Source organism: Macrobrachium rosenbergii, chromosome 42, assembly GCF_040412425.1.
Source record: "Macrobrachium rosenbergii isolate ZJJX-2024 chromosome 42, ASM4041242v1, whole genome shotgun sequence".
NCBI classification, from domain to species: domain Eukaryota; kingdom Metazoa; phylum Arthropoda; class Malacostraca; order Decapoda; family Palaemonidae; genus Macrobrachium; species Macrobrachium rosenbergii.
In genome coordinates, this window is record NC_089782.1 from 39,958,449 (window position 1) to 40,030,537 (window position 72,089).

Sequence of the window (72,089 nt, forward strand, 5' to 3'; positions counted from 1 at the left end):
TTCTGCTGCTGCTTACCGGTGACAGGTGAGACGGTCTGTTTGAAAATGGGTCGTGGGGTAATTATACAAGTGACAAGTACTTAACGTAAAAACAGCAATTTACATATCTTATGCCTTTGTTAACATATGAAACGGATATATATTAACGCTGCATATACTAAAATAAAAATTTTCCTTTATGAACATTTTACCTTCTTGGAGCTTAATGGTGCTTCATGTCTTCCCCAGGAATGTGTGAGCATTTTGGCCGACAATAGCAATAATATTTGTCATCCAGACAATATTGTCCCAACTCCTATGCCCTCACTTTTCAACTACCCCCTCCCCCCTCAAAATCCACTCCCCCATTCCCGGTTCCTTCGTGTGCTCCTAGAGCAGTGGTTCTCAACCTTTTTATTACCACGCCCCCTCTAAGAGCTGATCCTTCCCTCCACGCCCCCCTTGCATCTATGAGTAAAATTCCCTCCCAGATTAGGAGGAAAATAAAAAAAGAGAAAGAGAAGGAGTTTCGAGGGACAGGGAGGGAGGTAAATAATTACAAAGTAATGGTAAGCCTAGCGAGTCTAACTAGAATGGTTGACTAGGAAACTAACGTTATAAGGCGATACATTTGCATTTTTTTTATAAACTTCTGAATATTAGTTCCTCATCTTGTTAAGAAAATAACGAATATAATTCTAGAATTTTTAAATTTTCCGTAGGCCTCGCGCCTCCCCTGGAAATTGCTGACGCCCCCCTAGGGAGGCGCCCCCCCCTAGGTTGAGAACCACTGTCCTAGAGCGCCTTGTACTGCACTATAATTTCGGAGGAAAGAGGATGAGAGGAAAATGCATTACGAGAAAGGAACGGCTGCTGGTGGCTCCTGCAACCAGTTTATTCGAAAGCGTACCTCCGTGGGGTGTGTAAGGGCGTCAAATCGCCTCTCCATTCTTATGTTTCGTTCTTCTTAGGTACATTAATCACGTCATATATGTTACTTGTTATTATTTCAGATTCTTTATATATCTCATTGTATGCATCATTGTACGGTCTTTCCGTCGATATATATATCTGCTTTTTACATGTTCTGTAACGCATTATATATGTCTTCTTATGCCTGTTAACAAACACAACTTCTGTATGGACGCTGGGGTGGGGCCTCAGGTCGCCCGCTACCTTACCGTCCGCTTTCTGAATTATAAACACCTGTCGAGAATAATAATGATCTTACGGGCTGCTCCATGAGCAAGAGCCCGTGCTGGCATAAGGCCAGCTTAATCAACAACAACATAATAATGAATCAGTCTTAAACTTCTGACATTTCTTGAGCTTCACAGGTGCATTTCCCTTTGTAAAATATTAGATGTCTTTTCAAGATCACGGTTTATTTAGTAAAAAAATTGTGGAATTTCCTATAGAGAAGGCACTGGATGTACGTTACAGCTTACTATGTAACATTCTAACCAATTTCTCAATTTAATGCATCATAAGCGATTGGTGTCCATTGGCAAAACAACACGTTAAAGAATTTTTTTTAGAACAAGACAAGTCATGATGCTTTTTATTTGTATTTAAATGTAAATTAATATGAGATTTTTGTTCAACTATTTTCAACATAGCTAAAGACTGCGTTTAGTATGGTAATTAACAACCCCTAGCATCGCAATATGTAAAATATTTATTTATTACCTATATATGAGACAAACCGCATAACAACCTCATGAGCATGTCTGTTCCAATTCCCAGAAACTAATCTACTGATGGCTGTCCTTAATGTTTGTAGATCTAATTATGCTCAAAAAGAACAAAGAACACATTCCCTGTGCTGAAATGTCTTTCATGTGTTATCTTGAAGTTCTGCAGCGTTGGTTTTATTATTATCCATTAAGACCAGAACTTGTTTTTCTTGGTTTACGGATGATGTGTCGCAAGATTAGAGGCGTTTAGCCTTGGTAAATAAAATTTCCCCTATGGGCACGGCCACCGGGAGGAACCGATGTATGATAATTATCACACTTGTATAGGCCTGTAGCGATGAACTTCAACTAAACAGGTTGCTCTAGGAGGTAAGAATCCGTCCTGGAATATACAACTTCAGCTGGCATAAAAATATCTAAGAAGCACTGAAAACTGTTCCGTTACAGAGATGAAAAATCCCTTATTTTACAAAACGCCTTTGAACGAACAGACTTAAGTAGCTGTTTCCTCTGTCAAAACGCAGAAAATTCATGCATTCTTTCGCAGCTGGTCACTGGTAAATAATTTGTAAACCTGGCATGAGTGAGGAAGAACAAGTGAAAAAATTGAGGGAATATGGAGAGGATCTCAGAATATACATAAAAGCAAACAGACATTTGTAAAGACAGGAATAGGGAAAGAAAGCAGAAAATAAAATATTTAACACACTGAAAAATTTTTTCAACAAAATCATCTGAAACTGTAAGCAAGGCAATAGGAAAAGAGTAGAAATTGTGGGAGATATAGCTGAGAATAACGAAGGTTCTATGGAAACATCTTTAATGGGGACTGCTTTGGCAATGAAGTCATGCTAGGGAAGGATCACAGTAGATTTAGAGATAAGATCAGTCTCAAACTGGACAGAACATAAAAAAAATCTGCAGTTTCAAAACACAATCCAGTTTGATAAAAGTGCAAGTAAAAGTAAAAGCTTTACATGGAAACTGCCGGCCCAAAGCGGGGTAAAAATAGATAAAGAAGAGCTATGAAAATATGAAAAGACACCGAAGAGAGGAATTAGAGCTAAAATCACCAAATATGAAAGCAAGTAAAAATGAAGCAAAAAACATGAGATTTGCGGAAGGAAGTGGTTAAAGCCACTTTCTAAACGACCTTGGAAAGATCGACGCAGCACTAATAGTGGAAACAAGTCTAAATGTGTATTGGAAAAAGGAAGAAGAGGAAACATGTTAACTTTCATATAGAGATGGAAGAAATTAGCACTGTTAAAAAACAGTGGAATATGTGTGGAAACTAAAAAAAAAAAAACGTAAACTCCAGTTAAACATATAAGAGATGCAATGAGAATCAGTCTCATAGTGGGTGAGGTGTTGATTGTTAAAACTGTAAACAGTACATTTATCTTGGAAGACATATGAGAAGAATATGTTATTTTAAGAGGAAAAAAAGGATAAGAGCATAAAACGTAAAATAAAAGCATAACAAGAACATGACTAACTATGGTTGCACTGGAGCTATTACAAAAGAGTCGTAATCTCACAAATTATTTGTGTGTAGAGTGAGCTGTGAGTAACCGGTAACCAGGAACCGCATGGATTAAAGGATCCCAATCTTTAGAAAGACTGAAATGTTTCTGAAAGCGATCATGAAATTCACAGCATACATATTGTTCAATAAGTACTGTATTTGGCAACACTTTGCATAATTTAGCCTTGTTTTCTGCCGCACCTGAAAACCGCTTCGTGCAGTACTGCCAGAAAGCTAGGTATAGCTTGTAAAGCTTCCCAACTAATGACACACCTGGAAACTGTTCTTGTGTCTAAACGTCAGTAGTAACCCAGATATTCGCTTTAACTTCTAAGCACCGATAGAAGCAATGCTTCCTTTTTTCCAAAGTTACAATTATCACTGAAAGAAATCTTGTTATTTCGTATACACGGTGTGTCAAGCGGAAATTCTGCCGTTCCTTGTTACTTTTTTGTTCTCAGACCTGAAATTACAACTCACATTGTTAGCAATATCATTCTGTTGAGTTGCACCGAAGTGACAGCTCCCAGGGCTAGAAGTTTTAAATCCTTTCTGAACTATAGTTGCGAAGTGTCTTTCAGGCAAGGTTTTGAACGATGATACTCATAAGACCAAGATGGCTGATGCTAATGAATAGCGCACCGTCTCTTTGCTTTAATCATATGGCATTTTTAAAAAATAACCAGTGGTTATCAACCTCATCCTAACAATGAGAGACCCGAGATTGATCCCAGAAGAGGGAAACCTACTTTGGTACCATTCTCTGAAAATTTACTGTGTCCCTGTTGACCTAAGCAATGAAGAACATAGAGTTAGCAATCTTATCTAAAAGTTTGCTGAGAACCGAAGGTTGACACCCTCCAAAGCCACCCCCTTTGATGGAAAAGTCATGCACACACACACACACACACACACACACACACACACATATATATATATATATATATATATTATATACATTTCATGTTTGTATTGAATTTCCATAACTACCCTTTATCTAGATGAGCTTAGTTCTTATCAGTCTACTGTATGTTGTGAAGACATACTTATCATATAAATGGCATTTTACGCATAATAATAATAATAATAATAATAATAATAATAATAATAATAATAATAATAATAATAATAATAATAATAATAATAATATAATAATAATAATAATACCTAAGATTATTATTGGGAGTTAATCATGCTGATAGCCATATTAAAGTACGACAACTTTCACTCAAAAGTATAACGATTCCGTCTCTGGAAGCCTTTACCTTCCCCGAACAACAACACGTTTGTGTGACCTGTCAGACCGAGACCATCATGACGTAAGTTTAAACCATATGTCTGTATTTTATTTTACCGTAATCGAGTCTGTTACTAAAATTTGCTGTCCAGTTTGGCGAAAGAACATATATGAGCAGACGTTGTATATTTTAATGAAATGGTTATGCCATTTGTCCTCTTGTGTTGAAAAATACGAGAGACTGCCAGGGCTTTCAAATAGCCTATTTAATATATTTAACAATATATAAAGTTTAAATTGCAATTAAACATCATATACAGTAAATTTATTATATTTTAGCAATTGACTGAATAGGTAAAGGTTACGATAGTAATAGCGTTGCCGTAAAGCTAAGCTGTGCATGTCATGGGCCTAAGGAACACCACTAGGCCTAGTGGCCACTATAAGTACCGGCTTAGGCTAGTTCTTATCATCAGTATCATCATCATTATCATTCGGATTAGGCAAATATTCAGATGAAAAACAATAAACCCAGTAACCTGACAGGTAGAATATTGTAGGCATCCAGAGTTGCATTCCCTAATGCCTTAGCATTCAGGCATGGGCTTAGTGTAGGCTTAAGCCTAGCCTAGGCTCATGCTGTACAGTATAAAAGTCCTTAAATAAAGACAGACTTTCAGTTCAAACAGAAGCAGTGGTAAAACTGAAGACTACTACCGCGGCACCGTGGTTTGCTAACTACCAGGCCTAATTTGCGTCAAAATAGGTGCCGTGTTTAGAACCGTCCCTTTGGGGAAGAGCTTAAAAACATAAACACAAGAAAATTAATATCTTAAACATACACTCAAGACATAAGCAAACAAGAACATAAAGGCGGTAAATATTCCGGTTGGCAACTGGTGGAAATCAGTTTTACCAAAATGGCATTAGCTTAGGCTAAATCCTAAAGCCTTTTGAAATTTATGAACATCAGTACATACTAGACAGTGATGCCGCCTAGATCTCAGTTTTGCCCGACGTTCCAAGGAATAAAAGACCTTTGGAACGGAGAAGAGTGACGTTGCAGTTCCTCGACAGGTGGGCAAAACTTTCAGTAAATTTTCTATAATGACATATATACATTATTTATGTTATTATTTCTCTTCCTCCCGATATTCAAACGACTTTTGTTGTTTGCTTCCTTTAAAATTGAAAAGTTCCTGAGTTATTGTAGCCAGTAATGCATCAGCTATATAGGCTATAGGTAATATGCATCTGACACAAGTATTGGTTATAAAGCTTCCCAAATTAGATAAACTAAATTAGGGCAATGCTATATATACTATATACATTAGAACTACATCTAGGTTCTGTTATCCTTTCTAGGTATCAGTAGTAACCCAGGTGTACAACATTGACTGAAGTGATGGTTTCTTTTTTCTAATATTATTTTGCCCATAATTTAAATCGCTGCTAAAAATGTCATGCTTTTTTGGGAAGGCAAGCATCTCCACTAACCATGCAAGCATTCTAGGATTTTGTGATGGGTCATTCTTTAGTGTTGATGAGCAAAATTATGTCTGGTGACTTACACTAACAAGCAGGGGAAGCTGGGAACTGGTTTCCCTTCACATTTGATAACTGACCAAGCAGATGCATGAATGGTGGGCAGTTTGGCATGGCGCTGAGCCATCAGCCAGGTACATTGTGGGAACGAGGGATGTTTTTGCAAACCGACTCAGCTACTTGGACAGATAATAGGGACAAGTCTGTATTTCTTTGAGGGGAGGAGGCTATTTTAACTCTCAAAATCACAGGTGATCAACTTTCTTTCCAGGTAACTAAATAGCCAGCTCCCTGTGTTCTGTTCTCTGGTTCCAGATCCCTGGAGGGTCTGGGAGGCTGCCTTCCAGCATCCCTGGGACTTTCTGGATGCCTACACCTTTCCATCACTCACTCTGCCCCTCCAAGTGATCAACCATGTTAATACTCGTATGACCTGATCTCTTAAGCCAGTATTAGTGCCTCTTCATAGGACCAGTAAGCACCAGAAGTGGGTGTCTGGAAACCCCTTTTTCTTTCTGGCTGTGTGATGCTTTTTGCTTGCAACATAGGCAGGTTACTGCTGCAAACAGTGTGTCGTTTTCTAGCATCAGATTTAATAGTTTGCTTATTACAGTTGTGGATTCTTTTGATCTCCAAATGTATAAGTTGGGACCATGTTCAGTCCTGCTGTCTCTTAACTTCTCTTGAATTTCAGTTTTATTTTCTATTCCTTAATATTTATTTATCTTCTGTAACTTATATCTCTCTCTGCATGTTGGTTTTTCTTTGGAGCCCACCTGGGTTTGTAGTCTGTTGACCTGTCCAAAAGGGTTGTCAGCTAAAGTTTCCCATTTTGCAGATGAGACCTCACTGAAAGCAAACAAATGACTGTGTGGGGAGGCTAATTTTCCCCAGGAGGCCACTGTAGCACACTACCCATGATCACTTATGACCATTAAGTTGTTATCTTTTATTTCAGCTTGCAAATGTTCCACCCATCTACATCTTGGTAATGAAAGGAAAGTTTAAAATGAGGATTTGTATACTAAGATAACCATGTATTTTTTTTAAATTTGAGAATAAGGTGCATTACTCCATTACAAGATCCATTATTCCATTTAATTTCATATTTTATTTTTCAGGTCAAAAGTTACTTTCAAGATCACTCTGACTTCGGATCCCAAGCTTCCATACAAAGTGTAAGTATATTGACAAGTTTTGATAGCTAAAAATGAATGACTTTGGAAGGAGTTGCATCCATGTTATTGTCTTGTTAATTCGTTCCAAAAATCTACAGTCCTGAGAGTTTTTTATTGGTAAACTGTAATCTTAAAATATTGCCTAATAGAGAATTAATTTCTTTGTGTAATCAACCAATGAAACGATTGTATATCTTGCCTCCCAGTCACTCATTTTGTGTACTATTATTGTATGATAATTTAACAATTTTAAAACCTTAAGTTTCTGTTCACAACATAGAAATTTGGTTTCCTTGCCACAGAGGACAATTGATGTGGCAAAACATGTCAATTGCTTTACAGGAAAAAATAGAAAACGTACATGTTAGTGACAATTTTCATTTTTTATATATGTGTGGTCTTATCCTTCTTGAGAGTTTTCTCACACCAGGATTCCTGAAAGGTGTAGTTATGCAAAATATTCCAGTGGACAGTAATGCATGTCAAAAGATCACATTTTGGTGTATTCCCAAATTACCTCTATCAATAACCTGGTTTTAGTATATTTTTGTAGTTATTCTTAGCTGTTCCCCACAAATATGTAAAAGCTAAATTTGAAATTTTCTACCTCACCAAACGAAACTTTTTTCCATCTAAGTTGTATAGCCATGGATGACCTTGGCATAAGAACCTGCCTATTCATTTGATCTTAGGTTTGTTATAAACGATTGTGAGGGATTAAGACTTATGAAATGGGGGTTTGTACATTAGGAAATATTAAAAATGATATAGAAAATGTGGAAATGCACACAGTGATGTATTTCATACCCTATTGATAAACATTTTGTATAACATTGCAGTTTGGAGCCATGTGTTAGTAACCAGAACATGGCATCAAACAGTTATATACTCATACTTGTTCATCTGGCATTTGATCAGTATTGTAGACTTGTGAAAAGTTCATATTTGTTTGTTAGAAGTAGTGAAATTCAAAGATATTGTTTTGTTGGTATTGAAAAATAGTGGTTACTTAAATTTCATCTGGCTTCAAGTGCTATACAGTAGCCTATACTTAATTGTTAGATATTAAAGGTGATATTTTTATTTTAAAGGAAGAACACTGAATGAAGTCTTCCTCTTCTTCTACAGATGATCAGACAAAATTAGACAAAGAATCCTGAACCTAGAGTTGAAGATTCATAAAGAAGAGTGCCTGAAAAAGACTACATGTATCAGGTCTTGAAGATTTGCCCCTCTTACCAAACAAAAGACCTGCAGTAGCTTGAAACAACATAATGAATAGACTGGCATTTTAGACACGTACACTACATAATTTTTGCGGTTTTTTATGATGTGGAGGGTGTTCTGAATAATGTTTAAACAGAATTATTTCGCAAAGAAAATTTGAGCTTCAGCAAGATGAATATCCGATAAAAATTATGAGTGTTTATTACATTTAGTAATAATTAAGTCATAGTTTCCCTGAAAACTTTCAAGCTTGACTGGTACTGAGAAAAGTAACCTAATCATGTGGAAAGTGGTTGTGAAAAATATCTTGTACTTCATGCATGACCTGTTGCCAGCAGCTTATAGTAAGGACAATTGGACAGAAGATGCAATTGACCGAGCTGTATCCTGGGGCGAATATTGTGAGAAAGCTGTGAGACACTGTTCTCAGAATGGGAGCATTCATGTTGCCCTTCAAGGCATGGCAGAAAAATATGATTGGGTTCTTTCCCTGCATCAGTTGCAGAATGCTCGTCTGTATTTCTTCAATTTCATTTTGCAGAACCAGTTAATTGAAAAAAGATTGGCAAATTATGTAAATGAAAAAGTTATACAAGCATTTGGTGCTGACCATAACCTTCATGTGTTGGCCAAACAACAACTGGAGTACCATAAGAAAGTAATGGATCACCTGAGTAAAATTGATGAAAAGTTGCACTCAAGGTTTCAGGTAAGTCTCTTGTTTGAAACTGCGAAGTCCTTCACTCAAGAAGAAATGAGTACCCAGTTTAAGCAAACCTTGTTGTCACCACATGGTTTAGAGTTACTTGCTGAAGCTCAAGTATCACAAATAAATCATGGGAATCTCAGCAAAGCCTCATTCTTTTTTGTAAAGTGGTTAACGAACATACTACAATCACATGATTGCAATGATCTGTATGTGGGAGTTGTTACTCAATTAGGTACACTGTCTCCAGCTTTACTTTGTAAACTTTTTGCTGAAGAAGAATCTCTGCTTACTGCACTCTTATTATCTTTAAAAGGAGAGGTTATGAAATTGAAACCTTGTTATGAAGGTGAACAATGCACTTGGATATCATCAGAAGATGAGCTATGTGTTATTGATTTTAAAGAAATAGTAAATGTATTTGATTCACTTATGAGTGATGATTGTCTTTCTCAACGTTGTAAGGAAAAATTTTTGTGCTGGTCCATGGAAGATGGAGGTATGGTTTGGAGTGATATAACTTGTGCCATCAACAGAAGTTTTAATTGAATGAAAGTAACTGTGCATTACTTAGGGAGTGCAAAGTGTTATAGCTTCCAGTTTTCAAAATTTTGTTCCATACTTATGCAGTGGGAATTAGAAGCCAGGATGACTAATTTATAAGTAGTTCAATTAAACCTTAGTGTTAAAGCTTTAGACTGAATGCTTTTCCGAATGTTTTGTTATTGAGAAGGTGAAAAAAGGAAAAAGTAACGATGTGGACACAAAGTTGTTTTATTTTTGTGTGTGAGAAGTTTTTGTATGGTTGCTTATGTAAATTGTTTCAAGATATTGCTTGTTTCCAAGATTTTTCCGGTGACTTCTTTTCATTTGGAAGGTTCTGTTAGCTCATGGTTTCAGTTGTATAGAGGAGAATTGTATATTATTTCTGTTATATTTTGGAAATCATCTGAAACACTGAGCATAATGTAATTCTTGTCAGATAGGTAAAAACTAAATATTTGTTAAAATCTAGGTAATGGGAAACAGGATATATTTTATTTTGAGGGTTCCCATAATTATATTTTAGTGTTTTCTAAGAATATAGGCAGTAAATTGTCACTAGATAAATCCAGCTAAATGACCCTGCTAATTTTTATGGTAGTACCACAATGGAAGTGGAAAAAAAGATTCATATGAGAGCCAAAAGTTTTAAAATACTGTACTGAATGTATGAAAGCTGAAGATGAGAGCAATTCATGAGACACTTTGAGTCATTTGAATGGTAAAAATATAAAATGTCTTGAGTTTATCATTAAGTTTCAGTGGATTTTAATGTTATGAGATTTCTGATGTAGCTCCTGTGTTATGTTTTGGGGGTATTCAAGTAAAATTCCATGATAGGATTTCAGTGTGATTGCTATTGAAACTTTTTAGTAACACTGTACATGTTTTTTATTAACACTGTACCTGTTTACAGGAAATTATACATGTTTATAGGAAATTGTGCTGCACCTGTTCTTTGTATAAAAATATTTGATGAGCAGTATTACCTTTCTAAAATAAGGTCAGATGTCATTAGATGATACTTCTGAGCATAGGCAGGATATTTTTGAAGTACAGTAGTACATTGTATGGAGAAATTATTTTGTAAGGTCCAGTATGTAGGAAACTGTCTAATGAATAAAAAACTTGAGATATTTTTCTAATTGCATTTTTATAGCTGAGCTACTGACCAAATATACAAGCTTCATTATAACTCAAATTTTGACATTGTCACTTCTAATGAGGATCATTACTTTGAAATATTTTAATTAATCTACTGAGCCGTATCTTAAAATTTTCATATGTCTGACCTGAAGGATTTGTTTTTAAATGACAGGTGGAAATTGGATAAAGTTGAAGAAATTGAACAGTTCAATGGGGAGAAACCGAGTGGGATGTATGAAAATTTGAAGGCAAAAAGCAGTGCAATGGGGGACCAAAGGGTCATGGCAAAGAACCTGTGTGTTAAGAGTGTCACACAAGATCCACTGTAGGAGGTACCCTCCTGCAATGACTGCAGGTGTGGGAAATGATCATTTCAACTACTTTATAGTTGCCTTTTGGAAAACCAAGAGCTCTTAGTATGTAATTGTGAAGTCAACAGTTTAACTTATGCCGAATTTTGAATTGGGTAGTCAAGAACGTTAATCAGACTTGGTTAGTGGTAATTTACTTTTGAGCAATAATTAACAAAGTTATTGTAAGAATACTGTACAGAAACATTATTGCAAAGTACTATAACCATACTTTTGAATAATATTTTTAGACACCTAAATATCCAACTTAGTGGTTTTATTCATAAAGCAAGGATATTGTAAAATACTGTTTGTTTAACGAGACAAAGAATACCACATATCCAGATTCTAATTGGGTTGGTCCAAAATATTTGTTCTTAATGGTTTTGATATTTGGGGCAGGTTCAAGTTAAAGAAGCTTGACAACTTTAGAAAAATGACAGTACTGTACTGTAAAAGTACTGTATTCTAAAAGCAAGGTAGAGGGGAACAACATGAAGAGATGAAAAGTAAATGGAAGAAAGCAATGAAGTTGGAAGCATAAAGGATATCACAAGGCTTTCTTTAGATGCTACCCTCAAGCAGGGTAGATAATTGGCAAAATTTAGAGCTGGTAACCAATTGTGAAGAGAATGAATTAAGAGTGAAAAATAGCAAGCAGTTCAGGTTTTTTCTTGTGTTTTTATGTATACATAGTATACCGTCTTTGGGATAAGCTCCTGTCATCCTATGTAGTGAAAGGCCATTTCTCAGCCTTGAGCTAAGTGTTTAGACTAAAGGGTATGGATCTCTTTTTTTGATAGGCTCATCCATGCATATAGAGAGCTTTTAGCAGTCTTGTTCTCCTCAAGGACTTTGTCCTCCAAGTGATATGTGACTCGTTCTCTGCAATCTAACCCAGGTATCTATGAGCCCTTTGTGGAAGCCTCGGACCAGTAGCTCACGCCCAAGAATGTCTTCTTGCTTGTGTATCTGGGACTGACTTGGTTTATCCTGTGTAGTCCAGCCCTCTGCCGGTTGGGTTTCTCTCTCATTCTCATTTGTTCCTGAGTTTTTGGCAAAAACTCAGGACCTGTTGGTCTCTTTTAAGAGAATACATCGTTCCAAGGTTACGTCGCTCTTCAAGTATATTAAAAAAAAATTATTTCCCTGGATACAGCGCATGTTCTGGGTTTATGTCACCACTCCAATGAAGACTGGAACTTTAGTATGGCTCCAAAATGGCAGAATTAAAATTTTTTTTTTTTTTTATGAAAAGCTCAATCAAAATGCAGGTTACTTTGTTTTAAAACACCCAAATGATTCAAAGTAAGGTTTTCTTATGATTTTCGGCAGTGTCTTGAGTTATTCCGTTTTTCGGCTTACATGCGGCGTAGGAACGGAACACCCGACATAACCCGGGGACTGCCTTTATTTGGGCTTCAGCCCTGAGTATGTGCGCCATATATGGAGTTTATGTTTTTAGGTATTGTGTCTAACATTGAATTGGAGACAGTTCTTGTTATTGTGCTCCTCTTTGTAATTTTATGATTGGCTTCCAAAGACATAGCAAAAAATACTCTACCACTGTTTGTGCCTTGGCAGTTTTGATGAAACAGTTAAGACCTTAAATGCTGGTGATGTGCTTAATATTTTCTAGAGCTTTCCAGTCTGGGATTTTTAAGAGCAAACGTACTTGTTTAGGAGTTGTAGAGTAATCTTGGTGAGAATTGACCGTGAGGGAATTTTGCAACTATTGCTTTTTGGTTTGTTTGCCTTTTTTGAACATGGTTTTTTGTTAATAGATTCAGTGTAATTTGATCATCTTGGATGAGGATGCAATATTTATTGGTATTTATTCGTGAAAGTTGTTGTACAATGACTGCTATAATGTTACATATATACAGAAACAAGGAAAGAAAAAAAGTTATGTGATAAAGGTTTAAGATTTTGATAAGTTGATTTGATATGTAAATTTGGTGTTGCAACAAGGATGAAGAATACAAAAATTGCATCGTCTGATACATTGTTAATTCAGCAAGGGTGAGCAGAGGAGTAAGGAACTTGAAAAAAAAATTGACAGTTCTTTTTACTTATGTTTCAGAACATGAAATTGGAAGAGTTTATTTATTTATAATTTAATATCAAAATTGTTGACAGTAAATTTTTTCAAAAATTTCTGGCCCCTGGAAAAGTTTTAAATTGTAAATTCTCCAGCCAAGACATGAGTTAGCCTTTTGCTTGTAAATTTTATATAGTTTTTTGGCCTTCCATCTCCTGGACTTTGAGGGTTAGTGGGACACGGCTTGTGCATATTTTGAGTTATCCAGTCCCTTCAGATAGTCTTTTCACTTTATTTTTTTTTTATTGCTAGATTTGTTTCACCATATTTTGTATTTTATATACAGTAATTATATTTTCAGGGCTAGATTTTTTATGGTTTGTGTGTGCAACATTTAAGGGTTTTTGTTTTTAAGAGTTATGCATGTTTGGGCTAGAATATAATTTACACAACAAGAGGTTAAGTAAATATGATGAAAATTTTAATTAAATCCAGCAAAGACATCTATAATAGACTTATTTTGTCAAAGGAATGGGGGAAAAGTAGGAAGATGAATTTAAGTCTCCTCAAGTTCCAAAGATGAAGGTTACACTATACATGGTGAATAGAGAGAGAAATAGAGTCTAGCTGAGACAGAGGGAAGGATTCAGATCAAAGAGCAGCAAAGTCAGAACAATGGAAATAAAATGATAATAGAAGTAAGATGAAGTACAGTATGTGGGAAAGAAATTATTTATGTGCATAGATTAGGACCTTGAAAATTTGTTTCCCAGATGTTAGTGAATCTGGTTAACTGTGTTGGTGGATGTAACAAGTAATTAATTTAAGTACTTGTTTTCAGTTGATATTCATATATATTAGTAAAAAATTCCTCCCACATACTGCATAGTGGATGAGGTGTACATTGTCCATATAGAATCTGTGGAGACATGATAAGGCACAAAAGCAGTTCCATAAATAAGCTGATAATAAATGTAATTTTATATGATTTAATTCCTGATTTTGAGAATTGAGGAGATTTTAGTATTACTATATGTGATAATTACAATCTGGTTAAGACATGCTAAGGTAACAAAGTAAAGATGTTTATGATGATGATGAATGATTTCATGTGAGTGTTAGCCACTGTAATTTCAGGAAACTCTACATTTATTTTATTAGCATAGGAAATCTTTTAGAAGTACCAGAATATATTGAAGGAATTATAATGGGAGAAAAAATGTTGAAACTAAGCAAGTGAGGGTATAGATGGAGGAAAAACCAAGAAATTCAGTTCCATGTCTGCTGTATATACTGCCTATCAGTGGGATATCGAAATGCTTGTCAAGATTTTTTACTGCAAGGCTTTTATAGTAAGGTTATTCTGATGGGAGGCAAGAGGTTCAATTGTGATTATGACATACTGTTAGTCATAAATAATTTCATGATCAACCAATTAAAAACAAAGGTGCTGTTAAAGAAACATGCAAAAGATAAATAAGGACCAATTCTTTCTTAGAAATATAAAGACATAATTGAGGAAAACAAAATGGCATGCATTCTGCTAACAGAATATACCAAGAAAAATTATTATTAAAGGCATGAAAAGGAATTACTATCTAAGAAATCGGGTAATGGTCGATCAGCTGATGTACAGTGAAAAGAAGACTATAAGGTTGTGAAAAGCTTAGGCTTCGGCACTTCGGCCTTGTAGCAAGAAAAATACATATTTGATAGTTGTGTTTCAAAGTTTAACTAGTCTTTGAAGTCTTTGGTGCTTTGTAACAATTTACAAGAAATGCATTCATGCTAAGAGTGGTGACTACCTAAGTTATAAATCTCTTTTTGGAACACAATGGCTCAGGCAATAACACAAATATTTAATTTTATGAATATTGGGAGGCATATTGAACTCATTATTCATTATTTGATAAAGTAATTGAGAACTTAGATATTATGCCATTGAAGGGGACGAGCCCCTGCCCTCCCAACCCAGGCTAGAGTTAGGTTGTCATCCTTTTAATACTGAAATTATAGGATTCAGTAAGATAATGATTTGTATTTTGTTGAAACACAGTACGTGAGAGTAACTTTTGAAAGTGTATGTTCCTGGCGTGTATTGAGTTCTCACTTGTCATTGTCAACATCTTATTTAGTTCTCTTGCTGTAGAAAAGTTACTGAGCACCAGATAGTTCACAGCAGTTATGACCGCTGTTGTATATTCTGCTCGGAGGTAAATTCATTTTGGAGTTGAGATGCTTTCAAATGAGGTGGTTTGTTAATATTGTAAAGTTACTTGTAACATGGATTTTATAGGAAAACATAAAATAATTTTAGATAATTAATTACATTAAAGTTCTGTCATAGATTGTGAGTGAGTCACGTTAAGTTTTCTAGAAGTGAACAATCTTTATTATGCAGTCTCCATTTTTTGACAGGCTCAGTGTACCTGAGAACACCCCATTTACTGCTGTTTTGAAGTTTGCTGCAGAGGAATTTAAGGTTGCACCAGCAACTTCTGCAATTATTACTGATGATGGAATAGGTATCAATCCAAGTCAGAGTGCCGGTTAGTAACTTTTCTGTTTGGTTTTCTCCTAGTATTGTTTTTGCTCATACAGACCATTCCTTTACAAATACATTTCTATGATAATTTCTAGCTAGATCAAATCTAGGTTTGAAAAGATGGTTTTGTGTTGTGTTGATGGTGGGAAACTAGTTGTTGAAGGCAAACAAAGCCTTTACTTTCGTTGGTGATGATTGCTTGTTTTGTTACTAACAAATGACTACTATATCATTACAGTAACACATAAATTATCATCATTGTCATTGCCTCTAATGCTGTGTGACACTAAGGGCCTCTTTGAAAGTTTGCTTGTCACATCTTTGGCAGTTCTTTCACTTCCACTAATCTCCTCTCATCTCCTAACATTACATTCTAACAACCTGCAAGGCACTTAAGAGGAAGGTGTGTATATCTAGGAAGTTCTCTTAGTATGTTTACCTATTGCGCCAAAATATCATTCAACCCTAGATGTAATTAATAACCCATTTAATATGTTGCATAAAAAATTACTACTTAAGATGATGGCCAGAGGATAGCAAAGATACCTGTTGTGGTTACCCCAAAGAAACAGCTGAATAGTTGAGTTTAAACTCTTTAAATTATATACATGAAACCAGAAAAAAGTTCATTGAACTAATTATAACTTGATCAATATATATGGAGCAGATAAGTGGCTGAGACTATGTTTCTCAAAACTGGAGGAAGTAGTTCTATTTCAGTTGTATAGAACAAACTATGTTGTGAATGTCCAGCACGAGATTTCTTTTAGACCCTTTAAACCAGATGGATGGATGGCTGTCTGAAATAACTACCAGAAAATCAGTCCCATACTTTTCAAAATACAATGGACATAAATGTCAAAGTAAGAAACTTTGATATGACTTCATTCAGGGAGCTTGGAAAATAATTTAGGAATTCTCAACATCCATTTATAGAATACCAATGGAATTCAAGCTACATTCAAAATTGTTGAGAAAAAATTTTGTCGGCCAAAGCTTATAGATAAAATTAAACTTTTTGTCAAAACAGGCAAAGATGCTTTTTTATACCAAAACCTTTGCAATGTAAATTATGCTGAAGATTTGGGTGCTCACTTGTAATGTGTCCTCTGGATCACTGAGTATCTACATCTGTGAAAGCTTTCTTTGGTTCCCGCACATACAACTCAGGCATCTTATAGTAATGGATTGTAATGTACAAGCAGTATTTTTATGATACAAAAGCACATTTTTCATACAACCCCAGCAATGATAAGGAACTATATACTCTTATCTTTGTGCTAATTTGATCCACAATGAAATGAGTAGATGCAGAGCAGTGGAAGGAGTTCAGCCAAGTGGAGCATGTATGTTCTTTTGAGGACAGTAGTGCAATTGGGATAAGTTTCGTATGGAACAAGGCATCTTATGAATGATGGGTTTATATGAGAAATATTATATTTTCTCTTCTTTTAAATAAAACATAATATCCTAGTTTGGAATGGATGTGATTAGAGAAGGATCAGTGATTTGTGTACAGCATGTAAGTTTCACCCACATTATTTTACCCTTCGTAGATTTAAATTTAATTTTCGAATGTCATGTTGTTAACAAATTATGCTTAGGAATGATCTCTTAAATACTTGTGTTCACTAAAATTTTCACTATAATTACAGTTTCTAGGTGATGTACAGTATCTCTTTTTAATGAATAAGAAATTTGTTAGTCTAGAATAAACACTATACATTTAATGACTAAGTTAGAGGGAACATAAAATATGCACTAGAGCTTAGACAAAATGATTATTGCACTTTTTTTGTTATTCACAGGAACAGTGTTCTTGAAGCATGGCTCTGAGCTACGACTCATTCCTCGTGATCGTGTAGGGTCTTCATGAAAGAACCCTCTATAAGTAAATCAACAAATTTGTCTTTGCAATTTTGATGCCATGTTATTTACCAAGAATAAGTTGTAATGTATTCCAAATTATATTTTTCAAAGTCTTATTAACTCATTTAATTTTTGACATTAGCTTAGTTCAGTCTTTTTTTTTTTTTCATGTAATCAGTATCATAAATGGCATACAGTAATTTTTGCAGGTACATAACGACAGAATGGTATGGTATTGTATGTTAATTGTGTGTTGTTTTACTGAGAAAAATAATTTGTTGGAATTATCTCTTCAATAAACTATTTTGAATATTATAATCATATGGTACTTGCCTTTAGTAGCAAAAAGATGGTTGACAGTTTTGTTATAATATTTGAAGAAGTAAACAGACTTGACATATTTTATTGCTGCTGACAAAGTAGTGTCATGGTATGAAAGTCAGAAGCACTGAACAGGGGGGTCATTGATCTTCATGCCAGAATCTGCAAGCTCTGAGTTTCACTTTTATTTTCTTTCAAGGGGTCCAGATGGTTTCTGTGAATTAATCTTACTACCGTGGAACTTACTGCACGAGGGTTGTAGTTGGAGGAAGTGCTTTGCATGTAGGTAATTCAAGATGTGCTAATACATTACAGTAGTTGTTGACTGCATTCTCATAACTTTGGGTTGGGGACAAAATACCTTTTTTTCCAAATTGTATGACACCAATCATCTTTATATTATTATCTAATATATTAGCCGTGAGCCACAAAATTAGGCATTGTGATGGAATGCTAATAGAAAGCACCCTTTACCCATAGCTTGTACAGTCCATTATTGTCCCTCATTATTTTTCATTCTTTGTCCAAGAGAAGCATGTACATTTGTTGTGATATCATAGCATGAAGAAGTTGAGCTTGATGAAGGCATCTAAACCACAACCTGGTCTCAAGTCCAGGCTCTCATATATTCATTGTATATTTGTCAAGTTCACCCCTTTTTAATTGTCCATGTGCAAACTAAAAATTTTTTAATCTCTTCAAATGTATTATTTATATAATTGTATTGCTGTCATCTTTTGGCTTTTTTAAATCTTTCTTCTCTCCTTATAATTCTGTTTTTAATTTTGCTTTGCTTTCCCATATTTCATATTTATATATACAGTCTGTTTGATATTAATGTATTTTACCCATGATCTTACGTAGACAAAATGTTAGTGCAATTGGTTGGTAACTTGCTTCATAAATTTTATCTTTACAAACTTGGTTTGTAAAAGCTAAAAAACTAAGCCAGTTCCCACTCTGCTGGATAACTGTTGTCCACCAGAGTATACTCATAACACTGAAAATTAATTCCTTTGGGTTTACTGATTCATCTCAACATTGCGTTTGGGATGTCATCAGGGCTTGGGACAGTATTGGTACAAGTTTAAAGAGCTGAATCAGACTCCAGTTCAGAAAGTGAATGATTTTACCCTTTGTCAACAATGGCATCATGGCTTCAGATTGGTTGATATACTGGCAAAGTGTTCAGCCAATGTATTTCTTACTCGTGAGGTACTGGTAATGTTCTGTCTATTTACCTTATGTATTGTACTTCTCGCATATCTGATCTCACATATCACATGACCATTCAGATTTTGTGTCCAAAATGTGACTCGCTAAATGTCAAATTTAATGTGTGAGTTCCATTTTCAGTAAAAGCTAGACCTGCCAGAATTTTTGCATGTCTAAAAGATACTGTATTCAAAAGTATGAAAGAGGACATTCATTGCTTATTGTCAAAGTACCAGCCAATTAACAAGAACATTACACCCCAATCGAGAAACAGCTGTGAATCCTTTTTTCATTTGTTATTTTATAATTACTGTACTGTACATTACAGCAATTAAAAGTTGCATAACTTGTTAGCTTGTTAGACTTAATACACAGCTGTAACTTACGTTAGTAAAGTATAAGAAATGTTCATTCCTTTTTCACCACTAGAGAAAAAGACAGTCAGGAAATTCTCAGCTAAATTTAAGCTGCAGTTGAAGAAATTAACAATGTGCAAGCTGCTAAACTCATGTAGGCAAAAGCAGTGTCCAAAACTGGTAAAGGAAAAGGATATTAAAAGAAACTGTCTTAGACATGTGCAAATTAGGAATGTAATTGGCTGCAGTTAAATGAAAAGGTGACATTGTATGTCTAAAACTACAACGCACTCATTTAAAAATCTCTATGAGTTTTTTTAAATCCAATCATCCGTTCATATATAAACCCAGTTGTTCCTAAAGATCAGAGTTTGAAAAAGGGTATTGCAAAGCAGAATATACTTATGTTAAAAAGGTAACAAATATTATAGTCATAAATGACCAAAACTGTTATTTTCAATGTTGACAGATTAGCTGGTATGCTCACTAGTTTTAGATGGTAACTTACTGTAAACACAAGTGGTGAATATATTGTTAATATAATATTGCATTTCTTCAGTGACTATTGTTCATCAGTACCAATTTCTTTTGTTACCTAATTTATAGTGCTTAAATGTTATAGTTTATCATAGTATTTTATATGTTAAAAGCTTATATTAACAATTACTTGGTGTATGAGTCATAGCCTAATGTTTTGATAAAAAGCATAGCTTAAAAAGCCTTTGGAACTAAAGGTTAATTAAACATGTCCCACTACACACACACATTTTGTACTTTGCTTATGATGCAACCCCTGAAAGTAGCTTTGATATCCAGGTTGTGGATCATATAAGTTACATATTCCTAGGACAAGGGTTTAGCTCAATCCTCTGCAGACGAATGACCGGATGGAAATTCTTGAATCAGAAGTTTTCAGCACTGAATATTGTGCCCGTGGACTTTGACAATTCTGCTGGATAATGGAGGTGAAAATTAATAATTAATTCTGGAAGAAACTCAAGGTAAGGTCTACCATTAAGCTTTCTGTATTTTTGATCATTATTACATAATGGTTCATTCAGATATGATCTTAAGAAGTTGAACTTTATGTCATTGCCCTTCTTTGTAAGGAACCTAATGAATCTTGATGTCTACTACTTAGGAGTTTGAACTATTTGATGCCCCTCTATCTTCCAGGTGGTTATGAATTCTTTGATCAGGAGTTGCTGGATGAAAGAGCAAGCTTTAGATTTTGGAGTGATAAAGGGGTCTGTCTCCCCATCTCTCTTTTTTGTTTTTTTCAGCTAAGAGTTGGAGAGCTCCCAGAACCAGACACCTTCCCCATGTCTCTTGGATGTGGTAACTGTATTGGGTAGAGCCTCCCCTATATCTGGCAAAGACATTGTCCGAGATATCTATGTTGTTTTTGGGGCGGGGGTTATTAAAGGGGAGTGGCAATACCTTACTCCCAATATACACTGACAAAGCCTTGCAAGGCAATGTGCTTGCATTACATTGCTTGTTTTTCTTAGGGTAAGCTTTTTCTTTATAATAGGGGACCCATCATAAGTGGTAGGAGATGGAATGTTTGTTCCTTGCAGCAAATTGTACAAGTTTTTTGTCTTTAACTGCCTTTGCATAAGGTTTACTCATATTTGAATAGATTTTTGACATATCCTGGACTCATATGTTCAGTAACAGATTGGTTCAGGGCTGCTGCTTTTATTTTAAGAGTGTTGGCCTCAAGTGTATATCACCAAACAACTATAGCAAACATTACAAAAGCACCTTAGATATAGCATTAAACATTATTGTGCAAGGTATAAGCTGGTAGTACAGCAGAACAAAATGCAGTCACAATAGTGAAAATATCCATAGCATAGTCGGTCACTTTTAGTTGTAGTGAACGGTGCAGCTTAATCATTTACCTCCTGCTTTTATATTCTTTATGATAATGAAAGCAACCAGCACTGTGAGTGGTGTATTTACTATCAAGCAAGAGCAGCCCAGTATGTTTTGTTATGATCATGAACTTGTGCCAAGATGTCCATACCATGGTACGCCCTCAAAATACACAACTGGCAACTGATCATGATCAGTTTACCCAGTTAGATGGCATCCTAAAAGTCATCTGAAATTATGAATATGCGTGGCTACTTAAACGCATCCATATCTTACACTTCATATGATGGTTGTTTCTCTGCAGCTGAAGTGTTAAGTTTACCAGGTTAGTGGTTTACTTTTCATTTCCTGTCTGTCTCTTCTGTAGTTTCAAGCTGGTTATTGATAGGAGTTTTGTGAGGCATATTTAGGTTGATGATGGATCAGCTGGTACCAGTGGACATCACTGTGACTTTACTATAATTCCTTTTACAGTACCCTTAATAATAGTAATAATAATTATATTAACTTCACTCAGATAAATATTTACAGTTGAGCTAAGTAGTACTGACGAACTGGGGTGAAATTAGCCTTCAATATCGTGTTTGGGGAAAAAATTAACTTACGGAAGGCCTCAATTTTTCATATAAGACCATGGGGTGATTTCTGAGCAATTTTTTTTTTTTATTGTGTCATATATGCCATCGAAAATGGTATCTGACTGCCGCTTATGGCTGAAGGTATGCCATCCGATGATGGGTTTAATCCCTTAATGTGTTATCCGATTCATATATAAAATCTGCCATTTATTAATGATGATGGGTTTTATAAATGTTTAATAGTAATCACCTATAAGGAAAGGCTTCTCTTGATCTGTAAATAGTAGTTGTAGGTTTATTGACACCCATTTAAGCCCACATGGCTAGCACTTGGATGCAATGGTTTTCACTGACATGCTTCACAAAGTTGCTTGGCCTGAGAACTGGGTTGAAGTTTTAGGTCTTCTATCCAGTCTTGATGCATGTTCTCTTCTAAGTAGCTGTGATCCAGTAACCAAACAAAGGAAACATGACAGTCCCTGCTGAATGACTGATCTCACTGATTTCAAGTTAATGTGAAATGGAGTCCATGTCCTGTTGGCCAAGATACTGTGTGCCTGACTGCAATTTTTGGGACTATGTACATAAATTTGGTTCCCAGACATGGATTGCAATCAGTCACCATCTTTTTTTAGGGCAAATAAATCTGCTAGAGGTAGTGACTAGCTTTGGTACTTTAGGAGAGTCAGGTTCTGCATCCTGAAAGGATCCTGTGACCTTGTTAACTCCTGCATAATTTCCTCTGGAGATTGTGACCAAGGATGTTTAAAGGGGACTTATCTTCATGTGTCCCCCCACAGCCTAATATGCTACCAAGAAGTTTTTAAGGCTCAACATCCAAACACAGGACATCTGTGCTTTAGAGTGGTGCAATGTTCCCTGCAGCAAGTCTAAATCATCTTACCTGTCTGTCTCCTCTCATGGCCTGTCCATTCTGTCCCTGCACCAGCCAGGCCTGTAATGAGAACTAAATTCTTATTGCAAGTCACAGTATTGGACCCTTGCAGGCTAATCTTGAATGCAAAGTTTAGTATGCCATCTCCTTTCAGTCCTACTTTTGCTTTTGTTGTAAATTGCTGTATGTTGGGTCTACATCTATTGATTGTGTGTATTTAGGCTGGTCATGTGTTTGTTCATGTTATCGCCTGCCTGGCTGAGCATGTATATTCTGTGGTGGGCTAAAGTGGTTCTGCAGTGTTGTTGCTGCTTTATGTTGGTCTGGTTCAAAAGAACATATTTTTCAGTAAGTTTGTTTCCAGAATAAATGAATGTGTCTTATACAGGAGCACTGTTTAAGCAAGGGCTGGTTCAATTGTTGAAGCATGTTAACAAGGCAGTTACAAGTGTGGGCCATGTCTGGTGGCGGTGCGGATGTCTTACCTCGCAAAACCCTTTTTTTTTTTGTTACATGGACAAAAGTAGGGTTGTTAGGATAAGAAATTTATAGATAAGACTAAGGTTTGTATACTTAGGAAAAGTAGTTTATCTCAATAAAGAATTTCAGCAGAGTACACAAACCTTCATCTCATATAGGATACTTGATCATTGAGTGGTAGGTTTTGGTAAAAGATCATCACCTAGAAATGCCAGCTTCCCAGTCATGTACTGCAAAGTAGGGGAAGCATGCTACTGCAACCTCTTATCTATCCTAAAACTTACTGGTGTAGAGACTGAAGAAGTGTATAGGGAACCTGTCTCTCCCATTCATGTACAGTCAACCCCTGCCTATTTGTGGTTCTGGGATTCACGGACTCACCGATTCCTGGATTTCTCTATGGAACATTTATACACATATGCAGAAAATTTGCTTTTTGCAGTATTTTCAACTGAGAAATTTTCACTAATTACTGTATTTTCATATAATTTTCATGACTAAGTGCACTTTTTTGTGATGAAACTTAAAATACTCGGGTATAAGCATTTTTAGAGGTTTTTTTTTGTGTTTGAACTCAAAATAGGCAGTTCTAAGCATTTTTAGAAGGGTTTTAAGTATTCACGGATTTTGGCTATTCGTGGGGTGCTGTGGTACACGTCCCACGCAATTACTGGGGGTCGACTGTACTGGAGATTCAGCTTGGTGTGTCGTCATCTTCTCAGTTTAATCTTAGTTTGGGTCACTGATTTTAGGAAGCCTTTTCCAGGTTTTTTCTAACACTCATTGACTGGCTCATTGCATATTTTTTTTCTTTTGGAAGATGTTTTATGGATGGAAACCTTTCCTAAATCCCTATTTATCTAGGCTTGGGAAAGAAAAAAAAAGCATAATCATGGCTGAGAACTGCAATACTGTAAAATAATTTAGGGGCCAGTTTATCAAGGGGCATAGCGTATTACAAGCTAATCCTGTTTTTCTGCAGAACAAGTCTTCTTGCATTACCAGAATGTGAGCTTCTTAGAGAATGTATGTAGATGTTTTATCTCCATCACAAGACAGCATATTAGAAGAAACTTTTTCCAACAGTTACTTTTTTCAGAAGATATGTCATCTTAAAGGATCCCCAGCTATTTTCTTCATTTTATGCAAGGGATCTTCATAGCATACTAGAAAAAAACAGGCTTCTTCCCTGTGCAGAGCTGGTATTTGAGATTATTCCTACAGAATTACTGTAAGGTGGCTATGTGATTGAATACATCAAGATATCTGACCATGTCCCACATTTCCTGGACCTTTTAGAAGGGGATTCTCCATGAAGGTAACCTATAAGAGTGTAATTTCCTTTTTGAAGTTTCCTTTCCTCCTCTGCAGTTTCTTACCTTCCATTCTTATTTGTCTTACAATTTTTTCAGAGGTCCCAACAAGGCCATCGACTTTTTAGCCTTTAAATACTGTTTTATCTATAAGATTGCATCTTTGGTCACTGCCCCTGGGAATCTTTTTTTTTTTTTTTTTTCAGAATAGAGGTTCATCATTCTCTGATTGTTTTGAAAACCTGTTGTCTGTTTACCAGTTTTCTCAACTTCTTTCAGTTCCTTTTTGTTCTCTCAGATTCCTGAACAAGGCTAGGTACAATATATCCTTTTCCTTGTCCAGTTCCTCATTCTGTTTGTGCTCTTTTGGAATTCTTTTGTATTCCTGAACAGGCCAGACACAATATCCCCTTTACCACATCCAAGATTCTACCCTCTTTTTCTTTTGCAAGATCCTTATCCTTCTGTTCCTTTTTGTTCTCTTTAAAAATTCTTTCAAATTCATGAACAGAACCAGTTACAGTGCCCCCTTTTACTTGCCCACAAAATATTTATCCTTCTTATGTTCTGTGTCGTTTTCTGCAACCACACAATTTATAGGAGATGGAAGTAATGTACAGCCTCCCCTGCAGCATTGCCATCCCTGAATTCCCATGTGGGAATGTTGTCCTAGGCTTCCTTAGGTAGGGATGACATTCCAGACTTCCTCAGGTGGGGATGTTGTCCCAGACTTCCCTGAGGGAACATTGTCCCAGGCACTGGGAACAGCCACATGGCTAGCAGGCTTCCTCAATAGCCAGGTGACAAATTGGTTGATCACCAGTGTTCCCGAAGCATGAATAGCATGCTAAATTGAGAGTATAGGAACCACTTGGTCTCTACTATCTGGTCCCTGTGATGGAGGGTGGAGACTGCTGCTTTGAAATGATATGCAGTTTTCACAAAACCAGAGAATTTCCTGGAGTCGTGATGGAAGGGCATATGAAATTATATTACCCTAAGGTGTACAGAAATCTTGAAGTCTACCTGATTATTTGTATGGTGTTTTTACGTTGCATGGAACCAGTGGTTATTCAGCAACGGGACCAACGGCTTATATTAACCACGCCGAGTGAACTTCTATCACCAGAAATACATGACTCCTCAATGGAATGGCCGAGAATCTTTTTCATCCTCGAACTAACTAAGTCTGAAGGACAACTACTAAAACTTGAGAAACTGTCATCTATGATTGATAAGGATTGTTTCTTTAGCATAACCACCTTTTTCTGACAGGGCCAGAGATAAGGACAATTCTGGAGGGTAGGCGGGAAATTGGATTGCTTCATGAATTGGGGTAGGCTGTAGTCCTATAAGAGTAGTTTGTAACTGTCTCACAAGACAAACTATCCAAGGTCACTGAAATGTTTCCCCAATGGCATGACAGGCAGCTCCCAATTCACAGCAGCATGAGAGGATGACTGCCACCCTAAGTGACCTATTTCCATCTTCCCCTTTTATGAGGGTGGAGCTTGAAAGGAATGTGGAAAAGTCAGAGAAGACTCCCTGCCATTTTTTTTAACACCTGATTGGGGTTTGGAGGAAGCCTGGCCTTTTAACAGAACTGTTAGTTTTCTTAACAACCCCAGTGTTGTTGGCATAGCTATTCCCAGAGGCTTGGCTGACTTGACCTTTGGTGGAATCCTCAGGAGTCACATGAAAGATCAAGGTTTCCTGAGAATTAGTCTACCTTTTCTGTACTCTTGCTCTTTGAATAGAGTAAATTCAGTGCTGACCCATTCTGCAGCACAAGTAAGGTCAACATCCTCCTGCTCAACACAGCTTCCAGAAATTTGCAAAGTCCTCCTCTGATAAGAACTGGACACCCCAAAGTCTGCCAGTCTGTTGAGCCAAAGGTCCGACCATAAGGTGGGCTGGAGAGTATAAGTAGTGACTGACTCCACAGATACTGCTTCAGAGGAAGAAAGTAATTCCTCCTGCACAAAGTCACTCCAGTGGTTTTCTGTTTGTTAGCCCACAAAGTTATGGGTGCACTTACAGCTGGTAAGTTTGTGTCTTCTGTATGTAGTGCATCCTCTTGTATGTCAACAGAGATGGAAGAAGCTAGGATGGTGTTACAGCAGCAGTAGTACAGTAATCTTTGTAGGGAAAGGTGGTGTATTAGCTCCTGATAAAACTGAAGATGCCTTCTTGCTCTTCTGTTTGGAGCCATAAGAGCATCCTTCATGCTTGTATGTACATTCACAGCCCTACAAAGTATAATACTAAGGCTCAAAAGAATAACACCAGTGATGGAAAAGGGCAAGCTTTCAACCAAATCAGGGTTTCTGTATGGCAGAGCAGTAACGTGAATATTAAACAACTATACAAGTAAAGGTAAGAGTTCTTTGAGATGAGTGGCTAGGACTGTCGACCTACCCCCCCAACTCTTCTCTTACTGCTTTGGTACAAACTTCAGTGGTCAAACCATCCTTTGTTCAAAGGATCCCCCTAAAGCCCTGTCCACACTATCGAGCATGCTTGACGGGCAAACAGTGCTACCAGATCACAATAGGTTGTGAGAATGAGGGTTGACGACATCAGAAGCGGGAAAACCACAGGCAGGGATCTGACAACAAACAGTGCTACCAGATGTAGTTTAGCCCACAATATCTACTTCTTCACCGGGCAAAGACCTTTACCAGTCAAAACAGTTTCTGGTGTCTCCTTCAAGCTCACTCACAGCCAGTTGCCCGCTGTTTCCTCGCTTCTAACGTCACCTTCGTGCCTGCCACTCGCCCTCCTTGCTTATGTATTGGAACGGGATCTGGTATCACTGTTTGCCTGTCGAGCATGCTCGATAGTGTGGACAGGGCTTAAGTAACCAGTTTGTGTACTTCTAGGAACAAACAGGTTTCCCTAATAGGAATCTGAAGTCTCCTGACTGGATTCAGCTCTCATGGTCCTAGTGTATCCAGTCATTGTCTTACCCTAAATAACATGTCTCCTTTGTACTTGGTTACATGTCTCTGCCCTAGATACTTGCACTGTGTGGATCCAGTCTTTCACTTTAATCCCTGAAATGTTAGATAAGGGATATTGGACCCATCATGTTCATCCACCTTGTGTGGACATTGTACATAATTTTTCTGTGGGCATAGGCTCAGAGTTCCTCCCAGGCTGCTTTGGACTAACTGGCACAGACAATTCTGTTGCCCTAACTTGCAACTATATTATCTATGTCCTTTTATGTGCCAGATAATAAGTTGCACATTTTATGAACACCTAATGATTATCCAAATGCTTTGGCAACAGAATAAACTGCTTCCCTGCAAAAATAAATATCAATTTTCTACCCCATACCTTTTGACTAAAATGAGTACTTTGAAAGCCACCCTACAACAGTGAGAATAATTTGTCCTGCAAGGAAAATGACAACACAGTTTACAAAAAAATGAAAGTGTATTTGCAACTTGCTTTCTACAATATTCATTAAAACAACCTCCTGGGAACACAGTCTCCTGATCATTGTATTTATAACTAGATTTTCAAGTTCACAGTATCAATGAGCATTGTACTCAAATTCCAATTCAGCATAATAAAGTACAAAAATACTTTTTGACAAATCACCAAGATGCAGGTAAAAATGACAAAACTGTAAGTGTTCTTTGAGATGAAAATCCATTAAATATTTGCCCAAATCAACATTCTTGAAATTTGCATAAACAGACCTTGCAAGCATTATAGTATTAAAAGCTGTAAGACCACACAAACACTACCACAATCTTTATATTAAAAAAATGGTATATGTATATATACTTATATATATAATATTCATACATTTGTAACCACTCTGAAAGCCCTAAATCCAACTAGTGGGTAAGCAATGAAGCTTTGTTTACATTTCTTTCTCTGTCAAACTGAAGGTTATTAACTATGGAGGTATCCTTCTACTCTGCTTTGAACAAATATTGTCACTGAATTACTGCATACAATTACCAAAGAGGCAACATTCCTGTACAGCCTATAGCAAGAGTCTGTGATACAAGATTATTTCGTTCCAAATATTTCAAATTAAATGGGTATTGTCAGAATGATACCATCAGTAGAGTTAAAACACAAAACTAAATTTTGCAATATATCTCAAATATATCTACTGTAAAGTAAAGGACTATTAACAGCAGAGTAACAAACAAAAGCAAAATGTACTTGAGAAAATGAAACAGTACAAGAGTAAGAAATCAGAAAACTCCACTAAGATACGAAGTGCATGTCAGTATGCCTCACTAGTTAATTTGAGTGATTAATATAACTGAGATAAAAGTAAACCGAAATCAACAACCATATTCATAATCTGTAAATACATTAACCATATTTAACAAAATTCATATTACACAGAACACATATAGTGTAATTTTTACCTGACTGAGGGCACTGATACATACAAAAGGCTCACTGAAACTAATGGTTGTGAACTCTTTTGGAAAGAAGCATATGTCAATGCCCTTAAGGCTATTTATATTTGCTAAATTTGTGTTATGCCACAGCAGCAAGTGGATCCCTTTTGATATATATTCCAAATTTTTAATTTTAACATTGACTGTAGTAATATTTTCTTGTATCCTCAACTGCACTAAATTCAAATCTTCCTCTTCAAAAAGAGTTCACAACAGATAAGACTTCTCCTAATATTTAATACTGTTACACTCACATAAATGCAAGCCCAGCAGAAACTATCACCAGACATATCATGGATGGGTTAGATTCTTCTCTTTTGGAAAATCAGAAAAAAATATGTCCTATAACCTTAGAAACTGATAATTCAAAATGAGAACTTCTAACCCAATAAAACCTACCACTCATGTGTATGCATTGGAAACCACCAGGATATAACCTCCACAACTAAAGTGTTTAACCTAAGGTGTACATGCCAAACCAAGAAACCCTTAGAAAGACATTTTACAAAATATGAAAATACGATGAAGTGAAATGCAATGATAATAATGTAAGTACTGTATACTCATTGTGGAGTAGCTAATAACAGCCCTTTAAATGCTTTTAAAAATACTACCTACAAGATTAGCCTATGTATCAGACATCAAAAGAAAAAATGAGTGTTCTGTGGATTAAATGTGGCATTTCAAAACAGTTACAAACCTAGGACAAACATCAAAACTGCTTGTAATTAAGAAGTTTGTTACTATATACCTTTACTCAAAATTAAGACTGCAGTACATAACATGAAGAGAAAATGGGAGGGACTACTGGATAATACAAGGGTGGAGGGCTACACACAGCACCTCCTCAAGGAAGGCACCTCTCTGTATGGATATTCCTACATCAACTACATTTGTCCTTAATTTTTCTTTGAGAGAAGGGCAACAACAGTTCTATAAAAGGCTAAGAACTCCTCACTACAACTACAATGCAAAATGGATACCAGATTATAATAATTTTTGTAAAATCTTTGAGGCTGAAAATATTGTAAACAGCAAACCCTGAATTACTGTAGTGGAATTTGAAGCTGATGTAGCTCTCAAATATCACAAGCTGGCAACCATATGAAATCCCAGAGGAAGAGATTCAGTAATTATTAAATGCACTTCCCTTACTGCAAAGATTACAACACCTAACAAGCTTAACAGTTATCTTCTGTTTCAAGCACTCTTAATTTTAAGAATGATAACTACTACTGGAAACAGGTGCTTCAAATTAAAAATTGCACTTATGAATTTCCATAGATAAGGAAAAACATTTCTGCACATATAGGGTAGATACTCTGAGCAAGTTTTCCAAATTAAAATACTATGCTTTTCATATTACCAAGGGTATGTCTTCTGCTGAAGAGCATTTTCACATGAGCTGCATTTTCATCAAAGCTTGATCATGAAATCTGTCTTTCCAGGACCATAGGTAAAGCTACCAACAAAGTTTCTATAAACCAAATGCCTAGCTATAAAATCAACAGGCTGTACTGTCAAAGCATTGCAAATACAGAATATATGAAAGATGGGCTTGTAGTCTATGAAACATAGTGAATTGCAATTCATCTGTATCCAGCATACATAAATAAGTGCAAGAAATGTTGCACTCTGACTGAAATGCAGCAACTACTGTACTACTAAGAGGTCTAAGATGACAAATTGCATCAAGTGCATCAAATGAGAGCAATGCCATCAGTTATAGTTATGATGGTCAGAAAGACTACATACACAAGTCAACACAAAAAGGAAGACATTCATGCCAAACTCATCAAGGTTGGGCATTCCTCTTCAACCAAATGGATTCCTCTTTATATCAGGAATATGACAATTTCCAAAAATAAATCTTTCATCTATAACTAAATCTGCCACTTCAACAACTTTTTCTCTCTAAAACCTAAGGACAGACAAACATGCATGCCCAGCCTTGAAAAAAAATGGACCTTCCCATTATATATGACATCCTACATAACTACTGTACTCACAAGATGGTTCAAACTAGTTCAGGCATTAAGATGTTCCATTAAATCTGATGGCACTGTGTGCATAAACCTATTGTGACTGAATACCTAAAATTCTAAATTCTACACGGCTACACCATGTTAAAACAGTTTTCTACTTATCCTATTTTTAATGGTTTGTAACAAGTTAATTGCAATAGTTCATACTTCCCATGTGTCACGTAAAACATCTGACCTACTTGTATACAACCCTCAATAAACTAATGATTATTCCCACACAAGATTAAAGGCCAATGTGGGTGTGACAGGGTGAAAGTAAAGGAGAGATAGACAGACACAGACGGATGTCTTTCAGAAATAGAGCTATAGAGAGCCTGTGTTCCCTGGTGGTGGAGGCGGCGTGATGACGGGATCCCCAATGCTGGCTAGGCCATGTACTTTGTACTCTTGGAACTGTGTAGTGATTGCTAATGTTACCATTATTTCCATCGCCAGATTCTGACCCTCGCATAAACTTATAACAGTATATCTAGACATGAGCATTTTATGCTAAGTTAGTGGCACTTGTAGAATTTCAAAATGCAGCCTCAATAAACTGACTGTAAAAACAAAAAAATAAATTTTTCTTCCCTCAAATCTTGCTCAGCTGGACTAATATCTCATGGGCAGTGAGCTTTGTGTGGACTGTATTGAGAACTGGCTGAGAAAAAATAAGTACGTTATAGTTACCATATAATAATGTAGTGAACTGAATCAGGGCAGTGGCAACAAACCAACAACATGAATTAAAAGAGAGGCTACGATCATAATCACCTGATACACAGTTTGGGGTCATGGCTGCTGGGGCCGAGGATGCTGTGGCCTTTCAGTTGAGATCAAATTATTATTATTATTATCATTTATTATTATTATTATTATTATTATTAGCCAGTGCTTAGCCTTGCATGATCCAGTCATCTCAAGAACTGTTGCACATGACCTTATTTTGAAAATATGCTACAAATATCAACTACATATATAAATGGATGACATTATAATCTGACCACACTTTTAAAAGAAAAATGTATTATGTACAATATTCAGAACATGATACGTGCTTATCATTTCTTAAGCCTGGTAAAAAAGAAAGGGGACAAAAAGGAATGCTTGCTATACAATTGTCATGAAAATATGCATTAAAATTTATGGAATATAGTAAAATTACAAGCACATATAAATAACAAATTAAAAATACCTTAAGGACTACAAAACTGCTCGTTCTGAACTGTCTTAATTTTGTTCCTAACATAAGCATTCTAGTATTTCTTCATCACACATTATCTGCTTTGAAAGTTTTACACTTGCATTACCAATAATGATGTCACAAGAAATAAAAATTTTACCATATGCAAAACTTAACAAATACTAGACTTTAATTACCTAAAGTTATCAGAAATATATTTATCACTGCTACTGAAAAACTAAGCAAACCTAATTACAAGACTGAGGCTAATGGAGAAATGACAGTTTTAGTACCGTGCAACATTTCAACTGAAACTAAGAATGAATATGGAAGTAATATATGACTTTTAAAAATTATTTTTCTTTACATTTATATTTGAGAGAGAGAGAGAGAGAGAGAGAGAGAGAGAGAGAGAGAAACTTAAACAATACATCTTGGCAGGAAATGTGAGATGAGCCAAGCAAGACCAAATAATAACTTTAATGCCACTGACCCAACCTGTACCTCAGCAGCCATGACATAAGTCTTGCCAAGCCATATTGAGTCTCTCGCAGGCATAATATATATAGTGTATTTATATATATATATTTTGCACTACACCATAACAATTTGCTACTATATGTAGTATGAAAATTAAAAAAAATTATAGTAGCCATTTAGACATTTCCTTACACTTACCAATGGTGTTGTGTGTTAACTCTAGCTGTTATTTCATATATACATTCCTTTAATAACTTCATATAAATATAGAGTACACCAATCATAAATCAAAATATTATTGCTGGCATTAAATTTGCTAAAAACCGAACCATTCTTTTGAACAACAAACAGATAAAGCTTAGTTCCAGACAACATTCCCAAGACTAATAATAACAAATGTGAAGACAAACATCAAATGAAAAACATATTTCTTTAAATGACTTAGAGCATCTAAGACTGAACTTCGGATCCAAACTTTTTGGAAAAAAGTGAAAAATAAAGGGGGGGAGGGGGAGGACCCTTAATGACCAGGCACTTACTGGCCTGTCTGCATCCACAAGACCTGTGCACTAAAGCGCAGCAGTCTAGTAGCTGCCTAATGTCTTTTGGCTCATTTACTTCTTTAAAATATATATCATATGGGTAATGATAATGACATCTAAATTAATTTCTTCTTAAGAACTTTGTAACTGGTTGGTCATAAGAATAAGATTTGATACAACCTTCCAGTTCAGCCCAGATATATTCCATTCGTGCCAAGTAAGGGTGAGTGCCACTAGATAGTGCTGGTGTAGTATAACAGAGTTCCAATAACCATAAAAATAGGTTTTTTTATTTCCTACAAACTACTTATTGGTAAAAGGATGGGGAGGGCACTTGAATTGTACAAAGACATGAGAGACAATATAATTATCATTATTTTGTCTAATGCACTGCATGTAATACCTTCACTTCTTTTTACCTTTTACTTATTCTGGGGTTGGGGATGAAAAAAAAATTTACTTTAGCATACTAATTCCAGATTTCAAACTTAAAATGCTTTCGGAAAAGTATATTTTCATATACTGTACATATAATGCATACTATATCCACACGTAAATATTAAATATACTACACCTCACATTACCTTGTCTTTATAGGCAAAGCTTCACAAAAGCATCACCTTCACTCACCCTCTATAATGCCCTAAACTCAACAGGTAGCCATGACTTCTCTCTCTCTCTCTACGGTATAAGTGACTAATCTTCCCCATCTTCCAGTTTCCTTTTCTGACCTCGGTTGTTTGCACCTGCAACAAAACAAAATTATTACACTGCAATACGTAAGATTGGTTCATTTTAAAACACTAAAATTGGTTCAGAACATACAAAAGATGACATGGGTAACTTTCTCCTTCCTTTAACACTATTCCATGAAACATATTTTCCACATAAATCAGTCTTTCTATCGCTATAAAGGCTATAAAGGTAATTCAACTACAAATTCTAAAAGACAAATAGTATAAATTTTCATAAAAAAGCAGAAAACGTGCTTCATAACTTTAAATCATGTTTGTCCAAACAGTATTAGTTGTCTGGATGTTCTGAAGGTCAACAGCCTCCTCTAATAAAACACAGGTAGGTAGTGTCAATCCATACATCAAAATCCAAAGATCTGACATAACTGATAACCTCACTTTTCATGATCCTGCAGTGCTGGGAATAAGCTATCTAACCATCCCCTTGCCACCACAATGAAGGACATATAGTGAACTTCAAGTTCTAGATATAAGAACGAGAGAAGTCTATTGGTAAAAATTAAGCCTCATGGCTTGGAACAGTGTCAACTTCCCCGACCACAATGAGAAGGCTAGGCTGTATTATATGCAGAGTTGCTCTAAACAGGAATAGCATGTGTCTCCATTCAAGGAAGGAACTCCAACCTCACCCTATCTCCAGTGACCCTGTTGACTGATAACATAGAAGCAACTTCATAAATATTTTGTCACCTCAAACCTTTTTTTCTTTCTCTTTTTAATTTTCAAATAAGCCTGAAGAGAAAGACCAGTTAAAAGAAGAGGTGATACATAAATAAATATGAGGGAATAGAAAATAAAAATGCTACACTTTAATTCAGGGGATGTAACCTGAGAGTAGGAATGAATTTGGTCCTCGCTTAAATATTGGGAAATCTGAAGATTCCACAGCTGCAGTGGGCAAACTATTCCACACTTGAGTCATAGCCAAGATAAAACTCATGCCAACTGAGTAGTATTAAACCTGATACTAGCAAATAACCTTTGCAGCAGCAGCCTGCTTAGTGTTGCAAACAAAAACAATTAGGCCAGGTAGAGAAAAGTGCACAGAATGTTTGTCATTGCAGGGCATTTGATGCAACAAACATAATAAACTCACTTTATGTCTATGCCACAAGTCAACATTAAGAGTTGGCAAAATAAATATCACTTATAGCATACCTCAATCCAAGACTTTGTGATGCAAGTCAGCACCTGTAGATCACACTGGAGAAAAGTACTCAAACAAGGAAGAAGAAAAGAATTAAAACACTTCATATCCAGCATACACACATAAGACATATGGGAGTATGTGTCTAAGGACACTCAGGACCATGAATGAGGGCTTACTCTCGTTAATGGGTTTGTATGAAAATTTTACATTATAAAACTTTTTTGTTTTATTACTGTTTTCTTTCATTAATTTCTTCATGACTGTTGTATTCCTTAGACTGTAAGTTATTTAAAACTATATATATTTTGGGTTAAGATTCCTGCTTCTGAATTCTTGCTTTTTAATATTTTTTTTTTTTTTATTCAATTGTATTGCTTCCTACTCAACTTATTAAAAGTTATTATTAGCCACTATTCTGTCTGTAGACAGTCATACCAGTTAAACCTTGCGAAGTCTTGATCTTATCATCTTTCCCGTACCAATTTACAACAGCTATAGTATATGCAGTACAGTACTATGAAGTTATCATGCATGCAAATCATATCTCACAAAAAAGACTTTTACCCAGCTCGCTCTTCATGTCCCACCATAATTTGTTACAAAATTCCTAATCCTCCACAATTTTAGCATTGTATTACTTTTTCATTCTATATTCCAAAAACTGCCTTACCACAATTAGACTTTGTCCTTAGCTCCCAAACCCTTAACTTATCTTTAACTCCTTTTGATTCGCTTGTTTGTTTTGCCTAGTAGCCTATCTTTCACATAATCAAAAATCAACAAGGAAGTCTTTGTCCAATACAAAATTTATTTAACATTTTAATAAATTAATCACAGTACTATACTCAATCTATTTTTTTTCTTCTTCATCCCCACCGCTATCTCTGAGCTAATGGGTTGGTTGCCTTGATGCACCTTCTCCAACTATTTCTAATCGAAGCATCTTCTTCCACTAAATACTACTTCAAATCTTCCTTCAATTTATCATGCCATATAATCTTTTTGTCTCCCTCTTGACCTTCTGTCCTAAACAGGTTCTACCACAGCTCTCCTCACTCATCCTTACCCATACCTTCTTAATCTCAACTCTTATCATATTAATAATCTCTATCATCCTCCACTTCTAATTTCTTCAACTCTCTTATCATATTAATAATCTCTATCATCTCCGCTTCTAATTTCTTCAATCTCCCTCTCACACACCATCCTCATTTTTGCTTGCTCCACCTTCTATTCTCCTTTCTTCTTGACTGGTATGCTTGACTTGAACCTTGGACCCACCAAATAAAAAATGCTGAATCCCCCATTACCTATTGAAAATACTTATGAATTTTGATAGCCTATTTCCAAAGACACTAAAATCACAGTACTTTGAGAAACTCTATCCTTATTGGATGGGTGTAAATACAAATCATTTACCAGATGGCCATGGACAGTAAGCTGTGGACAAATAACTATGTTTCCAGTACAAAGATTCAGCATGTGTGATGTCAACAAAAATCAGTCTTACCTTCTTCCTCCTCCTCCTCTTCAACAATATCATCATCCTCTTCCTCACCTTCAACTGCCTCGTAATCATCATCACCACTCTGTAACATTAGATATTAGTTAAAGTTCTCCATTAAAATTTATGTAACTATTACATTTCAAGACTCTTTCTGAGCTCTAGAAAAAATTATGTATTGCAAATACAATACAGTATATTGTCTCTAAAAATTATATAAAAATAAATTCTGTATTACATAAAACAACTATATTCCCAATCAAATTTAAGTGAACTGGGAAGGATAACAAAAAATGAGTTTGACACTCCTGTCTTTATGATTAAGCACAATAGATAATTCATTCATATCCAGTATGGAAATGCAGTGCAAGTTGAAATTTAGCATTCTTACTAATACCATTATGCTGAATTAATTTAACAGCACCACTAGCCACATCTCTTGACTTCCCTATGTTTTGTTAAAAGAATACGTTCTTAATGAGAGAAAACTGGAGCAAACCTAAAAAGCTAACCAGATGAGCGAGAAAACACTAAAGGGAATGGACAGATGTAGAAGGCTGAAAGTTAACTAGCTGGAGCCAATAAGATGCAGCAGTGAATTTTTGGTACCACTTACAGGTCAGTAGGCAATGTACAATACAAGCAGTACCAACTTATAAGGCCTTAATGAAACAGTATCTTTTTTTGTATATGAATTTACCTGCTGTTAAAAGTGTGCACTCTATGATCTACCAAAATAAACTGCAGAATAAAGGAATACGGGTTTCCTCTTAACAGAATTCACACATCCCATAGAATGTGAACAACATACCTGGAACCTAAACTTAATATTTGGATAAACTGAAAATGTCAATGATTCTAACCCAATTCCAGAAATTTGTGTACTACACTTTGTACAATGTTGACTGAAAAGGTGTAACCCAACTGTACAAATACAGCCTACATTAGTCATTAAAAATGTGTTATGTTCTGTTTAATTACCATCTACTCTCACCCTTTACATATCTTGATGATATGACAAGGACTCAACTGAAGCAATCACCAACTGCTCTTAAAGGTACAGCTGGGAGGAATGGTGTGCATGGATCTTAAGGCACCCCACTTTCCCTTCTCTTATAGCACTTCTAATTCTCAGATTGGAGAACATGATAGATAGTGAAGTATAAAGAAACTGTGATACAGATAAAAAAAAAAGTGTACAGTAAACCCCCGTATTCGCAGATTTCTCTGTAGAATGTATCTACCCATTGTTTGAGGAAAATTCGCCCATTCGCGATATTTTTCACTGAGAAATATTCACTAATTACTGCATTTTCATATAATTTTTCATGACTAAATGCACTTTTTGTGATAAAACTATTAAAATACTCAGGTATAAGCATTTTTAGAGGGTTTTTCATGTGTTCAAACTATCAAAATATGCAGTTCTAAGTGTTTTTAGAGGGGTTTTAAGTATTCGTGGATTTTAGCTATTCACTTGGGGGGGTGCGGTACGCATTCCCCACGAATCTGGGGGGTTTACTGTACATTAAATGTGCTACAGGTATAGTATTATAAAAATATCTCTTGGTTAGCTTACAGGATTATAGTCTTTGTACAGGGCATCAAGAGGCACATCTTCTTCATCATCATCCTCTTCCTCCTCCTCCTCAACTTCTTCCTCATTTATATCATCTATATCCTCCTCCTCCTCTCCAATATCCTCATCTTGTTCATTATCATATTCCAATACACCTTCTTCTTCTTCTCCTGATAGAGAAATTAAAAAACTGTTAAATCAGACATGTGAACAATAACATTTTGGTACAGAACTGATACAACTAAATTTTAAAAGAAAACCTCTGTAGAACTGTCACCTAAGGACAAATAAAAAAGCAGCTCTAAGTATCTGTCCTAACAAATATTTATCTGAGGTGTCCCTTAAGTACTAACATGCTACTCTGACATATACTGTATATCAGATAATTTACCTACAAAAAGTTTTAAAATTTAAGAATTTAACAGCAATCAAACCACACTTACTACATACTTGACAGTTCTCAGCCAACTAGCTAAGATTACCCTTCCATTATATGTGATGGAGCACAAGTTCACCCAGCAATTGATTATGAATATGAGATGTAATATTACACAGTTGGTAGGAAGTGAGAACTACGTTGTAAAGTTATGACATATATATTTTATAATTTTACCTTTGCTTTCACTCTCATGGATTCCCAGGTTAAATGATAAAGTGATTCCTTGTAAACCAAACTACAGCAAAACGAGAACACACCAAAGCAGTAGGCATATGTTAAATCAAATCTGAGAACTCTGTACAAAATAATGCTGTTGCTGGAAACTTTACGGTGTGGAAATAAAGGGATTTTGACAAAGGAAAAATCTATTTCTGGGGAAGACCTGTGTCACCCAGTGAAATGGTTCCAATAGCACTCATTGCTAGGTATGACTATTGCTAAATATACCAGAGAAAAAAGCTATCCATAATGCCAGGGTTACTACCCCCGGATCGCTCACCATAGCGGTGTGGTGACACAGGTCGAGCCCAGAAAAGTAATTAAAATATTCTAGAACAAAGAGATGTATGGCAATGAACACAGACAGAGCAATCTTCCATTTCAAGTGTAAAAAAAAATAGTAGGTAAATATATTAACATGAACAAGCTGCAAAGGCAGTCAAAATGCTGGGCAAGCTTAAAAAATATCTAAATCAGTTACGACTGCAAGAGCTCAGAGGGTAAACCTGATCTTGACATCAGTGAGGGAAAAAACCCCACCCTCAACGCTCATTATACTTGAACATGAAGGCAGTCATACCTGAATAATTTTTTGGTAAAAAGAGATAAGATTCTCAGCCTGATACGTATGATCATGCAAACATGATGATTCAAATGATGGCATATATAAAAGGAGACAACACTGGCTTCATCTTATAAATTGCCGGCATATATAAAAGGAGACAACACTGGCTTCATCTTATAAACTGCAGTGTTGGTACAATCGGTGTTGGTAACAGCTATGTAAAACTATGGTTAAAAATGATGAACTACAGCATAACACAGTAAAATTTATACAAATCACAACAAAAGTCAATAGTAAACGGTGTATTGCTGAAAGGCAGATGAAAAAATATACTTATTTTTGGATCAAATACAAATAAAAAACTTGAAGAACATGTTTGTCAAGAAATTTTCCCATGCAAAAACTCTCTAGGAATAATTGTGAGAAGAAAACACTGCAAATATACAGTGCAACCCAACCCATTACTTCCCAGCTTTTAATTGGCTCATTCTTCATGCAATTAACCTCTGACAGCAAAAACATTGGGTCAGGTGGGAAAATCTGTATGAATGGATTTGCATTACCAAAAATAATTTTATTCTTAAAAATTAATTCCTTTCATAACAAACAGTCTTAACAGCCTGAATCTCAACTTATGTGGAAAGGAACCGAGTTGTCAAGGCCAGTGTTAAATGAGATGTAAGTCTGAAATTTGTATGTTCTTGGAGCAGTCCACCCTACACAAAAAGCAGATAACCCAGGGAAGTCCAAATTCCCAAGGATGCCATATCAGGGGAATGAGAGGAAATGCAGACATGAGGATTAAAAGTTAAACTGTCTAGCACCCTCCCCATGAACAAGGGTACCCTGTCCTTTTCTTAAACAAGGCCTAATACATATGAATCTAATTACCTGTGGGTTAAACTTCCTTACATGAAAGCTTTAGACTATCATCCGACACTTCCATGACCATAGAATTATTATTCTGTAAAAATGAGATCTAAATCAGGCTGTGGATACAGCTCTTATTTCATAGCCACTAACTCTTACTTCTGGGGCTGTTGTCTGTCACATTTCTGTGGTCTTCATTAACACTCACATAAAAACTCATTAACAATAAGTAACACTCATGCACAGTTTCAGCATCCCCAGACATGCATTTTCTTATTTCTTATAAAGAGAAGTAGAAAAGAAAAGGGTAACAGTTCACGTGAACATCGGTAAGTAACAACTATCCTTTTCACTGGTCTGTGAAGCAGTCAACAAGGCTACAAGAATCTCCAGCTTTTCCTTTGTCACTTTGAAGAAGTCTTCATTAACACTTATTTTGACTCATTTCTTTCACTTTCTTTTTACCATCAATAATCTAAGTCCTTTCTTCATTTTGTTTTCCAGTGTATAAACAAAGACCATTACTTGCAGGGCACGTCCAACTAGCTTAAGCACTTATAGCTTGTTTGTTGCACTGTATGTCAATTAATTTTTCCAGATCACTGGTGTTTAACTGTGATATTTGTATGTAGTTTTCCATTGATTTATATATATATATATATATATATATATATATATATATATATATATATATATATATATATATATTATATATATATATATATATATATATAATATATTATATCATATTTTTGTAAATGCTAATTATCAGATGAATTGCACAGAGGCTAGCACTAAGAGGTGAACTAATATGGTAACCACTAGGTGTGTGATGTATCGGTGTTGCTTATTTTTCTGTATTTTTTTCATACTTATTGTATTTTTTCCAGATATCATAAACATCTTGTCTTGCTCACTATAACCGATATCTGTAATGTTTACTTGCCTTCAAGAAGTATAAGTGTATCTTGTTTCCAATTGTAATATACTGCGTATTTTTTGTTCTATTTCTGCATGACTATTCTATAATGCTTCATGTCATTACCTTTATTACATTAAAAGTGATTTTTGTATTGTGTGCCATAGTTTTCTCAGTGCCTGCTACGCCCTTAAATCTTTGATAGACATGGACTTGCCCACAAAGATGACAGACAGCAAAGAGAGAGATGTATTCTCCAGCCACATTGGACTTACATAGGAAGAAACTCTAGCCAAGATGGAGCATGATTATGATTTGTCAAAGCCTCAGGAGGCTGTATCACTCAACTCCTAGCAGGCAGGCAACTTTGAGGAGGAATCTGAGTAGTAATTGTCCTCATTATTACATAGTCCACTGGTCTGTGGACCAACCTTTACAAATTAAAGAGGTAAATAGAACACCATGTGGGTCCCAGTCAACATTAGCCATATGTGTACAACATAATTTACCAAGAGTACCCCAAGGTACCTGACCTTCATTACAGAATGAGATTAGCAAAGTTTGTTAATTTCACAGAAAAAATTGTTTAAAAATAAAGTAGGTTGATCAAAAACAAATATATGAAATACATGAACAATGAGGAGCATGAACAATTGCTCTTAGCTCTGTCTAAAAGACAGGTGGTGGTTCATGTCCAGGGACATTCATGATACCAAGTGAGGTATCATGTCTCTGAGTTTTGTTGGAATAAGTCTGTTTCTTATGAAACTTAATTTTTATGTCAAGACTCATTTTTGTGTCATATTAAAGCTACATAGTTCAAATGTAATTTATGTTCAAAAAAGCAAAATAACGTAAATAAAACAAAGTAACCAGTGGATGCTACGCCAGCACAAAAATTTCTATATTTTGCCATATTCTCCAATCACAGTAATATAGACATATGTATTTTTTGCACCACGCAAAACATTAATAAATTACCTTTCTAATGTTATGTAGTTTATTGTTATTTATTAATACCAGTCATTCATTAGCAAAGCATATTACTGGAATTTTTCACAGTATGGGTATGCTAAATGCATTTAAAATTAGTTCCATTTATTATTCTGGTACTTCTTTTCATTTCTAGCAAGTGGTTGAGACTTATATTTTCCTTAACTACTTATTTTACCTGCATTCAACAACATTCTGGAAGCACTGAATTAAACAAGTAATGAACATAATCTCCATTTCATTATACATAGTTCAATAAGGCCACAGTCTCATTTCCATACTCACTCAAGGCTTAAGAAAATGATTTATTCTTACATGAGGTGCATCTTGGAGCAAGGTGATGCTGTACAAAGCCTCAAGTATTATCTACAGTGTGTTAAACCCCAGACGGAAATAATTTACACACTACTCAACATAAATAAAATGTATTTGAAACACTTCAATTCTCCCATTATTTTCTATGGCATGGGTAAATAGCAGGAATAACAAAATATGCAAAAATTAACAAGAAAACAAAACTAAGTTGAAGTGCACTAAGCAAACAAGCACAGGGAATTAGTTTATTTCCTTACTTTACGTAAGGGTAGACCCCACAGTGCTTAAAACCAAATGCTTATTATCATAAACAAAAAGAACTAACTAAACTAACTACCAGAAAACTGCTTTCTAACCTCTCTTCAGAACTGCAATTGTAATGTAGAATTTAGGCCAAAGGCCAAGCACTGAGACCTATCAGAAAATTTTGAGTAAAGAAGGTTTTAAAGGTGTAACAGGAGGAAAACCTTACAGTTGCACTATGAAAAAATTGTTAGGAGTGTGTGGAAAGTAAGATAGCAGAAAGATAATATGAACTGAGGTACAGTAAAAGGAATGAAAGGGCTGCAGCTAGGAGCCAAAGGGACACCGCAAAGAACCTTAAGTATTGCCCTACAGTGCACTGATTGCACTAACACAGTGCACTGATTGCACTAACCCCCTCCAAAAGGTGAAAATGGCTTAACATTCCACCACTGGAGCACAATAAATCACTGAATGATAAAATATAAATTGACAATAAAGAAATGAAATTACCAAACTACAATGAAATCAACAGGGTGGATGATGAGAAAAGGAAGCGGTAAGATTATCTGTCCAAACACAGTCTGGGGAACATGGAAAAGTTAGCCCAGACAAACAGAGAATGAGTTTGGAAGAAAGTCAGAAGGCAATGGATCTGGATAAAAATGACAGATGCTCACCTTTAGTAATTTTTCCTCTTTCAAAGAATTTTTGTCTGAAACATGTCATAATAAAAAAAAGGGGAGGTACCAAAAGTAAAATTTGTTGAGAAACAAACTAAAATAAACATACACTCCTCAGATGATACAGTACTCATAAACTACACTTTGACAACACTGGTGTATAGAAAACATTTCTCTAACAGCATAATTCAACCCTTATAGGCTACAGGCTGTAACCATACCTAGGTTAATTTTCACGAAATTATATTTTTAGGGTGAAGAGACTTAAAAGAAACATGCTAATTGAAAAAAAAAACTCACCATCTTCATCTTCACTGTTGTCTTCTTTGTCAAACCTGCAACAGAGATAACAAAAAACCAGTTACTCAGTTTCATTAGGGATATATACATGTAGCATACAATGTTTCATTTTTCATAGATATTTATTTCAATTATGATGATATCATTCCAGTAACTGTGCACCTTAATTTGGAGCAATTTAGCAAAGCTGCATGATTAAAAAAATACCAAAACAAGTAAGTATGAAGTATCTCAATAAAGAAGAGATTTATAAAGATTTAGACTTGGACAGGAAATACTCTTAAGAGTTAAAACCAGAAAAGAAATATTGGAAAACCATATAAACAAACCTGAAGTGATGCATCCATTCAAGAATATTATACAATGGTTACAGCATTAGATGGTCATCCTAATTAACATCCTCTACAGACCAATCCTATCGATGAATGTAAATAATATTCACTCATTTGCATTTGAATTATTATTATCATTATGTTTGACCAAACATTTCAGTTGAAACGCATATGACTATCCAAATGCTTTGTCCTTACCATTTAATGTTTGTTCCATCACAACCCAATCAATCATATATTGTCTAATAATTTCAAAGGATGCAGAAATCCCAGTCTCACCATTCTCCACATTGCTTCTGGTATTACAAAGAACGAATCGTCACTTTGTTCATTATGAACCCCATATATTGTAAATATCCTTATTCAATGCAAATATCCCTCCCATCGCACCAACTTTTCTCTTTGCTCATGGGAGAGCTTAGAAATATTTGATGGCAAAGACCTCAGCAGATGCCTCTTTGGACTCTTCTTCACTAAGCTTGGTGAAGAAGAGCTGTGTAATTTTTCTTGCAGTGAACTTGGATCTCTTTAGATGTTCCTACAAGAGGAGAATTAGCACTGCAGAGAAAACCTGAAGGGTTATCCAGACTCCTGACATCCCTCCCTTCTAAAGACACTGAAGTCACTGAAGAGGCAGAAAGGACGGAAAACACCTACGGTTTTCCTTATTTTATTTAAGATTTCTCCTTTTGCATATTCCTATTTCCATTTTCATTCACTTCAAGCTTATTCACCACTTGCATCTAACTTTATTACCTGCATATCTGCTAGTTTATTGATTTTCTCTAAACAAATGTCCTCCCAACACCATATTCCCCAGATCCTAATTCTCTGACCCACTTCTTCACTAGCAATTTATTAGCCATTTTCCCACATTAGAGGAACAGGTCTAGTGCACTGTCAAGAGAATCCTCGCACATGTTGAAGCAACAGACATTCTCTATTCACCCTAATATCCCCAAGAAGGTCATCCCCTTATTTGGACAGATGAAAGAGGATACAGGAAAGAGTGGGACCACAAAAATTCCTTTGCCATGACAGTTGGGAAATCCAGTTCTGTCCAATCTAGCACCCTTAAATAGACTTACAATGGAGAGCCACCTTCGACAGTGTCACCCTGCCCAAAGACTTGATGTGTTTTTAGCCTTTTTAAAAATCCCAATAAATTTTACTTTTAATTCAAAGATAAATCTATAAATGCTATCAAGCTCCCTGACTGTAGCAGCAGCAAAAACATCTTGAATCAGTGACAGCCAAAAGGAAGTGATTTGTCATCTACCTAGCTGCCACCATTAACCTTTGTTACCAAGCTTCAACAAGACTAGCTATTGCTGATGCATCATAAAATAAAAGGGTCTGTATCTCATCAAACAAATACTGTACTATCATGTACTATATCATACTTTTAAATAATGAATTAATGTACGAAACTTTACAAAATACTAGGATAACAAAAATAAAAAAATAAAAAAATTTACAGCTAGTAGATTCAATTGTACTTACCCATCCAAATACACAAGTGAGGGGATAAGGGCAAATACTTTCTCTCTGTAATTCTCTAGCACTGACACTTCACAGCTGAAGAGATCTAACGTCACCAAGCTTTTCAGGTCCTTCTGTAAGACAGAAAATCAAAAGAATTTAGTACGATAACTGTTAGGCCATGACAAGGAGAACAAACATCCAATGACTACTAACATTCTTCATTTTAAGTTTGTATTTCACATATGAATAACATTCTTTTAGATTTGTACTTTACAAATCACAACAATTAAGTCATAAATACACTCACTTCATTATCCCACATAAAAGCTTCTCATACCAGTATACCTAAATGAATATGAGTCAGTTACTTTTTATATAAAAGTACATCACTTCATATGTGCTAAGAACTTGTGTTGGAACTTGATACCCAGTTCCTCCTGCAAATTAACTTTAAGCTATTTATGCTCATACAAATTAAGCACACCACCAAATCATCTTTGCCAGAATTAATGCCTTACATAATTGAAGGTATGCTTTAAGGTAAGCTAATTGTCAACTGGGATTTTTCTTTTGCCCAATAATAAAGTATAGATTTGGGTAAATTGCTCTTATTCTAGTAAATTGAACTAGCTGATTTCCTCACTGATATGCTAAAATCCCACACTTCTGCTTTCACCATTAGTACACAGGCAATCCCTTGCCAAGTGCCAAAGACTACCCCTATTCCAAAAAAACATGCAGCCAGATAATTGCTTCACCATATAATTCTTTGTCAAAAAATAAAACAGTCCTTTCATCCACTTGCTTAACCTTGAAATTCAACTTGGCTTCCGGCATATGTGGTAAAGTGGACCTGGAGTAATTTTTACAAAGTGCTTGGTATAATACTTCAGAACAGGCTATCATGCAATACAGGCAGTCCCCGGTTATCGGTAGGGTTCTGTTTCTGAGGGTGTGATGATAACCGAAAATTGCAGCTAACCAAAAATCGGCGATTTTTGGAGCCTTTTCAGCGATTTTCAGGGCTTATCGGCGGCGAAAAGCACCAATTTTTGGTTATCAGCACCTCTGTTAGGTATGTATTGTCGCCAATACCCAATTATCGGCGCCGATAAGTGGAAATCGGTGATTTTCGGCACCGAAAATTGCCGGTTTTCGTCGCTAGACAAGCCCCATAAAACCGGATTGCTGTTAACTGAGCCCGCCATTAACCAAGGACTGCCTGTACAGTTCCAAAAATTATCTATTATGCTGGTAACTGGTAATGCTGATGTACCTGCAACAGAATACAGGCAATACAGCACTGCATATGGAAGCGCACTTTGCATGTTAACAGACCACACCTCTTACACACCATGAAATACAGCATCTATCAACCTAACTAATAATTCCTTTCAATGGCCAATGAATTTACCCTAAATCCAATCATGGTAAAGTATCTTCTACAAATTAGGAAAACTATGAAAAATCACGGTTTACTTATTGAAAGTTCTCCCAAATTTTAAAAGCAAAATGCACTGATAACATTGATAACATTGATCACGCCAAATTATAACTGATACTTACCAAAGGTTCAAGTGTTTCAATGTCCTTAATCCTGTTGCCAGAGAGGTTTAAGTATGCAAGTTTAGGAAGGCATGTTAGTGCACTTAGACCCCCTTGGATGCGGTTGTCACTTAGCTCTAGCTGAAAAGTCAAAAGGGAATGAGACATGAATTCATGTACCCCAAGAAAACGTTAAGTTATTTAAATGTTAAACACACGGGCTTATTCAACATTCCACTAACTTTTTTGACACATCTATTACACTTACAGCAAATATGAAATGTAAACACATATTAAAGATAAAGAAAAAGAATACAAATATTATACCAACCTTACGAAGATTTGCAAGAGCTGGGAACCCTTTGAGTGATGTCAAACCAACATTAATGAGACTCAAGACCTCGAGATTTTCAAACTCCGCAGACAGACCCACTATAGAAGTGCTTTTGCAGTTATCCAAAATCAGCTCTGTGATCTGGTGGAAAGACAAAACATGGAAATACTGTAAGAATTTCTTGTAAGAGTTTGTCAGAAATTGTGCTCTGTGGTAAAATCAATTTGTTCTCACAAACCTATACTTCATAAAATAACCTGCATTCCACAAAAGCCATGAAAGACGAGTCTAGATTCAGGCATGAGAAATCCATTATCTCATATAAATTGACAGTACAGCAAAAATACAATAGATCAATCAAAATCATGGGAATTCCTGTTAAGTACTGTAGAGGGTTTGTATTGGAAGGCATAATCCCAAAATGGTGCATTCACCAAGCAAATGAGGCATAAAAGTGGGTAACCCAAGATGCCATGTTTCCCAAAACCATGGGGTATATAATGAAGAGGATGTGGATAACTGACTCAGTCCCTCCCTGGTAAAACGTGACCTGCTGTGAAAACCTGTCACAACAAGTAAACACCATGCCATTTATGTGTACCAAATAACTACAATCTGGCAAACATGTTTTAACAATGCCAGGCTACTTACTCAAAAGATGACAGTGGTCCAGTACACTTACTGACCAAGAAAGAGGAGACAACCCACACTTTATGTTCCTTCCTCTTCAGTTGTGGGATACCCTCTTGTGAAAACTTTAAAAAGCCTGGGAAAAAACTTCCTGAAACCAATATGAGACGGCATTCTCTGAAACAAAAAGAGTCCAAGAAACAGCCATGTTTATTATAAGACTGCATTTTGGCTGGAAGCTCTGGAGCAAAGGAAAGACGCATCGAAGATCATTGACTGGAATGAGAGATTTCTCCCAACAGGAAATGGACCCGGATGGGCATGGAACTCAATGATTTACTTAAAGGAGGTATGGCCAACCAAGAACACTGTCTGGAGGTCTTATCCAACAATGAAGCAGCAGCTACGACCTCATACAGACTAGTGAGTCTACACAGCAATGAAAAGCCAGCAGGAATGGAATAGACAAAATAAAAGTGACTCAAAATGTTAACATCATTTTCCAAAGGCTCAACTGTTTTGGAAGAAGACTGAAGAGAGGGTCAACTGATTAAACCTTAAGAAAAAAAAAAAAAAAAAAAAAATAATAATAATAATAATAATAATAATAATAATAATATAATAATAAAAAAAAAAAAAAAAAAATGATATACTGGGAACAGATGATTTGAGTACATAAGAACTCTACTAACACCAAGCAATGAACTGTTCCCACTTCCCTTGGTAAAGGGAAGCAGGAACCAGCTAGGGGTGGCAATAATTGCTGAAATGACCAAAAAAACAAAAAGCTGGATAAACTCCAAGCATGAAGGTGCAGCGACTGTTAAATTGGTTGAGGTAGGACTGCCAGGCGTCCTCTCCAAGCAGGAAGAACTCTGGGGTCATCCACCATGATATCTAGGAGGCAAGGACACCACTCTAGCTGCAGATAAAAGGGGCAATGAGAGTCACCCGAGAATTTGCTGAAGTCCAAAACATGACTCACACCAGTCTCAGCTATTTAAACATGGAAAAGGTATAGTTGTCCTTAGTATCGCCAGGCTGGAGCATGGCATCCACCACCTATGTTGTAGATAAAACAAAAGATTTGGCAGACTCCCTGAATGAACCTTGGCATTATGGTGACCTCATGCCTTTCTGTCCCAATGACCATTTCCATTGTCAACAAACAAGATTGACCTTGTTTGTCCTTGATTCCACAGGTACCCTAAAGCAATGGGGTTTCTGGCCATGACTCCACTGCAATGACCTGCCAAGATAGTCACAAATGTTAGGGGACCTAAGTAGATAGTTTGTGCCTCTGTCCGCCATCCACTGACAATACTCCTTTAATCTGTGAATACAAGTGAGCTCCCCACCTGTTATTCAAAGCTTCTAAGAACATTAAAAGCTCCAGCTCAGACAACAACAGAATTCCTTTCAACATGTTCTGCTGATCTTACCACCAAGAAGATCCTGAAAAATGTACCCAATACAGAGAGAGGGAACATAATGGCTGCCTTCAAGCACTCAGCTTACTGAAGTTGGAGGAAATGGATGAAGAAGTGACTGAAAGGAACCAAGTTCTTAGTGATACCAGATGACCTATCAGAATCTGAAGACTTCACTGTAGGTCGAAGGTGACAAAACCTGTCCCCCGAAGGGCAAACCAACTTTGGGGTGTTAATTTGCATACTGTACTAACAATGTAAAAGGAACTAGATCCGACTTCTCCAAGTTTATTTGCAGGCCCAATCACCAGCACAAGCCATGAAGAGGCCACAAGTGCTTCAACTTCTCCCTCAGAGAAACAAAGATCAGCCAGTTATCAAGCTACTGGCAGAAACAGCTGGGGACGAAAATGCTGTCATGTACTTGGGGACAGTTGGGTATGTAATCATGTAGGCAGGAGCAACTGATGCAGGAACAGCCAAATGCAAAGGAGCCGGGGTCTACAGGAGCAGTCATGTACGCAGGCATTTCAACAGATGTCGAAGGGGCGTTAGTAGGCAAAGACACAAGCATGTCATTGAAACATGACTGTGAGGCAGAGATAAAAAAAAACTGGTCCTGGACTATAGAAACAATCTTTATCTTGAGCTGCACCAGGAAAGAGGTGTCCACCAAGTGAATGATCTCCAACAAAGGCATAGGCAGAATTGCAGAAGAGTGGGAGGAACAAAAATGGAGCTGGAATTTCCTGCTGTTGTTAGATTAAGCCAGAGAAGTGCTGGTTTGAGTTCTTGTTTCTATGGCAAACATTGGAGATGGAAGCAGCAGGTGATGAGGAAGCCAAGAATCTTGTCCAGGGAAAAATATGTGGAGCAAAGCTTCATTTAATGAGATGGGTGATATCTCAAGCTGAGCACTCTTACCATGTGGAGGTAGCATCATCAGATGAAACTTGAGACTTGACAGTCAGGGTCTCCAGCAATGAGATGAAGAATAGTCAAAGACTAAACACCTGGGGCACCAAGAACAACATTTATACACTTGCCTCTGGACATAAATGAACAACTGATCCACAGTCCAGACTACAGTGGCCAAGTATGTAGAGAAGAATGGAATATAAAATTTAGGACTTAGACCAAGCACTGGGACCTATGAGGTCATTCAGCACTCAAAGGGCAACTGAGACTAAGAAGTTTTTTTGGTGTAACAGGAGGAATACCTAGCAGCTGCATTATCAAACAATTGTTAGGAGAGGGTGAAAAGATGGAGAAAAGAGAATATGAACGGAAGCACAGTAAATGGAACGAAAGGGGTTGCTGCTAGGACTGAAGGGATGCTGCAAAAAACCTTAAGTAATGCCTACATGGCATCGAGTGAGGTGCACTGATGAACTAACCCCCTACAGCGAAGTATACCGAGGCAAATGCAATTGACCCCTACAGGAAGGGCACAGAAAATCAAGTCCTTGTCCAAGGATGACATAACTGATAGTAAAAACATACATACACGCATTACTGGTTAATGTAAAACAAATGTCTTAACACTAACAAAACTGGTAACTATAGAAATCACAACAAAAATTCCAAAACTTCTCATTAACAGGCAAGTAAAAATAATAAGCACTTGATAAACAGCTGACACAGAACTCTTGTATAACCTCTAATGTACCCCTAATAAGGAATAAAGAAAGGGCAAATGGTCACTCTATAAACAGCAAAATGAATTACTAAGCTTTTGTGAACGAGAAACACTGAATGGCTCATCACAACAATATGAAAAATAACAGTGATCCTGGGCAGCAAAACTGACTCTGAATGAAGACACAGATGAACGACATGTTTCCCTTTTGGGCCAGTGGAGTACAAGTACAGTATCTCCCTGTATCGTCTTATCAAATACCTTTAGAACATCAAAGTAAACAGTAATTATCTGGTGACACTCAAAAGCCTACGTGAATATGATCCTCAACATGGGTCACTGAACCCAACTTGAGACACAAGCTGTACTGAGATTATAGTTTAAAACCTTTGAATATGCCATGTCAGTCTGTCAATTAAATTACAGTAAATGTTTTTCAAGACATTTGCACAAGCAGATGTCTAGAGAAGTTATTAGCCTTGCCCAAGGTTCTTCCCAGACTCTCTAAAAGGATAATTATGGCATTGACCATCCTTCTGTTAACATGCTCGATACCGAAAGGTGACTGTAATATGATTTTGCCAAGGGTGCAGAGTCCTAATCATTATAATTTCCAAGTAGATTTAATCTTTTCTCATGTGGGTGTGATACTTTATGTGGAGAGGGCATATTCTTTGTTCTTCTAGTGAATTTTTTATTGCAATATTTCCCAACTGTTTCAACCTTTATCATAACCCATTAAAGTATCATTAAGAATTTAATGGAAATGTTCATCTAGACTGCTAGTACTACCAAAGTGTTTCCAAACACCTCCTTAATATGTAGGTACTGTGCTGTTACAGGTATTGCATATTATGTGACTTGGTGGGCAGGCGAAACCTGCATTAACTTTTGAAGACACTGCATTTTCAGAAGTCTTGCTCAAAAAAAACCGAAACACCTCGATATGCATCTTCCCCCTATTTTCCATCTGATTTTTTCAGACCCAACTATAAGTCCATTCTAGTATTCCTATTTCTGGGATATTACTGGCCACTTTTTGTAAACAATTTTGCATGGGTTGTCCATTATGAAGGTTCTTGTATCTTCTACTGAATGTTTCCTTCCTACTGGGTGCTTCATTTTTATCATTTATGATAATGTGTCAAAACCCCTCAGGGATTTTGTATTTGAGGGGTAGGCTAGTTAGAGGAACAAGGGATAGGCTTACCCGAGGCATCAGTTATTGTGATGATTCTATTGTGTTGGTTTTTTGTGCTATCTTATGTATTGATAAGGGAGAATTTTCCTTTGGAGCAACTCTTACAATTTTCAATTACCCGTGTTGAGAATCTGTAATTATAATGCCTTCCAATATCCTTTAATGATGTTACACTCCAGCTTGGTTCAAAGCCATTATCCAGAAAAAGTATGTAATGTCGCTTGTGTTTCTACTGTACTTAAATGAAGTAATACTGGATAATCTTTGTATAAACCCTCCTTTGTACCCCTTCCGCCTGCTAAAATCCCTTCCTACTTCCTTTCATATTCCCTACATAAGCTGTACAGGTAGAGCGGTCAGCAACTCAAACATTACCAAAACACTTTCTCCATCTGTGATCTAGACACAAGCATTAAACATGATGGTGGATGATTACTATTACAATACTGTACTATAAACCTGAAAAGTAAAAAGTCTCCTCTCTACACTCATGATAGTCAAGAGGATCTGCTCCTAATGAAAAGTAATAACTCAGACCAGACAACACTCATGATTTTGAACACTGGTGAAAAGAACACCAGTTTCCAGTCCAAAACATTACCAAGTACCTACAGAATAGTATACATTAACTGGGTGAGGTTTGTCTGCTTAAAATCGGAGGCAAAATGATTGATGAGGCAGGAATCTGTGTCTGATGGAAGGAATTCAGTGCAACTACACACAAAAAAACAAGCTTTTTGAGGGTTTAAATAACTATAAAAGAAAACTCTATGCATTTCAAGTAACTTACTAAAACTAGAATGTCCATCATGCACTTCCTTCTAAAGTGTCAAAGCTGTTTTTAAATAGGTATGCCTTTAGAATCTTATTGAATATCCATGTTTTTGCCTCTTTTTAATTCCTGGAGGAACTTTTTGAATACTAGCATGGATAACATGTGGCCAAGAGTGTTTCCAGTGTCTCTTGAACACTCTTGGCCACATCTCGGCTATATTAATCTATATTCATCCATGCCCAACCTTGTAGTATTAGGGGCCTAGTGAAATTCAGTTAGAATAAGCACAGCCCCTCATGAAGAGTTATTTAAGTGGTACCCAATCACAAAACCTTGCAACTCCTCAATAAGAATTTTAGTATGATGCTTTCAATGCAGCAATTATAAAAACATGATCTTTTGATTAAACAGTATTATAAAAGCCTTTTCTAAGCATCCATTTTTACATACTGATTTTTAAAACAATGTTTTTTTATGGTACTGTCAATTTTGCAACAGTTCATAACTTGATCTGACATATTAGGTGTCCAAAAACAAACATTCAGTCATTTCTCCAGTCACATATCAAAGGCAAAGAAACCACCATAAATCATTCCATTATATTTCTGGGGAAGATCCAATGTTGGATATAAGACAATATATAGATTTTTGTGTATTCTTTCAGAAGTTGTAGGTCAAGGGATAGTGTACTAAATTTTGGTAGCTGAAGTGCGTATCTGAATTTGATTATAAAAAAAAAGAGCTAACATTGTTTACCTACTAGTCAATACAATATCCATTTTGGCTTTTTACGTGACAGACGTGTTTGTTGATATGATAAACAAGGGGTAATTGCTTCAAAACCACCCCAAAACTGCTGAAGTTTGCAAATGCCAAAACAGCACAATACTGTACCACACACTTAGCCTGAATTGCACATTTCCACAAAAACAAAATCCAAAACTTTTGACTATTCATATTCCAAAGAATATGTGTAATTTGGTCTACATCAGCAATTTTTATGTTAAACACACTCCCATACCTCCACAATCTTATGCACATTGTGGGGTAAATTTGTAATTTAGCAAACCATTTGAAATCCTCAGAACTTTATATACATTTAAAAGAAATTGTAACATGTAGCTGAGGGAAGATATGCTTACAGCTTTATTTTTTCTCTACATCTTCTCCCACTTCTATACAGGGTTGATGTTTCTGAGTTTTTCTCCCCCTGGCTCAATCATACACACTGTCCTTTGACAGTTGTTTGTCCTTCAGATCTTTGCTTCAGTCTTCCTCTCACTCTCTCACTGGGAACATCCATCTGCATCATTCTCCTCCCTTCTCATCACATGGCCATACCACTAAAGTCTTCTGTCCTGGACCTTCTTTGATAGTTCTGCCATTTTTGCAGTTCCATTTATTCTTTAATTCTTAATCCTATCCATTTTTGTCACTCTACAGATTCATCCAAGCATTTTCATCTCTACCACATCCAATTGTTTCTCTTGTGCCCTCATTACCAGCCATGTTTCAGCTCCATATATCAATGCTAGTCTCACTGCTGGCTTATAGAAGCATGACTTCGTAACACCGGCCAAGATCAAGCCATAAGACACAGCCTAACAAGATGGAGGCATGACAATAAAACTAGTGTTCAGACTAGTCCAATACTAACAACGATTGAAAAACAAATTCTACATTTTGTGGTATACTAACTGAAATCGTTAAGACTGGTAACCTTAAATGACCTATCCTAATCTTGGGCATTTTACAGCATACTAACTGAAATGTTAAGACTGGTAACCTAAAATGACCTATCCTAATCTTGGGCTTAGCTAACCATACCACAAATGCTAATGTCAAGTTATACATACCAAACCCTTTCAATTTTATTTTACCTCAAAACAAGAATATTATCCAGAATCTTACAGGTCTAACATGTTACCAGTTTCTCCTTAAGTAAAACAGGTTATGAATGACTTCAAAGTGATTACATACAATTACTGTGTTAAAGTATGGGTTTTCCCATTGCATTTTGAGGTGTCAAAAAAATCTGATATAAATTTTTCTTGTAAATCCAGTTTTTGAACTGGGGACAACTAAATAACTCTAGAAATGCTGCATTTCCTGAAAAGAGGAAAATATGAAAATCCACCAGATAATCAATATTTTGGCAGGAGTACATCCTAACACACTGGTTCCTAACCACACAGACCCTAACCTGACCAGGAGCACTGTAAATCATACAACTCTCCATTGTCCCAAGAGAAAGGAGGTCCTTATGGCAAGAGCAAATATTCTATTCTTTCTCAAGATTCCCAACTCAGAACTACCACACTACATTAGCGTGGTCACAAAAAACTCACAAGAATCCATCTTAAGAACAACCACACTGAAATGGTGGAGCAAGCAACGGCAACCTTGTTCCCTGAATGGCCAAAAGAGGTCACATGGTTTAAAGTAATGATGCATCTCCCAGGTGAATGGAGGATTAATTCTCATAATCATGTATACATTCAAGATGAGGGTTTTGAATTCATATGAGCAGTACTCTACTGTACTGTACTGAAAACAACGATGAAATCTGCAGAAATTAATTTTTAGGGTGTAACCTGTGGATGCCCAGGAAAACCAATACAGCCTCAAAAATAAACTGAAATTGTCCTGAATGAGGTTTATCGTTAGCCTTATGTATAAGTTATCCTATGAAACTTCTATCCAATAATTTACTAAATAAACCTTCAGAGACTTGAACTGTAATGAAAAACACAAAACTTTAGTCATCCATTCCAGGTTCCCGAGTCCAAATGCTTCTCCTATCTTCTCTAACGATGCTCAAAGGCAAGATTAATGATGATTGATTATTTTGCACTTCAAATATGATATCCTACAGTGCTTAGACTACAAATAATCTGAACTGAATTGCATGTGATCATATCAAGATGGCAGATGGCCAGAACATTAAAGACTTAAAATTGTGAAATTTATCAAAATCTTTGGTTTGTGCCTGAAAAGTTACCTTTAAGAATGTCGTACATAGACCTACTTGGCTTATATTTAACTTACCTGATAAAACAAACCTCAGTTATGACTATTTCTTTTGATTTTTGTCAGTTTCAAACCATTGTGGTTTTCTTATTATACCTTGTAATGTAAAACATACGCTTCCGAGAGAATAAGAACAGAAGAAAAATGTCTAATCAAGTATACGAGGAACATGTTACATTGGGTCTCACTACTAAAAACCCAGATAAAACAATATATAAGTGAAACATGGGAAAACAAATTGTGACAAAAAAGGAACACAGTACTTCAATTAACAAATGCAATACAATATTCATGTGTACAAGCCTAGGCTGTGGGCTAGGCTACATTTGGACAAAAGTGCACAATGGGGCCCCCTCCACATGGTCAGAGGAGGCACCCTAATTCTTAACAAAAAATGTGAAATTATGGAGAAAAACGAGAGATCCTCCATATATCCATGAGGCCTAACTCCCACAGACACGCTATTCAACATAGTTTAGCCCACACGCCCGAATTTACAAGGAAAATGTACACCCCAGCTGCAAAACCACAAAGACCATGCCTAAAGCAACCCCCATTTTTGGCAAAGCATCTTCATAATCCCACACGTTTTAATGGCTACATCTACGCTAACGAAATAAGAGGTTTGAATCTGTGATAACAATTTGAGGAGCCTGCATATGGTGCACCCCAGGTCAGGGGTACAGGTTATAACAGGGATGGTTCATTCACATGGCCACCCTGTCACGACCACCAGCACTTCTGCCTCAATATTTTCGGGCAAACGCCTTCCTGCTGCAGGATTCACAGCCTGAGGATTAAAGGACACGTTCTACGCGATGAAACGTCGAAATTAGAAACGACTTCGACGAGGTTTCGTCCGATTTCGACAAACAGCTTGGAAGTGAGGTGGACCGTCCGACGGGGCGCTTAAAAAGAACGACCCAGTAAAACGAGGGCGTTATTAGTCCTCAATCATCCGTCGCAATCCTACGCTCCTGTGAGCTACGGTGATACTCGTTTTGCCCTGAACAATCCTATATCGTTCCGTGACAGGATTTCCTCATGGCCACATGATGATAACCTGAGTAACCTTTGCGACCTACACCCTCTCACCCAGCCTGAAGAAGTTTTCCGTCGCCTGAAATCACCCCAATTTCTCGCCAACTTTGCCGACTTCTGCCTAATTCCCGCCCCCATTCCTCATAAAGCACCGACGGCCTTGCGTATGGGGGACCAAAGGCCCGAAGAAGACGCCCCATCAACGTCTTTCAGGCCATGCCAAACGGTATCAAAACTGCCAAATATCCATCCATATCCCGTCCCGATCCTCTTCCTTCCCTTCCTCTTACGACGTAAGCGTCGCCCCTTCTATATATATATATTCGTACGTATATATACGCGTATTTACACGCATATAGAAACTGGCTGTCGTCCTGCACATACCTTGGCCGGGTTCCTGCCCCGTTTCTCAAGTTCTATCCTCTTCTCCATGTTAATGGCATGGGTGGGTGTTGGGGCGATTTCCACCACAAGTGTTGTTGGCGCCTCTCTCTCTCTTTACTCTCGCTCGCTCTTCCCCACTCTTGTTCTCGTCAGCTACACACACGCACACACACACAAACACACACACAATCACACACACCAGCACTTTCTCCCCTGCAACTCGTCCCTATTTCCCCTATTTCCTTCCCCGCATCTCCTTCCATGATGCACTTCCCTACGCGCATGGTGTGCTGAAAGGGATTTGAATTTAAGGTGGAAATTACCCAAAAAATATTTCTGTGTAATTACCAATTACATCCCGACTCAGTCCATGGTCACAAACGTTAAATTCTCTCCTTCTTTCCCTCCCTAGAGCTTTCCCTACACGCAAAGTGTACTGAATTTAGGGTACAAATCATTCGTGGATAAACATTATTAAGCATTTATTTACGATCGAAATATATAAATGAAAATTACCACAAAAAGGTTTCTTTTCGTCTTTCTCCCATCCAGTCAAAAAGTACTGAAAAGAATTTGAATTTAGGGTACGACCTATCCCCGGAAACAATTTTGACGAGGAAAGTAAACATCCCTCTTGTTTCCTCTTCAGTCAGTTCCCTTCACGATAAGATTGTACCGAAAACGTCTGAATTTAAGATATAGATTATCTGTAAAAATTGCTATTGACAGAGAAAATAAACAAATAATTTCGAGTACGATTCATTTGTAGCCACATTCTAGACAGTACTATTCTTAACCAAAATAAATCATAAAAATGAAAGTAGCATTCTCTTAAATCATCCGATGATTACATCAGGAATAGCCTATATTGTGAAGAAGTTATATCATTTCCTTTATATTGACAGCTGAATGGAATGGTTGAGTAGGCTTAGAGTGTTCTATAGACCCAGTAAATGTGAATGAGCTCTGTACCATTCAGCAACGGTACCAACTCTAGCTGATTGCACCTTTCAAAGGTGGATATGTGGGTTGCTGCATCCCAATATATATATATATATATATATATATATATATATATATATATATATATATATATATAGAGAGAGAGAGAGAGAGAGAGAGAGAGAGAGAGAGAGAGAGAGAGAGAGTAGGGATGCAAAACCCACCGTCCATTCCTTTCGGAAATTGCAGAGAAGCACAAGACGTTTGTTCCACATTATTTCACTAATTTCTGAATTAAGAATGGGTACTGCCAAACACTTATTCAGTCTTAAAGACTCCTCAAGCACTTATACAGAACCCTCACATTTTGTTTGCTCTCCCAAGTGGTCATACTGGTTATAAGGCTTTCCATGTCATCATCACTGTGTACTACACGCCCTTTACTCTGCCCCATTCTCTTTCATTTTCTCCACAGGACCAAACCACCTCGAAACTTTCAAGTCCAGTTTTTCTAGTTTGTATCTTAAACATAATATTGTTTTGAATTTCATCATAAGTCTAATCTTCTTCCTGCAAATTTAAAACTTCATACATAACAGCTTCATGACTAATATCGCTCTAAATGCATTCTTTCTTGGCTAAATCGAGCTACTCCTGTTTCACTGGGTCTTTGTAAAATCTTCTGTTATATGTATCGCCCGTGCAGTGAAAAAAATAAATGCTACTCAAACATTAAGTACTTATGATATCGTCTTTCTTAAGCACTGCACAAAGGGGCAATTATTCGTCTCTTTCGGCGCTTTAGGGAGTTTCCCTGAAGTGGAAGTGCCTTATGTAACCCAATTAATAACTGAATTGCTCTCTCGCCGCTAAATTTTTAATAGCCCCTTGTGAACGCATAATTCCTTTTAACTTTTACAGTCTTCCTTATCGCTTTTATGCTTTCCTGACACTTTCAGCAGTCATACGAATCCTTTTAATCCGCACACTATTAATTTCTGCCTCTCTTCTGTCATCCATACGCCAGAGTCCCCAGACACTATTTCCACTTATATGAGACAGTAACGGCATTTGACAGCTGGTTTCTGCCTGCAACATTTATTCCAAAAGAAGTGTTCTCCCTTGTTTCAGAAACGTACATTTTCTTTAGGAATTAAATCTCACTGATTGACTCAGCACGGGAGACTTGTAATTTTAATTTTACACCTTTTATCGGTTTTGTTATACAGTTTTATAGACGTAAGGTGTGAAGGTAGGCTATGCCATCCAAGATGGATCCTGATGTCATCTATATATTACGCTGATGACAATACTAGTTGCCACACCATATTACGTAAAGTGATCACTCGGTCAATTTCTCTTCAAAATCCTTGTTTACATTCTCCTTTCATCATTTCATAGACTCACAATTTCTCCCCATCCCTCCCTGACTTCTTCAGTATATCTTCCAATAGGCCTAGTCTTCCACATTTTATTCTTCTTCCATACAGAAGACTAATAAAGTCTCCACTTCTTCTTCACTCAGTCCTTCAAGTCAAAATCTCATCATTCATTTCTTTTACTGAGCCGGCCTAAGCATCCATGCCCCAAATCACAAGAACCACACCCTTATAACTTTTCAACTTTTCGTCGCCTCTTAGCTTCTCCGATCGCTAATCATACCCTATTTTTATTAGCAATCTCTTATGTAGTCATTATTCCCTCCCTGACAAGCTCATTGGTCTTAATATCTTTCATGGAAACATTTTGAACCCTTCCCCGCCATTTAAAACTCATTTCTATTCTTATTTTTTGGTTTAACCAGGCCATTATCAGCTCTGACCCCACCCACCCCACTGCCTTACTCCCATATCTATCCTGAAATCAAACATTGTAATAGAATATTTTCCGTACCACTTTCTCTTAGCCAAGTGTATCTAACAATCCTCCTTTTACAACTATGTATTCTCCCAGTTTTCATTCACGCCAAGCAACACATACCTATCAACCATGCAGCTTGACTCTTTCACCCTTATTTTGCATCCATACCACCAACATGGTCATCTTCTTCTCCCCAAAACCAGCCAAGACAGAAACTCATGCTAGTTCTCATTCTTCTTCATGTCCAGGCCTTGGAAACTTGCCATCGCCACTCACCTCACCGTTAATTTTGTCATAAAATTTCGTCTTGGGAATCAGTATTTCTTTAATTATCCCCACAGGTTACCTGACACTCCCTTGGTCTACATTACACACACACATATGTATATATATTTATACCTTGGAAACCGAAGTCATGATAAAAAGATGAAAACCACACTTATGAATGAAACACATTTATTTAACGAAAACCGGTTTTGGTACAAGCACTATCTCCACCGTCAGGGCTGATAAAGAATACAAAAATCACTAAAACATAATTTGAACATCGAAATAACATTAAACAACAATAACGATGAATGAAAGTTCCGCCGGAGTGACTGAAAAATCAGCTCTGCAAAGTGTATATATGATAAAGAAAAAAGAAAAATAAATGAATAAATACCTGTACAGAAAGCGAGAACTAGGACACGACAGCTCCGTTAATCTCTGAGTTACTCCCCGGAGGAGATTAGTGCCGTCAGTGCACCTTTCATTGTGCACTGCAGGCATTATCAAAGAGAAACTGCAACGTCCCTTCGGTCCCTAGATGCAACCACGTTTTGGCATTTTACTCTTCGCTTCCTTGCTTCACTCTTGCTGTCCAACACCTCTAACTAAAACATTTTTAGAACAAGTGTGGGGTTTTCTCCCAGTTCCACCTTTAGATTCCGGGACTTCACCGCTTTTTCTAGGATCTCTTGCTGTCCAGCCACTCTAGCTTCCCTCCTTTTCACTGTGTTTAGGCTGAAAAGTGCCCCAGTGCTTGGCATGGCTTGGTTGTCAAATTTCATAAAAACGTAGTGAAAAGTATCTCGATTAGTGAGAGATCACTTGCTTTGTATGGTGGAAGTGTTCAACTGCGTGGAGAGAATAGGAGAAGAATAATTATTCTAGACACACGATGGTAGTTAAACCTCTGCGTATTCACGAAAGGAACTGTACAGTTGTTTTAATAACGGGTTATCCGCTCTAGCTGATCGTCATAGATATTCAAAACAACATACAAGAGCTTGGAGTTTCATTTTTCTTACATGAATTACTGAGTAATAAATTCATTCATTTTTATAAACGGAGATCCAGTCGTGTGTGCATCTAGTTCGATCAAACAGCACAAACAGGCCATTAACTAAATAGCATATTGTCATTCATGAACACATAAGAACAAATGACAATCAGGGTTAAATTCTATTCTCTCCAGTTGAACTATTATACACGCCATGGGACTAGGCTTCCGTTGATACCGGTACACCATACAACTCCAGCTTTTTCTCAGTAGTAACAAGAGATCAACGGAGCTGATTGTGTCAGTCTATTTCTGTTTCATTTTACTCTCTACACCAGCTTTTACTGAAATTACTTTTTTATATTTTACTCTTATGGAACTCCAATTTGTTGTTATCGTATTTTGATGCCCAGAACACGTTTTGGTTAATTTTTTTCCTCATTTGTTATCAGACCTGACACGATAATGTTTGCTCCGCAACTGCTGGGGAAGCTCCAGAGGAAAAAAAATTGACACTCATTCTTCGAGTTCCGAATCGAGGATGAAGCACGTGTGTAGTAAAACATCCACAACATCAGCCCGTTCAAACAACTACTCCGTAGGCTTACTAGCAGTATAGCACACATTCTTCTGCTTCCTGGATATTATGGCCGTCCCCTCTCAATATGTCTTTCTCACCATCTAATCAACACTTTCTAGGTCCTCTGGCCCCCTTCCCCATATACTTGTTAACTGAACACTTTTTCACCGACCTATCATCATCCATTCTTTCCATATGACCAAACCCTCTCAAAATACCTTGGTACATCCTTTCACATGAGGTCACATTCTTACCACTTCTTCATATCTCTGCATTTCTCAACTCTTTTTATGATGCATATACTATGCAAACAATTCATCTCTACAGTTACAACCTTTTTCTGTCAATCACAGTCAACATCTGCACTTCACTTCCATAAAGGCGAGTTGCTTCAACTCATCCTACCATCATCCGTTGTCTGTGCAACCAAATATTTAAACTGAGAAACCGTTTCCGTTCTTCCACCATCCATAATTACGTACAGTGCTCTCTTGCAGTTCTTCATTTACCCTCCCAACTTGCCTCTTGCTGAAAATTAGGTTAAACTTTTCTTTAAGGTTACAAAGGGAACAAGAAGCTTGCTGTGGACCTCAGGACCAGGAGGATTGTGTGGGTATTTAACAAACTACTAAGCATGATCCATCACAGAAGGATGTACGAACCTAAAAAAAGTTAGAAGAAAGCAACCGGATATTGGCTGTAACATAAGTAATATTGAAACAGATCAACAACTGACAAATTATAAAACGAAAAATGGCGTTAAAGAAAAACATATATTTAGTCACACTGATATGTTTCATCACCACATTATCTGCAATTTGCATTATTGTGATATATCCTAGGACAAGTTAATCCACACATAGAGCTGCCATGTTGTGACGTCATCGCAAGAATTTACAGACAACAACAATTGCAGAGGAGGCTAGCAGTAAATCTGTACCGTTGACAGTTCCCCCCAACAAAACCCCACCCCCGTGTATTCAAGTGTATGTGCGCGCTGGTATTTTATTCATATAAAATGTAATGCGAAGAAATTTATAAAAGTCATTGATAAAAAACTAAGACCTCTCGATCCTGAATTATCCTCTACATTACGAATGTAATGTATATGTTACGAATGATGTGTTTAGCAAAGAATTTTAATGAATAGGCTACAGAGAATAGGACTAAGGAACTTTGGTAGGATGATTAGAAAACAGAGAATACGAGCATTAAAACAAAAAAAAAAAAAATATGGAGTCATTTTATGCCAAATACTGTTTTCCTCTTTATTTTCAAACTGCTTGCACAAATGTTTATTAACAAATACCTGATCCACACAACCTCTTCCTTGTCCAAATTATCACCGATCTTCCAATATCAGTCTTTCAGTCGTTTTCCTACGTTCTTAACCAAAATCCTACTACCATGCACATCACCCAGTGCGGCTTTGTTTACAGTCCCTGTTGTTACACTTACCCTTAAATGAACACAGTTTTCCCACTTACCCATTCCTTCGAAACCTTTCCCTTATCCAGACATAACTTGCAAATCCTGGTCAGCCAACTTTTTCCTTATCTAGATATACCTTACAAATCCTGGTCTGCCACGTTATCACATCTTTGGTACAGTTCCGCAGCATTCCAGTTTTAGTCCATTAAACATCTTGTGTCTTTTCACTTTTCTACCTCTTAGAATAATGCCATCCTGACATTTTTTACATTTCACCCGCCCAGGTTGAATAATATGCGATAGTGTCACCTGTGGCCGGGCTGTTGAGGGCACCGGAAGGGTTGAAGACCCAGACCTACTTAGATGAGAGCTACGAAACGAGAGGCTGGAGGTGAGTGTAAGTTTGTGGAACTGAAAGCACAAGAAAGACATACAGTATATTTCTATACTTACACGCATACGTACATACATCAATACATATAAAAAGTAGTGCAAAATTTGGTTTCTCTCAGTTGTGGTTACGTCTGAACATTTAATTTGCTTACCATTCTAAACTCAGAAATTGCTGTTGCGCCTAATATTCCTGAAAAAGAAAAAAAATATTGCCTCTCAAGTCTAGTTCATTGGCCCGAGTACCCACGCATCTCCAGCTACAACTGAGAAAGTAATTCCTGATAATCAGGAGCATAACAAAATTTCAAAGGCAATCTCTAAGAAAATTATTTCAGAGGGCTAACCCGAACTTCATAGACAGCATTACCGTTGAATGAAGCCATCGGCTTAATTAATTGTCTTTTGAATATGGCGGCTAGGATGTAACTGGGGTCTCCCGGTATTCCGGAGAAGGTGAGTATTAGGTGACGCTCAAATCGCTCTGTTCTTGCACAGACCGAAGGCAGCGATGAAATAGGTTTGTTGTCATTCGTGCTATGTTTGTAAACTCTCACCATTCCCTTGCGGTAATAAAGTCTTCTTTGTAGAAGGAATAGGTGTAAATAGTAGTTTGATAAAATAATGCTTCAAGCGTACATCCGTCGTGAAAATAAGTATCAAGTGGACACGAATGTAGAAAGAAATTATCGTCTAGAAATGGCATCATTCCCCGGCCCAGTTTGTTTACATGTATGACGTCAAGGTTACACTTTCTTTTGAACTACTTTTCATTAGCTGAATAATATATTATAGAAATAGAGATCGATATAAGTGTAAATTGATCAGAAATGCTTCCATTGTCAACCTGAATTCATGGCAACTTGATTAGTTATTATCTATTATGATCTCGATTACATGGTGAAGACGTCCGAATACGTGTAAAATGGAACATATCACTGAATGTTAATTGATAACCCCGTAAAGCTCTCTTCATAACCATATACATCTCATCGTTTTTTTTGGATAAAACAGAATACATAAATGATACATTTTTACAAGATCCTATGATTAATTAGTGAAAGGACGCCATAAACTTTCCCCCCCTTCGTTTATTTACCGCTACTTTCTCCGAGCGTTTCTTCGATAAACCGTTTCAACTTTAGGTGGATCATATATTAAAATAAATGGAAACATTGATTAAAAGTTGCTTACATCTTGTTATTAATGTATAGCTATTGCTTTTGGGATAAATTGCAATTATCGTAAAGTACGCAAAAACCTATCAGATCGAAGGCAAAGAAATTTCCCCGCATTTAGGGAAATTTTACCAAAACAGCATCGATCTCAGATGCAGGAGCGCCACCTTCAAAACAACCAATGAGAGTGCAGTATTCTCGTGACGTCATTTTGCGAGTTACTCAAGTTTGTTATTCTACTGTCCGATTTTCTCAATATTTTGTTGAAAAGTTGGCGAATACAGGTTATAATTTTGTTGTATCCTTTTATTGCCACGGAATAGATGAAGCATAACCGTCACAGTTACCTTCCTAACAGAACAACATTAAGCACGACGAGATAAAATCATGTGCTTTCTTGTCAGTCAGGCGAAACACACCTGAGCTCCTAACTAAAATTATTCAGCTTGTATTCGTTCCTATTTCAAGTAGAATTACATAATTTTCGTTGATTATAAAAAAAACTTTTTTTTTGGAAGGTCGAGAGTCATTTTATTCAATGGAATAGGATAGTGATGCATAAATTTATTACGACCTGAAACGTTTACACGCGCTGGATCTTGTTCGTAATTTTGACATCAGAAGTTCAGATTAAGCAAAAGAAAAAAAATGTTATAGAGCTAGGGTAATGTCCATTAGGCTTTGTATGATTTGTTCATCACGTGTAGGATATAATTATATGCACACCATAGATTTTGAAACAAGCGTGTAGTAGACTGTAATAAGAAAATATAAAATAAGTCGATTTGTGCAAGGTGAAAAGTTTATCGATATTACTACAGTTACTGAGAAAAAAAAAGAAAAGTTAAGGTTAATGGAAGACTAAGTTAAGGAAGAACAAAGGGATAGAAAAGTTGTCTTTGCAAGTAGTAACTGGGTCGTATGAAGGTATTGTTAACCCATATGCATGGAAGCGAAGTTTGAATGAGGTGAAATAGATCACGCACTGGTTCCTCAGGTCAAAATTCTTTGTAGTTACGGGTCCAGAACTGCCAGCCATGGGGCACTTACCCAACTCGCCACTCACTCCTTCAGCTAAGGGGCATCCTTACCTTCAGGAATTTGCTTAGTAAAATTTATTTCTACCTTCATTTTACGAACTCAGTTCGACAGTAGATGAATTTCTTCATGTAGGTGTTGACTGTGAATGCGAAAAGTGGCGAAGGCAGAATAGCGGATTTAGTGAGCACTGTAGAGCTGGAGAAAGATGTAGTAGAAAGCTTGGAATAGATAGAAAGGTAGACCTATAGGCCTATAGGAGTTTTGGGGTTGTTTGTTCGCAAGGAGAAAATGGAGGACGGTAAATTGGTGAGAGGGAAGAAGAATGGAACCTGATCAAGTGTTGGGCGGGCGGATGGTGTGGAAGAGGTATTAAAATGTGTTGTAAATGTAGATGGCGCAATGTCGCACGTGCTAGATGTGAACCGGCTAACAATGTGAAATTTTTCTGCACAAGGGATTCATTCATGGCATTCCCGTTGCTGGTTTGAACTGTCGATAACTTTTATATTGTTTTCATCTCGTAATACCTCTTATTAAGGAAAATTTATTTTTTAACACACACACACACACACACACACACACACACACACACACATATATATATATATATATATATATATATAATTACTAAGGCTATGCTTTAATAACCACAAAGATTCTAACTACCCAGTTTCCTGGTATTTCTGGGGACAGTTTCCACTGAAAACCTAGTGTACATATATATATATATATATATATATATATATATATATATATATATATATATATATATATATATATATATATATATATATATATATATACATTAAATTATTTTCCTAATAGTAGTGCCCTCCGTAAAAAAAAAATAACAATAGTCACTGCAACACTGACACATGAGCTCCTGAATTTGGCATGAACACCTATCCAGAAAACTCCACAATGCTATCAGCTTCTTACACTCAAACAGAAGGCTTATCGACAGTGCACCAGACGCCATCCCATCTCATCCCCCACCCCCAGCCCCAACCCCGTTCCCCGGTCCATATTAACATTCACCTCCATCACTCTCGTGCTTCTTGGATATTAAGTCCATCCTTTTCAATATCCTTGTCCTTTTATTATCCCAGTGCATTCCTATGAATCTCTTAATAACCTTCTTTTTGTCTCTTTTTGTCTAAATTCAGCAACTTTACAAAAAAATACTCACTCCATTGACTTATGATTACATTCACTTCATACCAACATCTCACCCACAAGGCTACTTTGCCTGGATTGAAGAGTTCCTGCATAATTTATGAATCTCATTATCCAAATTGTAATTTTGGTTAACATAAGGCTTACATCTTGTACGCTAAAGGGGTGTATTGGCTCTCACAGGGGAGTTAGCCAGAGCTGGTAACATTGCTTCCATAAAGGAGAGGTGGCTCAACAATCCTATTAATACATTCCTACCTTGGCTTCAATGGACTTCCAGAGTCTTTGCCAAGTCTGTTATGTACCCCTGTGGTACAGTAAAAGGAATGAAAGAGGTTGCAGCTAGGGACGAAGGTACGCTTTGTTAAGACTCACAAATAATGCCTCACCCATTTACTTGCATTAGGTGCACTGACGGTTTATTGTTCATTCTGCTTCCATTTGGAGCAAATAGTATCTTATATCGTCTGTTTATTAAAATTCAAGGCGAACACATACCTAAATCATTAAGAATTTTTTTAGTAATCTTCACCAAACCCAAAGATTAAGACAACTTTGGCCAACTTGAGATGGTATGGGCTTTTCTGCTCCTCTATTTGTTATATATTTTATATTTTATACTTAGTTTTGAAAGGTGTACTGAATTTTACCTTTCAGTTGCACTTGAAACAAATGTTAGGAGCCTTGAAAGTTTTCAGATTTTATGCCTTTTAAAATTGGTCCATTAAAAGGAATAAAGAGGTTGCATTGTTTTACGAAGGGACCTTGAAAACGTGAATTAATCCCAAAACGATTAACTTTTGATAGTAAATGGAGCAAATCGTACTATAGGTTTATTAAACAAGGCTACCCTACCCTTCTTGTTACGAATAAGATTCACTGAGTGTCCTGCTAAGACAAACAAACTTGAGATGGTATGTATTTGTTATATATTTTATATTTTATACTTAGTTTTGTGTGTGTCTGAATTTATATAATTTATATAACTATATATTGATTTTTATATTTTTATGCCTATATATTGGTCCATTAGTTTATATATATATATTGTTTTACTTAAGCCTTGAAACAGTTAATCCCAAAATTATTAACTTTTGATCGTAAATGTGGAAATTTAAAAAGGAGGATTTGAGAAATAATTTTTGGAAACCTGTGCTCTGAAAATTGTGCATGAACACAAAAACTTTGATTTGTCATGTGTAGGCACCACACCTGATGCTTTTAATTGATGCTTTTGTACCTCCTTACTTGTAATTTAGGCTTACAACATCACAACCTGGAGCCAGAACTACGTCCTGCTTCTCATAAACTGTCGTTTGAACTGGAACTAAGGCAACATTTGCTCAAAATTCCTGTAAATACATATGGCGTTATATAAAAGCCATGCCACACTTAGATTTGTTATTTCAGGATATAAACTCTAGACGAAGAATGGAGTTATTTTTATGCCTGTAGTGAAAGAATATCAGACTATTTAGTTCAGTTTGGTTCACTCTTGCACAATTAAAACTCCAGTGAAGGAGAGAGAGAATTTATATCGATTCCTGTTGAATAAGAGCAAATGTCATACTTAGTTAAATCCATTATACCATAATTAAAAACCCAGCGAGAGAGAGAGAGAGAGAGAGAGTTTTTTCGAGTCTTGGAAAGCAATTTGTAATCCTAGAAGGTAAGAAAATGTAAAGTTGTTACTTATACAGGTCGGGCTACAGTAGTTCGTCAACATACAACAACTGTTTGCATGGAATTTAAAACCGGGTTAGGTATACGATTATAAATTTAGAAATTATTTCTAGTATATGCCCTATGCAGAAGGATCTTAGGTATACTTATGTGAAAATATCCTATAAGGATTTGATGTGCTGCTGATAAGCCTTCTATACAGGTATACGAAATACTGTTGCACGAATGTTGTTGATTTTTTCTCCAGATGTACACCTGGACTTTGGACCAGGTCGTAATTTAAAATATACTTTAACGTGTGTGCTGCTATTGCTAATATGTGCATCCCATGTGGTTTACATGTTTTTACAGAAATTATAGGAGGTACAGAATAAAAAGGAAAGACACTGAAAGACAACACAAACTTACTAAAAGTGCATGTAGGCCTATATATAGACATAGTTCTTGCACCATCCATCATTGAATGTATTAATGTATGTAGCCTACAGTATGTATATGTATATATATATATATATAGATAGATAGATAGGTAGGTAGATAGATAGACAGATAGATAGATATACACATACATAAATATATAATAGTGTATGCATATATATTTGTAAGTTGGTCATAAAATGTTCGTTTTCTGTTACGAGAGGAAGTGTGTTCCAATGGAGAACTAAACTATTATTTTCTATGACCCTTCTGAGTTATATGGTTGCGATCATAATATTTTCATATTTTTATTTTTGTTCAGAGGCCTTGTGGGACAAAGTAATTCTTTAGCTTACTTTTTTTACATGGATTCCATTATTTGTATGATAGGCTAATCGGTATTCCCTGAATGAAAAAGCAGCAACAGATACGAGTGTGTTATCAGAATTCTTATCTCAGATAATTTTGCAGTGTGAAAAACACATTATCTCGGTATGGACGAGTAAATAATAAAGATATGACTATTTCAGCAATGAATACATGCATATCACACACAAACGCATGCACACACACACTCATTTATATATATATATATATATATATATATATATATATATATATATATATATATATATATATATATATATATATATATATATATATATATATATATATATATATATATATGTATATAAGTACATAAATACATTATACACATCTACAAACACACACACACACACATATATATATATATATATATATATATATATATATATATATATATATATATATATATATATATATATATATATATATATATATATATATATATATATATATATATATATATATATATATATATATGGTTACACTATTGAATAATATAATAATAATAATAATAATAATAATAATAATAATAATAATAATAATAATAATAATAATAATAATAATAATATCTGAACGAATTTTTTTGTTTGTCCACTATGAGTGGGGGCTGGGTAGGTGGGAGATCTGGAAGATAGGGGAGACATGACACATACACCCTCCTTCTGCAAACCTGCTTGTCCGCCCATAGTAGGGACGGGGAAGGTAGGGGAGACATGACACATCCACCCTCCTACTGCAAACCTGTCTGTCTGTCCGGGGGGCGGTAGGTAGGGAATCAGGAGGGTAGGAGAGACATGACACATCCACCCTCCTAGTGTAAACTTGTTTGTCCGCCCCAGCTGGTGGCGGGGTAGGTAGGGGATAGAGAGGGTATGTGAGACATGACACATCCACCCTCCTCCTGTAAACCTGTTTGTCTGCCCCGGGGGGTGGGGTAGGTTGGGGAGACATGGCACATACACCCTCCATCTGCAAACCTGTTTGTCCGCACTGTGTTGGGGCGAGGTAGGTAGGGGCTCAGAAAGGTATGCGAGACATGACACTTCCACCCTCCTCCTGCAAATCTGTTTGTCCACCCTAGGTAGGGGTGGGTAGGTAGGGGATCAGAGGATAGAGGAGACATGATGGGCAGCGCCAGGGTTCCAGCGCAGCGCAGCGTAGCACGCACCATCAAGCTCATAATGATAATAATCCAGATGATTTTATCATTTCAGGTCTTTCAGTTAAAACTGATGTATACTGAAAGAAAACGTTTTTGGGGGAGCTTAATTCTGACCTAGCTGAGTTTGGAAACAATGAAAGGTTGGTTGCTTTACGTGATGTAATTAGAAAGACAGGTGATAGAGAGAGAGAGAGACAGAGACAGAGACAGAGAGACAGAGACAGAGAGATAATTTTGTGGACAGATATGAAATTCCTGAAATAAATGAGAATGGAGACTGTGGTGGAAATTTGTTCAGTACTTGATTTTGGTAATAAGTGGTTTTAAAAGGAGGATATTCCTAAGTTTACTTAGAAAGATGAAAATGGCGGGAAAACGATTTTATTAGAATATATATTAGTACTGGCAGATAAAAGAATAATTTAAAGATTGTGCAGATGAATAAAACAGTAGATGGAAGTATATCTGGTGGTTTTAGTTTCCTGAAAAGAAAACTATTGTGCCGGCTTTGTCTGTCCGCCACCACTTTTTTCTATCTGCACTTTTTCTGTCCGCCCTCAGATCTTAAAAACTATTGAGTCTAGAGGGCTACAGATAGGTTTGTTGTTCATCCACCTTCACAATCCCAAATTGCAGCCCTCTAGCCTCAGTAGTTTTTATTTTATTTAAGATTAAAGTTAGCCATAATCGTGCTTCTGGGAGAATGTGTTGTGCTGTGGTGGCCTGTGTTGTTGCATTGCCAGATGCACGATCATGGCTAAAATTAACCTTAGATAAAATAAAAACTACTGAGGCCAGAGGGCTGCAATTTGGTATCTTTGATGATTGGAGGGTGGATGATCAAGATACCAATTTGCAGCCCTCTAGCCTCAGTAATTTTTACGATCTGTGGTGGATAGAAAAAGTGCGGACAGACAGACAAA

The 72,089-nt window shown here is 36.5% G+C and overlaps 2 protein-coding genes across 3 annotated transcripts; one reads left to right on the plus strand and one right to left on the minus strand.

Annotated features, from left to right (window-relative positions):
* Positions 1-4,422: 4,422 nt before the first annotated feature.
* Positions 4,423-20,249, plus strand: Ufm1 (Ubiquitin-fold modifier 1). Of its 2 annotated transcripts, XM_067086192.1 has the most exons (4): positions 4,423-4,523; positions 7,108-7,164; positions 15,596-15,726; positions 17,531-20,249. In XM_067086192.1, exons 1-4 carry the CDS (start codon positions 4,519-4,521, stop codon positions 17,596-17,598), a joined length of 261 nt encoding a protein of 86 aa, XP_066942293.1. In that variant the 5' UTR covers positions 4,423-4,518; the 3' UTR covers positions 17,599-20,249. The 2 variants fall into 2 exon arrangements, with proteins under 2 accessions (XP_066942293.1, XP_066942292.1); XM_067086191.1 differs by lacking the exons at positions 15,596-15,726; positions 17,531-20,249 and adding an exon at positions 8,293-10,785 and having other exon boundaries at positions 4,452-4,523.
* A 7,803-nt stretch (positions 20,250-28,052) lies between these two features.
* Positions 28,053-57,872, minus strand: LOC136828319 (acidic leucine-rich nuclear phosphoprotein 32 family member B-like). Its single transcript, XM_067086193.1, has 8 exons — positions 57,656-57,872; positions 47,523-47,666; positions 47,213-47,332; positions 45,665-45,777; positions 43,830-43,864; positions 38,284-38,453; positions 36,711-36,789; positions 28,053-34,041 (listed from the first exon to the last, which is right to left on the minus strand). The coding sequence occupies exons 1-8, from the start codon at positions 57,701-57,703 to the stop codon at positions 33,992-33,994; spliced, it is 759 nt and encodes a 252-aa protein (XP_066942294.1). The 5' UTR covers positions 57,704-57,872; the 3' UTR covers positions 28,053-33,991.
* Positions 57,873-72,089: the final 14,217 nt, after the last annotated feature.

Bases quoted from the DNA above. Each gene is read 5' to 3' on its own strand.
- Ufm1 (XM_067086191.1), top strand. From the start codon at position 8,672: ATGTGGAAAGTGGTTGTGAAAAATATCTTGTACTTCATGCATGACCTG.
- LOC136828319 (XM_067086193.1), bottom strand. From the start codon at position 57,703: ATGGAGAAGAGGATAGAACTTGAGAAACGGGGCAGGAACCCGGCCAAG. The intron at 43,865-45,664 runs GTAAGTACAATT...TCTCTGTTGCAG, and splicing joins TCACTTGTGTATTTGGATGG to GTTTGACAAAGAAGACAACA. The intron at 38,454-43,829 runs GTGAGTTTTTTT...TTTCTCTATCAG, and splicing joins CAACAGTGAAGATGAAGATG to GAGAAGAAGAAGAAGGTGTA.